The sequence below is a fragment of the Hirundo rustica genome, chromosome 2 (genome assembly GCF_015227805.2).
Source record: "Hirundo rustica isolate bHirRus1 chromosome 2, bHirRus1.pri.v3, whole genome shotgun sequence".
NCBI lineage: Eukaryota > Metazoa > Chordata > Aves > Passeriformes > Hirundinidae > Hirundo > Hirundo rustica.
In genome coordinates, this window is record NC_053451.1 from 69,488,273 (window position 1) to 69,560,361 (window position 72,089).

Consider the following 72,089-nt stretch of genomic DNA (forward strand, 5'->3'; position numbering starts at 1 on the left):
TCTGGAAAGGGACAGGGACTCTTCTCATCCTGTCCCTGGGTTCCCTCCGCACTTCAGGCTGGCTTGGAATGGGCACCCGATGGCCCCATGAGCATTATGTACAAATAGCTTGGCTAATTGTCTTCTTACCTTCCCTGAAAACCATCCTGTAAGAGCTTCAGTGAGGAGATAATGCTTTTCGACTGAGAAAAGCTGAAAAACCCAGGAATACGCACCTTCATTTGTTCTACATCCCAGTTTCACTCTCTCACCACACTCACAGCTGTCAAAGCACACACAAGCTTTCCCCTATGCCAGCTGCGCTTTTCCCTCCACCCTTCAGCTAATGAAGATGGCTTTTCCAGTTAGGGCTGAGGACACTGAGGCAGTAACTAACTCAGTGCTGGGTCACGAGGCAGGATAGCCAGGCCTCCCCTTTAGGCCAGGCCTGACACGCAGGCGGCTCTGTCACAGCAGTAGAGGACTGCTGCGAGGGATCAAGGCGCAGGAAGGGCTGGACCTGGATGAGTAGCCAGAGGAGCAATCCTTGGAATAACCACGAACCCCATACTGAGTTACCTCAGAGCTGCTTTGCCCTGGTCCAAACCGGGAAAGGGAGAAGCGTAGAAGCTTCAGTCCATTTACATGGGAACGCCCTTATGCCAAAAAGTAGCAAGGAAGGAGCGTCGTTTGCAAAACTTTAACCATAACCACAGCACAAAAGAGGCATGTAAGGACTGTATTTTAAGCCTATAGTTGCTGGGAGTCAGAGGCATGTCTTGGATGTTGTGCAAGAATTAGGATCAGACTCAGTTCAAACTGCCTTGAAAGGGCATTATTGGGTGAGGGAAACAGGTGAGAAATGAAGAAGGTTGAAGGATGAGAGACCAAGTTAGCATACCTGGTACTGTGTATAGAAACTGCATTGTCCCTCTGCCCCATTTTGAAAGGTTCTTCAAGAAGAGACAATAAAACACATTTAAAACCAAACACAGCCCAAGTCAGTATCTGGTGCTTGTAGGCAGAGCTATTCTGGTAGCCCCTTACCTGAGGAAGCAATACCAAGCAGAAATGGACTCTCACAAGGCCTAAAGGGAATGGTGGATAAGCAGGTCACTTGCCAGACTTTGTGTAGGTAAAAAAAGGATAACTAAGTAAAAACTTGACCTTGGCACTCCCTCCCTTACAAATAACCCAAAAGATTTCACTAACAACAAACTTAGGCTGATAGCAAACCCACTTTCCTGAGCTACTTACAGTCTTGGAGAGCATTCTCATGTGTTAAAATCTGCAAATTGCCTTGTATTTAGTACAGTAGGTATTACAATATGAAGTAAAAAATTTATGAGCTATTAAATATCATTAGACATCATAGATCTCATCTGTACATCACTTGGAAATGTCTATTGTCTTAATAAAAATTCTAATAGTAAAGTTGTAGATCTTGTGTATTCCAGTTCTACATTACTACATAACTAGGTAACTACCATAACAAATTAACAGCAATGAGCTCTAGTTTAGGCCATTTTATCAAGTACAGAAGGAGATTAAGGCAAGCAAGGCATCAACAGAACACAGCCTGGAGAACTGAAACCCCATGTATGGCTGAGAAATTTATACCTGAAGAAACCTCAGCCATTACATATAGTTGAAATTTTGGAGTTGATGTTGCATTGATCACACTACCAAATTTTAAGCCAAGCGGAATGCAATCTTTTTAACTTTAGGCTTGGCTCTTCTATCCATTCAAACGGCAAGACATGTATGGTCAAAACATCTGTATTGCAAAGCAAGCCTGTATGAGGTGTTCCTGCTCAAAGGATGAGTACCATGAAAAAAACTCCTTTATTCTAGCTTGATTTCAGGCATGACAGCAGTTGTATTCATGCCTCTGTAACTGAAAGTGAAACATCAAAAATCAGAGTATAAAATGAAGCCCATAAATTCACTCCCCCCATGCCACAACAAAACAAACCCACAACATACTATGCACTTACTATGTGTTTGCGATTGCTCTGCAACACGGGATATTTTAAAAAAGTGCATGTCTCTTCTCCCAAAGAGTTGAAGCAAGGCAGCATTTTTTTTGACTTTTAGTAAAACTTGACAAATCAAGTTCCAGACCATTTTGAGAGTGCCTTAATTTCTGAAAAATGTATTAAAATTAAACAACTAGATTTTTCTGTGAAGACTAAAAACTCAGGTGAAAGCAGTATATGCAAGCACAATGCCATCCTGTCACCATGAAGCAGTCTTGCATGTATGGCTTGAATGACGATTTTTCAGTAAAGCTCAAAAAAGAAAATTCCCAGTTCAGAATGCAAAGTCCCACATCAACTGCACAAATGCATGCTCACACTACCATGGGAAGTGTAGTTCTTGTTCAAACAGCTTACAGAACATAACTCTACAAGATGAGCCAGTCCATTGAAATTTTCCAAGTGGCTATCACTCTTTCCACAGGGACAAAAGGCACTGTATGGATTTTTCATATCACAGGTATTGATGAAGCAAGGATGTCTGTTTCTAAGAAATGCCATCAGAGCCTACACAGAAAGAAAAAAACCCTGCATCTTGTAATTAAATATGGCCTTAAAAAAACTTAAAACACAATAATGCAAAGAAACCAATTTTGCTCTGCTGCTTAATTAGGTCTCCTGCCTGTAGCAGGCCATCACATTATGTTGACCTATGCAATACTTTATGGAAGAGTCACCTCCAGAGAGGCCGAAAGCCATTTCCATCAACTGTATTGATGCTGACACTGGAATGGTACGATGTCTAACGAGGAGGAGGAAGGGAGATTTTTTTTTTTTTTTTGGTGAATAAGCTAAGGTTTATGCTTCACAAAACTTAGAAATGTATTTTCCAAGTTAGGAAAAAGAAGTTTCCTTTTTTTTTTTTTTTTTTTTTTTTTTTTTGCTAATTCAATATTTGAGGCAACATCAAGGATTACAGTGCTTATAACATGTTTTATTCAATTCACATAGAAAAGCATGCAGTATTAATGTAAAATGGTACAGTATTAATGTAAGATGTTCAGTGCACATTAGGTAAACAAATCATTAGCATACAAACCCATTTTTATGGTCTATACAGGCATACTAAACACATTTAGAATAATAATGATTTTTGGGAACTAAATTAAAAAATTGTGCTTAATTTCAAAAAGAGACAAGCCATAATTGCAGTGTTAAAGGTGATGTTTCTAACTGAAGTGCTGTGACCCTGAAAAGAAAGGGGCTGCTACCTTACACCCACTCAAAGCAATAGTTTCAGTACAGTACAGTATAGTGAAACAGTCTACAAAACAGTCTAAGCAGGAACATTTCCTCTGGAAGGGAGGCAAGGTTTATGGCAAAACTGACATTAAATTATAGCAATTTCATGAATCCATAGGATATACGGCCAGTAGCTGCCTTACATGCACAAAATGTAATCTTTAGGAGTGGGAAATGTAACCTTTAAAACAAATTCTTACAGAAATGACTAATTTGACAAGTCCACTTAGAACTGTCAAGGAGCCATTAGCTGTGCTCACAATTGGAAGAGCACATAATCTGAAAACTTAAAGAGATCAAAATCTCCCAAGACCCCAGGTAAATAAAATACCCAGTCAAAGAAAAGAATCTGGAATGGTTCCTCCTTGGGAAAGAGCTTGCAATGGGCAGGCAAATGTTCAGTTTTCACACAGTCGAAAATGACAGGATCAGATTGCATGGAAGTCATTAAAAATTAAGTTCACCTGTAAATATTAAACATTTGCAGGTTTACAACTTTGAGTCTCATTTGATTTCCAAGCAGAATCAGTTTTTGGTGGTTTTTGATGGACTAGCACTGGAAAGACTGTTTTGAATTTTCCTCTTGGTTGACTGACTGACATTTTTATTTTTCCTTTCTGTTGTAAAGGAAGACACCCAAGGAGGATTAATCTGACTTTGCAGATCAGATGACATCTTTAAAAAACAAGAACTGAACTTCTGTTCCTCAAACAACCTTTGTGAGTTACTGAACAGTACATTTGGGGAAAAGTCCCTTTGAAATAATGAGTTTGGAGGTTTGTCATCATTAGCAACTACATTTTGGCCTGTAAACAGTGGAAAGTGGTCATTCATATCTACGTCAGATGGGGAGAGGTTGGAAAACATAGCAGGTTTCCAGCCCGTTCTGTCAGCTACCAGATCGCTTGTCTCTGGACACTTCATACTCTGCTCCTCATTCATCTCTTCCAGACTCTTCTCTGTTCCATTCAGAAGTTTAGCGCACTCTGTTGACTTTGAAGAACCATCAAGATCAGAGGATTTGAAATTATAGCACGGACTCTTGCTGTTGTCTGACTCGGACATCATTGAGTCCAACTCAGAAATTTTATCGAGGTAGGCAGCATCCATAGAGGCCTCGCTGGAAGTTCTTGTGCGGTTCATTTCGGAAAAGCAGAGTGTATGCAACCTCTTAGGTAAGCAAGAACTTGTTTTATCACTGGACTTTGCTGTTGTCTCATCTGACTGACCAGCCACTGAATTTTGCTCTGATCCATCAAAATCTAAGTTCTCAGCAAAATTTGTTGGGCAGGTGCCCCAAACCCCTGATTTTCCTGAAGTAAAACAGTTCAGCTTCTTTTCTCTATTGCAGCTGCTTGTGCTGTGCTCGGAAGAATCTTTGCTGCAATCATCTGAAGTGTCATGAAACTCCTCAAATTTCAGTTTTCTCAGGAATGTTGATGGTTTTCTTGCATTTTCTTTTCCATCAGGAGTGTTCAGTTGAAGCCGACTGAGTGACAGAAAAGAAGTGCACGGTGGTGGAAGATCATAAAGTTCTTCATCTTTGTATGGGGTACATTCCGCAATTTTATTCCACTGGTCTTCTATGCAGGCATCCATATTCGTACTATTTTCATCCAGGAGAACCCTGTGACATCCTGGAAACAGTTCTTTCTTTGGGGCACACTGGGTATTTGAGCTATTCAGGCAGTCTTGACTGGAAGAGCTTAAACAAGTTCCACCACTTGTCAGCTGCTCAAGACTGTCAGGACTTTGACTGGTATTCAAAGCCTTTTTCTCCTCAGCTTGGGTTTTCAGATGTGTTATATCTTCACTGCTCTCACCTCCTTCACCATCTGTGGAAAGCACTCTCTCACTAACAGCACTCACTGTCTGGCTTCCTTTGCCTGCCTTTTTCAGCTGTAAAAGCTGACTCTCTATTTCTTCTATGTATTTATCACTTCTTTCCAGTGCCTTTTTCAGACGGTTCATTTCGCGTTCACTTTGTTCCACTTTGGAATGAAGTGCAGCTACTGTAAACCTACCAAACCTGCAATCAGTAAAAAAGAAAGAAAAAATTAAGCCGGAAAAGGACATTCTTGTGAAGGTCTGCAAGCTCATTTCAAGACAGAACAAAGCCATTCAACACTCTGTTAATTTGAAAACGAAAGTCAGAACTTCTCTCTGCTAGTTATGAAAAAAAAAATCAAAAACTGAGATCATCACAAATAACATACAGGTGGAGGTGATACATGAAAAGACAAAATTAAGGTATTAATGGTAGCAAGGCAATAACAAGCAGATTACCCTTCCAGGGGCTGGTTCTATCATTTCAACTCAAATATGCATGAAGAATTATCCCCTAAAACAATGGCAAAGATTTATGATAACATTTGAACAGTGGTCCACATCTTGAAATATTTACATTCAATCATTTTCCTACAGTACAGCAGTGTTTTACAATACATTTCTTTCACAATGTCACCTTGTCAAAAACAAAATGCTGATATGAAATGCTGAAATTGCATTAGTCCTTTGAGGTGGTTTAAATACTTATATAGACTATTTCAATTATGTTCCTGTTAGATATACAGCTTTTCCTCACCCATCCTCTGGATGGTATATCCACTTTGAGTTACTTGTTTTTCTGAGCTTTACAACCAGAACAATCTGATTTCTACCTTTGTTCTAATACAAAAACCTGCTGCTTGTGGTTTGTGAAAGTTGTGTGCTCTCGGGGTTTCCAGCTGAAGCGCATTTTCAACTGCCAAGATACAGACTTGCCTTCCCCTCATCCTCCACCAGCTTTCAAGACTGACCTTCCCCAGAGGACAGGAGAAGGTTTCAGCTATATGCCCTGACTAATTCTAACCTGTCACTGACAGGTGAGCACTAGGGAATTCCCTGCTCCATCCAAGGCTTTCAATTTACAGAAAGAAAAAACAATTGAAGTTCTGATATTATTAGAAAGGAGGGAAGGACCTGCAGCCACCCTACAACTCTCACAAATAAGGTTTTACATCACAAAGAAAGAACAATTCTGTGTGTGGGCTTACACTGAATTTCCGTTTTCCATCTTGCAGCTCCATGTTACAGCACAGGTTTTTATTTACTTTTCCAGCACAAACACTGCCTGAAATTTCTACATTTTTCTTTGTTTGTCTGCCTGTCCCTCCCTCAGAGGACCACTGAATTTACACTCCATTTTTCCCATTCCATCAGCTCACCTCTTCACAAAATGCTCCCACTGCAACCCTTGGATCAGTGAAATCTGAAGGTGGTATATCTGTGGCCTGCAACTAACTATGCTGGCAAAACAGCCAGGGATCCATGCATGCACTTCCAGCAAACAATCAAACCATATTCTGCTTCTTCAAGTCGTGAACCCGAAGCAGCAGGAAGCTGCTGTATGCTAACAACTGCAATACAATTAACTGGACAGCTGGGGAAGGCAATAAGGGCTATCACAAACCCCCCAAAATTGGTCAGGTGCGACCAGATCTACTGATGTATTTCAGTGTTCAACTGCTCTGCATATTTAAAGAACTCTGAAGACTATGGTGTAGATGGTTCAGTGATGGATAAGATTAACACAACAGTCTAAGTCACTTCTGTCACAGCTGGCAGACCACTTTTTAAACCAGATCAGCCTAAGCTTCACACAGTTTTGGTGTGTGCCACTTACTTCCCTGTAGACAAAAAATGGCAATGTAGAAGTTTTATATTTAGTAAGTTTTCTTTTTTCCCCGAAAGAAGCTGGCTGGATTGCAACTCGATGGAGGTAAGAGCCCCTTCACCTCCATAGTACCTCTACCCAATTTTCTACACCTTCATAAAAAAAGAAGACAGACCATTTTTCATTTGCTTACTCTCTGGAAAACAAGTTTTCCCAACTCCTTATAGGAATTGGTCCATTTCTAGCTGTACACAAGAGGGAAATAGGAAGAAAGACACAGACAACTTTCTCTCTCCTCTATGAAAAAACTAGGTAAAAGCAGAGTCACAGCTGAAGAATGTTTCCATTATATTTTCAGGGGAAGGGGATTACATGAAATAAGCATCCTTATATACAACACATTTTGGCTTATTTCCTTCTTCAGTTAAAGGAACACAGATTTTGGTTTAAGATACAGAAGGAGTCACTGTAGCAAAGCAGAGCCCAAGCAAGAGCTTTCCCATTTCCTAAGGTGATCCAAAAGTATTTATTTTGCCTTTCTCTAACAGACTTATTCACACAGTCTTACAGAAGCAAACCCTATATTCCTTAATAAAAGATAGAAAGATGATGCAAAATACAATTTAGCTGAATGGGCCGAGAGAGAGAAAGGGAAAAATTGTTTTTGTAAAACAAGCAAGATTTTCTGGAGTCTCCTGTAACAGACACGCTGACATAAAAATTAAAACATGTTTACATTTATATGCATACCTGGTAATTCCTTTTTAATGGAAGAATGGTGTAATATGTTTATTTAATGCAAATAGCATTAGTGACAGCCTGAGATTTCCTTATGAGGAAGCACTGTATTCTCAAGTGTAACTTTTATAACAAGTGTCCTCAGGTTAAAAAATACAGTATGTTGTTCAAAGGCAAATAGCATCACTAATATGTTAATTGTTGCAGAGGGATGTGCTCGGGAATTTTGGTTTTCAGAAATGTAACATATGATAAGCTGCCTACAAAGTTACTTCTGCACTTAAGGATTAAAACAGTAGTTGCTTTCTGTTCTGCTTTAAGACTTGCACACATTTATTTCCCGAATTTTCAAGGATAGATTTTAAGACAGCCAATTACTGCAGATATAGGTGCTTTAGTGAGTGATCTAGCAAGTCAGAAGAGAGTTTGAAAACATTCATATTTTGGTTAAAAAAACCTAGAACCTTCCCCATCTCCCTGAACCAAACCACTCATAAGAGATTTCTTCTTTTTTCCCTTCAGATATACAGTAAGCCATGCTATAGCAAAAAAATTATGGTCTTATGATAATAAAAACAGAATGCACAATATAGTTACATGAAAATAAATTTAAATTTCACCTGACAATCTAGATAAATTATATTTCCTTAAGTATTTGAATTATTTCACACTTGGTAACAAGGTGATGAATTCTTCAGTAGAAGTATTTAGTATTCATGTGGCAAAGAGCACACATATACCAAAAGGAAAGCCACATCCTCACACATGGACATACTTTGGTGTGTTAGGGTCTTGTTCTTTAGTTGAATCACTGAAACTACGACTTTGGATCTCACTGCATTTCAAGTACATCCTTTGCAAAGAAAACTGCAAGCCCAGAAAAACAAATTATCACTCATAAAGTGAACAGGAACACATTTCAGGTGGGATTTGGATCCTACAACACAGATACAGAACAATATTTTAGATCACCTAAAGTCTTTTACATGACTGCTGGCCCCCAGGTATCACTCTGGAAGGATACTCTGTATCACAGATACCAGTCCCAGGAACATGTAGTGGATATGTTACAGTGTCTGAAGTGACATTGGATGTCTATACAAACATTTCAAGCTCGTATTTCAGAACCTTTCCTCAGTCAGAGTCCCTTTTCTTGTCCCATCATGATTCTAACTTGACACCAGTCAGAAAGCTGCAGTCATCTCTCACCTACAGCGAGCAAGAAGAACTAACACTGCTGGAGTCACTCTCCTCTGCATTATTCCACAACTGCTCCCTCAGTTATGTTTGAGTACTCTATTCCTGCTTTTATCTGGGATACAGTTACTTTTCTTCACAGCAGGCTACTATGGGATTATGTTTTAGATTTGGGATGGAAACAATGCTGATAACACAAGGATTTTTTAGTTGCTCCTGCTTAGTTCTTACAAGAGAGTCAAGGCATCTTCTGCCTCTCAACCCACCAGCGAGGAGGCTGGGGGTACACAAGAAGCTGGGGAGGGACACAGCTGAGGCAGCTGATGCCAACACACCAAAGGCATATTCCGGACCATTAACTCATTATGCTCAGAATAAAAAGCTGGGAAAAGAACAAGTAAAGGTAGGATATTCTGAGTGACCATGTTTGTTTCCTGAAGTCACTGTTAGGCTCAGATGGAGACCCACTTTCCTGGAGATATCTGAACACCTGTCTTTTGGAAGTGGTGAATGAATTCCTTGGTTTGCTTTGCTTGTGCACAGCTTTTCTTTCTCTACTTAACTGTCTTTATCTCAACCCATGTGTTTTTTCACTTTTACTTCTCTGCTTCTCTACCCCAAGAGGGGAGTGAGTGAGAGGCTATGTGGGGCTTAGTTGCTGCCTGGGGTTAAACCACGACAACTTCTGAAGAAGTCCATTTAGAAACTGTTTGGGAAGTTGAAGAACAAATGTTTCAGTCATTTCTTCCTTCTCTTCTTACCTATTGGTTCTGCAAATTCAACTTTAGGATTTTATTTTACACATTAGTGACTACTAACTGCAGCACATCTGTCTGGTTGAGCCCTAGAGTGAGTTTAAAACCACATAACCTCATCCAAACTCTTCTCTTTCTGGATAGCAAGCAGCTGCAACAGTTTTCTTGTATAACCACTTTCCAAAGACTGAGGCTGCAAGGGTGCCATGGAAATTGACTCTCCAATTCCAATCAGCTGATGGCACAGGCTGAAGAACACCCTGCAGTTCAGGATGCATGAGCATGATCCATCCTCCAAAGGAAACAAAAGCGTGAAAAGTGCAAAATTACAAGGGACACTCAGGATTTATTACAGTGTGAGATAAAGGCAAAGCCAGAGCATACCACCAAACCCAGTCCCATCATTTAGATACACATTTTCTCTTGGCTTCTGCAGTTAGATGGGAAGAAAGGTTGGAAATTCAAGAACAAACGAGTTGAAAGACTGGTTTCTACAGTTCTTTGGTGATATCATGTACCAGCTGCACCAGTTCTGAAATTCCCCTCTATATCACCTATGAAAGGTGATCTGCAGAAACATCTCGGCAACATTCCAGGTTTTATAGAACTGTCTTAAAAGTGTGTCATATTTGCATAGACAACAGAACTAAAAAAAACCCATTACTGCCAGATGAGGGCCTATTCCTAGCAAGCAAAAAAAACCCCAAAACCCACAAAAAGTCAAGACATACTGTCCACTGGGAACAGACAAATCAGGTACATTCTTTGAAGTGAGCTTCCACTTTCACGTAGGGAATTGGCTGAATTTAGACAAATAATGTGAAGCCTCTCCAAGCATTTTAAAATCTATCAGTGACTCATTACTGATTTTCCATGTAAGAAAGGCAGATTATCATCAGGGTCAGCAAACAGCAAAAGCTGAAAATAATTACTTCAGAACTACCTAAAAACACCCCAAACAACCCACTACTGGAAAACCCACAAAACCAGAGTGTGATCTGAATGTCCTTACCCATTTGCCCAAGGTTTAGATCTTCATGCCTGAAGTGGGCACTCCCTCAGGACTTAATGCTATGACACAAGAACTCAGAGTTCATTTGAAGACTATTATATGCTACTTTCCTCTACTTTACTTTTAAGGCCACACTGCAGCTAGTGCTCGAAAATGGCCACTCCTATGGACCAGCAAACTTGCAGAGATGTGAGACTGCAGCCCAGTTTTCTATCAGGGAAGACATCTAATGTTCTTACTCTTTGAACCGTGGACACAGGCTTTTAGAAGCCTATTTGTAGGTCCTGTGAAATGCAGACTGAATTTAATAGTCTGGTATTGTGCAGAAATACTTGAGTTAGGTAAAAATGTTGCAAAGAATGACCTAGAAGGTCAACAGGTTTAGATTTCAGGGCACCTGAAGTCACAAATCTAGACAAGACAAACAGTCAAACTGAAGAACTGCTCCTCCTTCCCTAAACTGCAACAATAAAACAACTTGCAAATCCAGAGAAAAGAGATAATGCAACAATTTTATGCATGTTACAGATAGTTTTCCGACTGGGATTTTAACTGGCAGAAGTAATTAAATATTTAGGGAGAAGACTCCTAGGAAGCCTAGAAGTCCGGTTCAAACCGATTTAAATCTAACCATTCATAAAATACACTATACCCTGGAGTAGATGGACTCGCTAGTTATTTGCTTTCAGGTAAAAAACAAACATCCTTTTGCCAAAAATGCTTTTAGATCCATTGTGCCCTGCCAACAGACCTAACAGTTTTCTATTTCAAGTAGAGCTGGAAGTAATAGGGCTTTACTGTCCAGCAAAACTCAAGTTTTAGAAGTTTTGTTTTTGTTTTTGTTTCTGTATTGGGAAAGCGGAAGTCGCTGAAAATTCATCAGGACAAAAGGTAAATAAAGAACAAATAACCACAAATTGATCTGATTTGCCTGAGAAGTGGACTAATGCAGGTCTTGGGTAAGAATCACAGCAAGAAATTTGCCCTCATTTGCCTTTCAGACCTGTGTTCCAACTATTTGATGGTTCAGTATTCTGGTGAAGGTCTAGTCTCAAAAATGTTTTGAGGTAAAAATAAAAAGCTAATCAACAAATCAGCAGCATCAGTTTAAAAAATGTATAAAAATTCCTGACATGGCTGAAACATCGATTTTATTGATATACATGACATTTTTCAACAGGTTTTAATGGATAAGAACAAAGAAAAAACAATCCAAGTCTATGATAAAAGGAAAGTTTTTTATTAACCACTGAAGAAGGCTAATTATACTTTTCCCTGTAATGTAAGAGGTAGAGTCTGTGTAACAAAGGATTCATTCACCTGCCATTAGTGTTCCCTCTTCTGTAAAGCAAAATCAACTGAACCAATTTATGTTGTGCTAATATTTAGCTCCAATGTCATCATGTACAAAATGAACTATATTTGGGATACAGGGACTGAATACTGACAAAACCTTTACAAAATACTTTGATACCAATTTTATTTAGTTACTTTAGTTATTTGTTTAAGCATGAGTCCATACCTGAGAATTTGAAGCTAAGGAATATATGAAAAATGAAACAACAGTGGTGACACTAAATTACAAAAATCCAATTCAGTAGCTATTTTTAATTACATTAGAGATCTACTCAGAAACTTTTCCAAAAATTACCTTATGAAAACTTTTGAATAAAGCACACAGGAACAACTACACTGGCAAATCTATGTACTTTCACAGAAACTTAATTCTAGTGCATTGTTTGGCTCTGATGCTTATGCCCTCAATTCTGATTTTTTAGGCAAGTTAAAAAAACCCATTTATTGCAAGCCCTGTTCAAAGTGTGAAGCTTAGCTGAAAGACCTTTTAAATATTATCAAAGTTTGCCATCAGAGATGAAAGAATATTTAAAAAATGTCTTGATGTTAGGTCTGATCTGGATATTGACCAGACTAATGACCACAAAGATGGAAGTTAATTTAAAAATTCTGCTAACAGCATTAAGATAGGAGAGACTTCTCACCATCTAAAGGATGTACCTGGGATTTGAAAGAATGGAGTTTGACATGCATCAAAACATCAACCTGAAGAGAGCAAATAAATGGGCTAGTTCTCACACTTTGAAAGGGGACATTAAAAGCACAAATGCAAAATGAGGTAGGAAGGTAACTTTTTAAATAGCAATTTGGCAGAACTGGTACTGGCCATTGTGCTAGAAGTGTCAGATAAAAGGAAACAACTAAAAAGGTATTGCAAAATATTGATATAAGATGTTGTAGAAGACAGAAGACAGTTTTTCTGCTCTAGTTAGTGCTACCAAGACTTCACTTGTAGTCTAGTACCAGTTCTAAGCATTATGACTTCAGAAAACCAGACGCTGGAGATCCCTGAGTGCACAGCAAAACCACATAAACACAAGTATACTTTTTTTCCTCAAGTCATAATTATCTAGAAGACCTGGACAAATTCAATGTTTAAGATGAGGAATGAATGGGTATAGGTTGGACGAATCAAAATTGCTAAATTTAATGAGCTAAACGGCTTCTTTCAGGACAAGTTCTTCCTTGCATGTACTTAAATGCACACCACTGCACTCAAAGGAAAGGCAAGACTCAAGATCGCAGAATCAGAGTACACAAATACAAACTCCTGAGGTGTTTCAACTGCTCCTAGCCTAGTTTAAGCCTGATTCAATTAATGCCCTAAATCCCATGCACAGCTTTAGAGTTAGCACAGGCAAAAGATAATTCCCGATAGGCAGGATGTGAGGACTTGTTCAGGAGACTAAAAAATAATAAAAATAAAAAAATAGCAGGGACATAGACAGGCCAATCTAGTGGGCATCTGGACTGCAAGACAGACCCTGACACTGTTTGTAATAACATTTGGCTGTATCTGGGCTTCTAAAGCAGAAAGTGGCAGGCTATTGTTTTAGGCAACCACAGTAAAGCACGCACAAACTAGAAGAAAGAGAAATTGTCTCCAGTGGGGAATTTACCCGATATCAGAAAAGTAAAAATCAATTTAGATTATCTGGTCTCTTCTAACTCTTCTTTCCTACTATTTATTTAGTTATATCTATTTAGTTTTTAAGTTTGTCAACCTTGCCAATTCACTCTTGAGTCTTGTGGGAAAAGATATTTCATGCCATAAAAGCCATTGCCAAAGCCTTAAACAGGGATCTATCTTATTAGGGGTGTTCACAGTAGAACGTTCTTTCATATACCTACAAGGATCATGCATCTTCTTTCCTGTTCTCTAATGACAAGCAGCATGGCAAGTAAGCTCTTCTACAAGGATGAATTTTTATCTTTCAGCAGGTTTGTTGCCAGAACTAGAACAAAATCCAGAGAGCTTTCTTCTAACATTACCCAGGTGCCTCCCAAACCCCTTCCTCAAAAGCTCTGTATAAACCTTTGGCCAACATTGCTATTAGCTTTTTAATATCTAAACAAATGAGAGAAGAAAGGTAGAAAACTAATGAAAGAAAGTAAAAGAACTTTAAAAATATATGGCAACATAAAGTACTCCCAAGAAGAGGTACTTTAGAACACAGCTCTAACAAGTATGGCAAAGTTTTTGCTTTTTGAGGGTACCATCATTGGTGTTTTAACTGTTTAAAACAGAGCATTAAACACCGAAGCCAGTTCTGGGAATGATGTTCTCATGCTGAAGAAGCTCAGTTCTACAGATTGACAGACACAAAGCCATCAAGAACCTTCCTTAGACATGGAGCCCACAAAATAAACCTTGAAGGCAGCAAAAGGAAGAGCAAAACAAAAACAAACAGCAAACCATTACATCTGCACTTAGTAAGAAACCTACTTTGAACATATACCAGATTCAGAAATTTCCACATAACAACTTAACTGTAGAATTCCACTAATGAATCCACTACTTCAATAGTGGCCACGTAACAAAAGGAACACATATTCCTTCGCGGTGGACTTGCTGCAGTTCTCTAAGTCGCATTTCTTACCCGCTTGCTGCTATTTTATAAGTTTCATTTTTCACCTAAGTCCTAAGTTTTAGGTTAAACAGGCCTACAACAGTTAAACAGTCTATAAATAAAACATAGTAGCTTTTAAAATATTCACATACTTTTGGGGTGATCTACTATCAACTTCAGCTTTTAGTCGCAAATTCTCTCTTAAAAGGCTATTGTTTTCCATGCTCAGTTTCTTATTTGCCTAAGGAAAAGAAAAGGAAAAAAATAAGTATACACTGAAACAGAAATGACTTCTCATATTTATAGGACAAGCTGTTTCTCCTTTTTAAAGAGACAGAACTAGAAATGTGCAGGCAGGAAACAGCCTTCAGACTGGGACACCACTTAAAAATCACCATGGGAAATGGTTTGCAAAACCGAATAGTGAACAGACATTTTTTATTTATATTCCCAAAATACATTGCAAGTGTCCTATCTAGGGAAATAAACACAGCTATGTTAGTTAGCACAGAAAATCATTAAGGAGATGTACTAATGGCAATTCCATGTTTTTTTTTTCCACATGACTAAATACGTTAAGTACATTAACATTACAATGTGCAGGTATCAGCAAAACTAATGTTGAACAGCTTCCCCCATTCCAAATTAGAGCAAGATTACTTTGTGGGGTTTTGGCTTGTTTTTAAAGCATAGTTATCCTGTGGATGTAAATCCATTATGACAAGCTATTTGCAGTCTTTCTTTACTTTCTTCCAGGACATTATGATTAAGATAATCATAAGATTCACAACCCTACTTACTCCTTGAATCGAGGTCAATTCCTTCCTCTCAGTTCAGCAGACACCCTTGTTAACAAGGCACTTCATATAAAGAGAAGTCTTCCTGCCACCGTATTTCAGAACAATGAATGCCACTATCCTAACAAGCAGAACATACTCCTTGCACTTCCTAGAGTCTGCTCAATCTCCCTATGCTAAAAACAGCACCACTAGCCCAGGACTCGTAACTCATAGCCTCAAATAATGCTTCCATTGCATAATAAAAGTATCATCTAGAGCTACATCTGAAGAAAGAGCTATGCAGCTGGGCTCAGGAGTGAAATGTACTTTTTCAGAAGCATCGAACAGTGCAAGAAGAGAGGCAGAGAACTTTAAGTGCTTTTACAAATATTCCTATCAACTTTTCCAGGTGAGAGGGAGGAGAAATGGTGCGGAAAAATATAAACAAACACCCCCCCATCCCCAACACCTCAATATTCCTAAGGACAGAAAAAATAATAGAGACTTGTGGCAAAGAAGGGAAGGGTGAGTCCTGGGCTGAGTGTCAACTACTCGGTATTTAAAAAATAAAAGCACAAAATACTATCCTGAAAGCAATGAATGAGAATTCAGGAGGGCTCAGTTCCAAAAAATCATCAAACCATTTGACAACATGGCCAAATTCTCTCTCTCTTTCCAAAAACACAGCTCCCCCAGCTCCATAATCAAGTAAAAAACTTCGCTACTTGTGTAGCACTGATAGGCAAGGCATCCGTGTGGCACATGGCAAGGCAGGACTGAACCCCTCTGATGTTCTTCTTCCTGAAAGTGCTCTACCCTGCAAGTCAATCTCCAAAGGACCCCCACTTGCAGCACAATGTCTACATTAATGAGTTCATATAACTGCATTTTTAATGAGGGTACTTAGTCTAGGCTTTGTCTTATGGAGTTGTTTCACCACTCCCATAACTTTTATGGCTCCACTCAAAGTAATAATGCCTACTTTGGGCATTCCTGTATTTGTCTGCTCTAGAACATTAAATGATAAAGGTGGTTGCTATTTCCTGATTCAGTCTAGTTTTGAAGATGAAAGTGGTGGCAACCACATTTGCTGAGGGATCTTGTCTAACTGGGAAGTGCTGTCTGGTTGAAACTCCTGGGTCAGGTACTTTCAGGGATGAGAAAGTTTCTGGTTCCAGATAGTGTGTGTGTGGGAAAGAGGTCTTGCTGTTCAGAATCAGGATGGGCAGTGCATGCTGACAAGTGAGACGAGGTCTGTCAGAGCTAACTGACTTTAGGTACTTACGGAATTGAGCAGCTGTTGAATAGGGAACAGATGGGAAAAAAGTGTTGGACTCAATTATCTTAAAGGTCTTTTCCAACCTGAATGATTCTATGACAACAGTTTAAAAATTCTTCCCTAAAGCCTATCTAAGCCTCTATTATTTTCTAACTTTTCACCAAGTTCAGATATTTCATATGCCTCAACCTCTTTTCTTGCTAAGGCTAAAGTTATACTGAAAAACTGAATCCTCTTTTGCCATCTACAAGTGAATCTGAAGCTCCTGGGGTCCTAGAAGTGTCCTATTAACAAAATGGCAGAACAGTACAATGTGTGCCTCCAAGTCTATGGCACAGAAAAAGTGTGAACACTATTAATTTTAAAAACTTTTAAAAAAAGCCCTAAACGTACCATATTTCAGTTTTGCAGGAAGTAACCCAGTATTGTTAATAGCAGAAATCACGGCAGCATTTTGAATAAATACAAGTCCAGGTTTTTTCACCCTGATTTCAAATTAATCTGAAATTTCATTTTTCTTCAATGTTTAAGGTGATCTTACTTATGCCTGCAGGTATATTTTGTAAGATACTTTTATTTAGATGTATTTTCACATGTCTATCTCCTTCATCCTTGCTTCTGCAGTATCAGATTTACTTTTATATTACATCGAGATGTATAAAAAGGCCGCAGGTTTCCAGTAAAAGATATTCTGGTCATAAAATGCTGAAGCTTGTCTATTTTTGGTCAAAGGGTCAAGTTACTCTGTCTCAGCAAATTGCACCAAAAATATCGGCTAGCAGTGAGGGCAACAGTGCAAAATTTGCCTCAGCCAGCTGTACTGTTTTCGCCCACTGAATATTGCAAAATAGATATATTATATAGATTATTGCAAGCCTGAAAAATCTGGTCATCAATACTGTCGACAAGTGCCACTATAATCCAATTATCCAGTCACAGAGTGACAGAGGAGTTGAAGAAGAGTCACACACAGGACTCACTAGAACAAGCAATAACATCTGACACTTGCAAGGGCTATATGGAAATACTATGATACACCAACAGTCACTGGAATTCAATTTTTTTCTTCCTTCTTCTAGATCTATGAAGTATCTGAAGGTCATGGTAGCTCTTACTCCCATTTAACTATCACAAAACAGTTACACTACAAAACAGCCAAAGAAATGTGTTTGTTACATTTATTACCTCCCTTAGCTTTTCCGCATTATCCATCAGTTTTTCACACATATCACTGGCAGTTTTCAGCTTTTTGCTCCATTCCTCTGGGGTGTCTGGGCCACTGGTACTTGCTTCAGTTGCTGACTGGCTAGTTTCCTCATTTTGGCAAGACAAAGCTGATGCTGCAGGATCCAGAAGAGATTTCAGCTGTGTCTGTAAACTGAGGTTTTTGCCTCTCAGATCTTCTACTTCTTTTTGCAAGGATTCTATTTCATCCTAAAGGTGTCAGAAATTCAGAGGAATTAAAATAATTTGTGAGATTAATTAAATAATACTGGCAAGTTCCCACAGCACTTTAGCAACATGGGTTCTAGCAAGCCCAGATGCATGCCTTCACTTACATATATATCTAAGTATGCTTATGTACCGTGCTTTAGGCAGGATTTTAATCAACCTGCACACTGAAAGTTTTAGTACAGGGAATCCCTTGACTATATAAAGGGCCCTGAACAAACTGTCAGGCAGACCAAAAGCTTCAAAGCATTCAGCCACATGAATCTATTATTAGGGCACTCTGTGGGAGGATTTCCTGTACCAAGAGTGTTCTTAAGGTCGTCCTCTGCTGACTCATTTGCTGTTATTTACGAGTGTTTCTCTCATCTCATTCTGAAACGTCACATTTTTGGGATGCTGAAAGTCTCCAAATTCAAAATGGACAGAACACTGCCTGGAAAATGCTCCTCCAGCTGCACCAAAGCAGCAACATCTTAGGGAAGACTCTCAAAATGCAAAGAACAAAGCTCTCAGCTGTATCAGCCTGAAGCCACAGGGAAGCAAAAACCTTCCAAAGTCTGTTGTTAAAGGGATAAAAGAAATAATTTATCCTGAAAACATGTCTACTACACTGTTTACTAATTCAAGTGTATGAGTTGTTCATGGTCACACTACTTAAGGAGGCCATATACACCACTTACATAAATCCAAAGCATACTTTCACAAATAATCATGCCCAACCCTGCCCTAGCATGGAAACAACTATTTTAATTTGAGCAATTTTTTAAAAGAAATTTTTAAAAAATTCTGGCTATGACTAGCTGTATGAATTTTGAGTTGATTCAACAGAAAGGCAGGAAGTGTCTTTTTCCTGACTCCTTCTCTCTCAGAGAGACTAAACCTGAGCTATGGGCAAGCTTGTCATAATAGATAGCTCTTACTTCCCCAGTTAAGCATATAGAGGGAGACAATTTCCTCTCCCTCATGCTCCTCCCCATGACAGGTTTCCTTCAAAAATATGTGATGTCTTCACACTGCTGCTACTGAGGAAACAACAGCTGGGAAAACAAACTAAGCACATTCCTTATTAACACTTTTCATCTTCTTCCCCAGAGTGTATTTTTCCCAGCAGGAGATTGGAGCATTCAGCTCTACTTTCAAGCATTTACTCACTTTCAGAAAACAATAACACTAAAAATTAACCTATGCCAGAAGGTTATAGTGTGCAATATTCTTTAAGAAGGAATTTAGTCTCTCTGAGCAACAGGGAATTATTTCAGAAAACGTTTGTGTTTGTATTGAAGACAAAACAAAAAGCTCCCTACACCAAATATGCATAAAGAAAACGTTCCCATACCACCTGGGGGTGGAATTCCACAAAACTAAAGAACTGGCCGTACTTGGCTACCTGTTGTCTAGAAAGATTATTACAGTGACTTCAGTGGGACCACTTCAAGCACCAGCAGATGGTCTCTTGTAACCTTAGTCAGAAGGTGGCATTTTAATACAACTGAGTTTCATGTAGATACAATATACACCTTTATTGAAATGAAAACCATCAGGACTCAAAGCAAAAGGACCACTTGTATGTTGTAGTTCATCTGGAAAGTCACACCACTCCCCATGTCCTTACCTCATATTCTTTGTGGAGCAATTCCAGCCTTGTTTTGCGTAGGTGTTTTCTGACTGTTGGACTAAATACAGGATCACTTTCACTTGTTCCTCCTAAAGCAACAACAGGATGAAAGAAACACTGATATTGTTTCCTTTTCAGTCAACTCAGTATTAGTAATCCACCTTATACCACTTTTCATATTATCAACTACAAATGCAGCTAATATTGGACAAACTGGCTACCATGGAAGATTTAAAGTCCTTTCACTTTCAAAACAGGTTCAACTTGAGTACCTACTAGTGATGTTTAGAAGTCAAAATCTTGATTCACAGCAGGAAGAAAACTTTTACATTTTTCAACTTTTTTCCTTAACAGAATCCTGTTATTTAAGACCATACTAATAAAAATGGCTGAAGGGAAGGGGCAGGTTATCAAGCAAACATTTAATTAGTAGAGGTTACTGTAAGTTTTCAAAGTGAGATTATTCACATAAATTTTTCTCTTAGAATGAAATAACAGAGCAGATATTTAATGTCATATAAAGACTGCAGTATTTCCTATCTCTGGTGAAGTTAAGATCCTCACGCAGTTGCTGTAGCTATGTCTTATTTCTGTGCTGAGAGAAATTTTCTTAAAAATTAACTTTAATTTTCTTAAAAATTAAAAAAAAAAAAAAAGGAGGAAGTGATGAACAAAACAAAACAAATAAACAACAAGTAAAAAATACCATATACTCATTCAAGATTCTGGATTGAAGTATACTATTTCTCAGCTAAATGCTGGTCTCTTGGGTAAAGAGGTTGCAATCCATAGGTGAGAATGCATTTTTAATGCATTTTTTTCAGTTAAAGGCACCCCACAACCAAGATTTAAAAACAATCATTAGAGCCATTGGGTACTTACTGTGTTTGGATAATCTCGCCATTAATATATACAGCGTCTCTGGAACTTTCCAGTAACATCCCTAATAGCTACAAGGTTTAAGATTTAGTTAATTCTTCCTTATATGCTGGCAAAAAACACACAGAGGAAAAGATACCCAGACATCTCTGGACTCAAAGCAATCTCCTTCAGCAGTAAATACCAGAAAGTTATTTTAAAGCCTAAACTTGTCCTTACCTATAATTTCCTTGCAGGGATTTTCAGGCGTGATAGGAATCCTGCAAGCTGGGCACTGATTATTGTTCTTCAGCCACACTTCAATACAAATGGAACAGAAAACATGGTTGTTCACACAGATAACTGGGTGACGGACCTTTAAGCATTAAAGAGGAAATAAAAAGAAAAAAAAAAAAACAACAGACAGATTCTATGAATACCTTAAAACTCCTTCAAGTAACAAAATACGAAAATATACAACTCCTTCTCTCAGTGCAGGTCTGTCCTTGCAGAAAGTTACACTGCTGTTTCGCAGGGCTACCTAGAAGCAGCCTCCTGACTCACAACACCAAATTTCCCACTTATTGAAGGCATCAAAGCTGTAATAATTTCTGCAGAACTAAGGTCCTTGTTTCTAAGAGCTCACTAATAACTATCGAGACAGCAGCACCTTTCCTTCACCTCACAGCCTCCAAGAACTACTCTTGGCCAGACCCTCCAGCAAAATGCATTCACTTCTCAAAGTAGAACACAACCAAAGTAGGTGCATTTTCAAAAGAGAGGCACGGTGGGGTCTCTACCGGCACCATCCAGCACTTCACTGTGGAAGAGGTATCATTGGAACATAAAGTGTTACAGATTAACTTTAGCCTGAGGATAATCAGCTTCATGGAAATCAGCTTTTAAAAGGATCAGGGCCAAAACCACAGAGCTGAAATGTGAACCAGCAATCACTAATTCAAGTCTCCTGCTAGATATGCATTGCTACTAAATAAGTCATTACCCAAGAATGGGGCAGCTAACTGAAGGATTAAATATTCCAATCAGACACAGATTCTTTCAAGCTTTCCCTCCCCTTTCAAAACAGCAGGGTAAACAAACTTTTAGAAAATATTAATGACAATGCACTATTCTCTCTTGTCATTTAACTACAAGCCCTGTTTGAAAGTAAATGTGCATAGAGGGACAAAATATGATGAAGAAGAAAAAGGCTTTATGCCTTACTGCAGCTTGCTACAGCTTACTGTAATACACACTCTCAAACTGCTTACTTGTTAACATTAGTATTTGTGTTGGGGGTCTTCAAATAATTATTTGTTTTTCCTCCACTCCTGTCTTCTTCCAAGAAATCTACTTTTAGACACAGAAGTGTCAGAATATATATCAAATTCTACTGTACTGCACTTAAAACCCAAGTTCAAGAGAATCTTCATCTTTAAATGAAGTTCCTCATCATCTTCAAGATATTCCTCTTTCATTCTATTAGTAAAGTAGTCAAACTAAAAAGGAAAAATAATATGTTGGCAGAGAGAAGCAAGCACCCGGAAAGGACAGTCAGTAACCACTTGCAGGTTATTGATCCAGGCCAATGGATCAGACGTGTCCTGCAGCAACTGTACCCATACAATCAGCATGGCATAAGCTAACACTCAAGTGTTTTACCACCGAAATATTCATGGATATGAATTAAGGCCCAGATCTGTCACCACCTCCTCCGACTCACTCTCTCTGCCTCTGTTACCTTACAGGATTCTCAATATTTTTAACACCTCCAATATGACAGTTCTGGGAGTCAAAATAATTATCTAGACATAAACAGAAACTCAAGTTACTGAAGGCATGAACAGAGAGAGACTGAACTTCCACCTCTAATTAGGGAGGCTTTTTTTGCGATTATTGCAAGCATTAGCACACCAGTGCTTTGGAAATATTTAAGTATTACAATTTCAATCATTCCTAATTTAAAAATATATTGTTACTTATTGCTTTCTGTTACAAGAAAAAGAGCGTTCTCACCTGCAGCTATCAGGGGAAAAAATAAAGACTTTCTCTAGCCATACTTCTTTCTTACTCTGAAGCAGCCTAAGAATAGTTATATGGATGGTGATGATACAATACAGAGCAGAATAACATAAAATAATCCAAACAGGAAAAGGCTTTTCATGAGTGCAGGTTTTCCCCCCAGGGAGCAAGAGACCCTCAGCTACCCCAAACCTGACACAGAAGCACACTTCTTGAACGTGAATGATTACTTGATATCTCTAGCAAAATAGTAAGTCACATTTATTACTCTCCAGAGTACAATGCTTCTGATTTACACACCTGTACAAGTTTCATTTCAGGGCTGGGGTTTTACACTTTAGTTGGCTCAGGATCCACACAAAACAACGCACACCAGAACAGCAAAAGCCGCTACTGAAATGTCACACAGTGGCTGGTGGTGCCACTGCCCTTCCCACTGACAGTGACAAACCCAAGGGGTGGGGGATCAGGACACACCTACTACTAAAAAAGCATTTTACTTGAATTACAGCACAGTTCCAGTTCATTCATTGACTATAATGTCTAGACAGACCATGGTTTATTTCAGAAGGCTGTATCAGCTAGGTGATTCTGAGCAATTTCCTAATTTTTTCCCCCCAACATAATGTCATTCCTACACAGATCAAAATCCAATCCTGTACACATCTATTTCACTTTGAAGGCGCTTCTGGGCCTTCAAGCAGCACTAACAGAGGAGCAGGCACATGGAAAATCAGACATACACCAGTGAACCAATCCCCAGACAACCTACGCTGTTTCAACCAACACAGGACTGTGTCTTGAGCCCAAGCAACCTGTCCATACCAAAACCAACAAGAGAGACCTTCAGACATCCTGGGACAAGTAAACCTAACAGTTTGAGGCAGATGGCTTCTGATCTGCTATCTAACTAAAAAATACAGGTATGTCAGAAGACAGCCCAGACTGTACCAAAAGAATATTCACATAACAAACATGAAATTAATCCAGGCAATTGATTCTTACTGTAAACGGTTATTTGCACATCTTGCCAATATACTTTCTGACACTGTTCGCATTAACAAAATGGGCTAACATATCCCTGCTGCCCAAGGTTTCAGCTTCATTAAAAACAATGAGCGGCCAACTCATTGAAAGAATTTCTCTGCAATATCTCCTTTTTTGTCCTCTTACCATTATGAACAGTGAATAGTTTGCATCTTGTAGTTAGACCTTTGCAAATTCTGCAGGGATAGCAACAGATACATTCTGAGTTTAGCGCCTTCTACCTGAAGTTTATGCTACAAACCACAGAAATATCAGATTATGTCAACCCTCTGTGATATTCCCTGCTCCCCCCTAAATATGGTAAAAACTGACAAGTTTTTTTCCTTAATTCAGGCTAAACAAACTCCTTCTTCCAATCTTAATCCTGAGAAGATGGTTTTTTGTTCTGGGAAAGTTTTTCAATGAAGTTCCAAGCTAGTGACAAAGATGTGTATTAAAAAGAAAGGGCATTCAGAGCTGTCAGCTTTGCCAAAATTTAAACAGATTTACATGTCTAGAAATGAAACTATTCAAATATCTTTATTACATGTATCAGCAATAGATTCACTTATATAATGTTAATGTATTAATCTCAGTGCAAGAGAGAAAGGAAGAGTGTGAAAGCCTTTTCCAGTACAAACTCAGGAACATCTAGAAAGGAAGCGAAAGTATGAAATAGCGGCTTGGAATAACCCAGTGGCTTTATAGCAAGATATGAATGAATACCTAACCAAACTGCTAAGTGCTTGGATCAGAAAGTAGCTAGGGATGGATTAAAATAGCAAATATCTTTGTCAGTTTGATTTCACTCTCCTCTTGTCGTTCATTCTACTTTTCCTGGAGTGGAGGGTATCCACGCTGCATCACATAGTACACTTGAGTTTTCCTCCATTTTCATTAGACAGAAAAAGAAAAGTAACAGGACAGCAGACAGGAAGTCTTGCTTGGCTTCCATAGAAAAAGCCAAGACATGAGTAAATGTTGGTTGCTAAAAGTAACAAACTGTTAGAATTACGAGATTTGAGAAAAGGGAGATGTCTGACTACTTTCACTACCAGTGCTATGGAACTACTTCACACTTCTAATGTGTTTGCTCTTTTGTCATCACTCCAACAGAGAAGGTCTGGGTGTAAAGGCCAGGTGAGGTAGAAACAAACCAGACAATAAATGCCAGAGTACAAACATAAAAGGCTATTTCTCCCCTTGTAATTATTGTTGTGCTTTAAGAAAAGAAAGCAAGGGGAAAAAAACCCCAACCCACAATAAACCACCAAAACACACACCCCCCCCGCCAAAAAACAAACAAACAAACAAACAACAAAAAACCCAAAAACAAAACAAAAACCCAAGAGTAGTAAGGAATGAGCAAAGAATTTGAGAAGCAATTAATAACAGCCACGAAATTAGCTCTCGGGCTTTCAGAGAAGAACAGACTAGCAAGGGCCCTCTCCTTCCCGAGGGAGCAGAGAAAGGAACTGAGAAAGGGTTAGAGAGAGGAAACGGAAACTTTTTCTCCAGACTGCTAAAGTTTTGCTCAATACTTTTTAAATCTACTCGGTTATACAACCCCTCTTTGTTTCACTTGTCCTGCGCGACACAGCACCACGCTCAAACACATGCTCCCCGAGCATTTTATGAGTATCCCGTGGGTACCGGAAGAAAACCCCCAACCCTCAACACCTGGAGGTTCGCGTTTCAGCGACCTGGGCCCCCCCAGGCCCATTCAACACCTCCCGGGACGCTCCGGCCGGAACAACGCGCGCTTCCCACCATCCCAAGGCTGCCAGCAAGCCTCGGCTACTGCCGGGAACGGCCCACAGCCCAACTTCCTTCCCCGCACGGAGCCGCAGAGCCTCACAAGACACAACCCCGGGGGGGTCAGAGCGTCGAGCCGCGGCGGGGCCCCTGAGCTGCCGCCACCGGCCGGACCTCCCCGCTCCCCGCAGCCAGCCCCGGCCCGCGGCGGCCGGGAAGCGGCGGCGCCCTTACCTTGCCCAGGCAGATGTGGCAGGTGATGGGCAGCGTGAGGGACAGCGTGACGCTGGGGCCGTGCTGCGCCATGGCGGACCCCGAGCGGCGCGGCCCGGCGCCAGCAGCACGGAAGTTCCGCGGGCGGCCCCGGCCCCGGCCCCCGCCAGCCCCGCTACGGCAGCCGGCGAGGCCAAGCCTCCGCCCGCACTGCCTGCGCTGCCCTGGAGGGCGGGCGGGAGCCGCGGCCCCTCAAGGCTCGGCTCTGCTGCTGCTCCCCCCGAGGAGGTGGCCCGGGAATCCGTGGAGGTCTCAGTCTGCGCACGGCATTCCTGGGGGAAGCACGGCGCCATGGGGAGCGCGGGCACAGTGCCTGTGGAGGAGGAGGCCGACGCGGTAGCAAGGGTGATCTCCTTTCCCCTGATAAACCTATGCTGTGCTCAGGTTTCATCATGCCGGATTAAATAAACGTCTGTTTTAATTCTATTAATTGCCCTGAATCACAGAATCATAGAATTATGGAGTTACAGAATCACAGTATCATAGAATGGCTCGGGATAGAAGGGACCTCAAAGCTCATCTTGGTCCAACCCCCGTGCCATGGGCAGGGACGCCTTTCACCAGACCAGGTTGCTCAGAGATCCATCCAGCCTGGCCTTGAACACTCCCAGGGATGTGTCGTCCACAACCCTGGACAACCTGTTCCAGTGCCTCATCACTCGATATCTAATCTAAACCAACTCTCTTTCAATTTGAATCTGTCCCTCCTTTTCCTGTCACTACATGCCCTTGCAAATAATCTTGTCCTATCTTTCCTGTAAGTTCTCTTCAGGTACTGGAACGCCACAATTAGGTCACCCTGAAGCCTTTTCTAGCCTGAACAATCCCAATTCTCTTAGTCCTGGGAGAGGTGCCCCATCCCTCTGACTAACTTGGTGGCCTCCTCTGGTCTCACTCCCAGAAGTCATTGTCCTTCCTGGGGTATGGGAACATGTTCTCATGACACATGTTCTAGGGGAAGCTCCCAGGGCACGAGCCCCCCTTCCCCATTACCTCCAGTCCGTCTGCAGGAGCCTGTGCCCGGCTGCGGTCTCACGCCTGGCATCACCGCTGGGTTCCCCCACTTGCCCTCCCGCTGCACGAGCAGCTCAGGCCAGCCTTTGCTTCTTGGCCCCCCTCTGCATTGCCGGTCAGCTCAGGTGGGATTTGCACAGCCCATGCAGCTTTGGGGGCAACAAGAAAATCAGGACTGGGATAATACCTGCGTGTGATGATGCCGTGTGGAAGATTCTGATCCATGGAAACCAAGGATGGAAATTTTGCATCTGCCGCCCAGCTTGTGCCAACGACTCTCCAGATAACGGAGCTTTTGTGTTGCACTTTCTGGGCTGGAGAGCCGCTGGGAAGCAGGACTGGGGGATATGAGGCTCCTAGGAGTCTGCTCGCTTGACCTCAGTCCCAGGATTCCTGTAGTTTCTTGTAAATGTGCCACAGCATGCTGAAAATTATAGACCTGAGTGATTTAACATTGCACCACAAGATAAATGCTTATAATGCTGAGCAGCTAATTCAAACAAGCATAAAGTTGTGGATGCAATGATTAACAAGGAAAGCATCTTAGACCGACACAGCAGAGTCGCACAGATGCATTTCAATTTGATATAGGTAAGTCACTGCAAATAAAGCGAGGAAACTAATCCATGGTGACATTCCAGCATACACAAGACCTAGAGGACGTGGTGGTAATGCAATGCTTGGGTAGGAGAGGACGGGTTTGAATAAGGTGTGCTTGATAAAAGAATTGAGTGCTTACAACACATTTTAGTAAACTTCAGGAAAAATTACTTACTGTCAAATAAGAAAAGAACCATTTACCAACATAATGCACATACCATTAATTAATATAGGCTGGAGTGAGTGGACACCCACTTCGAGGAGATTCTTTTAGTCTTGACAACACTGACATGCTGCTTAGGTAGAATGGTGCTCAGAGAAATTTTTTCAAGAGAAATTTTTTCAAGTAAAATTTTTGAGATTTTTAAGCTTGAAAGAGAACCACTGGAGCCTGAAATTCCTTGAGTGAGTTTATTGTGCAGCCAGCAAGCTACACAGGAATGCAATGAATCCCTTTTATTTATCTTTCTTAGCTTTATTTTTATATTGACTTTTATTGAAAAAATGTGAACAGACAATATAAAGAGTAGAAAGGGTAAATGCATGAAAGAGAAATCAAAAACAAGGAAATGCATCTTACATTTGACATGTGAAACTCTTTTAAATGAATCTGGTATAAAGCAGGAACCCTTTCAAAGACATCACTTCCACTGCTTCAAAAAAGTGTATGTAACTGGAAAGTGACCTGTTAGAGAACAAGCTCTGTTGGGATGAATATATTTTCTCTCAACCAAAAATAACTCATAAAGGAGTTTGTTTTTCTGAATAAGCTGCTAAAAGGAACATGTTTTCTCTTAAGGAGGTTAAATGTATTTGTTTAGCGGATTTCTGCTGAAGTTGTATGCCTAATCCGTGAAGGAATACTTAAAAAATTATTTGTGATCTAGTAGCGCCTCAGGTTTTGTTGAAATTTATGGGTTGGTGTTACCAACTCTTCAGGGGTATGGAAAATACTTAATTCTGTAGTACTGAAAGAGAGACCTCAGAGAGCAAGAAGAAAGGAGCTGGAGGGGTAACAATCTGCTGCGGCTGAGGGGAGCTGAGAAATACCGTGTAGAGGCAGGAGGTAACAAATGTTTAACAGGTCCAGGCTACTGAACACCATAGTCCACATTGCATGAAGGATACTTTTGCAAGAGGGCTGGAGCCAGGATGAAACAAATAAAAAAATTCCTGGAATGCCTGGCATGCCTCTGCTGAGGCACTGGGGCATAAGGATCAAACAGGCAATTTTCCAACAATCTGACCATTGCTGGTAAATCTATGGAGAAAGGATGGGTTAAAAGCCAGCACTCTAACCATGAATGATATCCTAGGATTAGGGCTTCATTTGTGAAATGCTTCAGTAACTTCACTACCTGCTCCTGAAATCTCAGAAACCTGAGTGGATTAATAGTGAAAATATGAAAATAACATCTGTCACAAAATGTGAAAAGTTCTTTGATAAGAGCTTGAAAAGAACCAAAATAGGACAAGAAAAACTGGCCAGAGTACTAAACTGAGACAATTAATTTTTGATTCATAAAGATTAATAAAATTACTAAATTTTTGGCTTAAAGTACATAAATTCCTGTATTTTGGGTCTGTACATGTTTCCCAGCAGTGTGCAGGGAGAGGAAGGAGCAGGTGAAGGTATGAAATGTGATAAATAATTCAGTTGCATTGCTTCCAATAACTTGAATATATACATATATATATATACACACACACACATATATGTGTGTGTGTGTGTGTGTGTGTGTATGTATGTATATATATTTGGATGTGGGATTTTATGCAGTGATCACTTTTGCAGCAGTGAAGTCTGTTCAAGTTGGCTTTGAAGAGTTTCCTCTTCAGAAACAAGACTGGATGGATCTTCAGCTTTTATGAAAGGGTTTCCCAGGTGGTTTTGCATGATTTAGGGGAATATAGAGTGAAATTTGTCTAAAATTGAGTAAAGAAGTGTTAATTCAGACCTGTGGTAACTAAAGGGTAAAACCAGGTTCCCCTGTTCAGGATTTTACTGTCGAGGAGCCCTTCAGAGTGGTGGCCTCGCTGGCTCCTGTTGTGAGACACCGTCTCAGGGATTCACTGGCTGCCATTCAGAGGCCATTCATTGGAAATAGGTAGCACTGAGATAACCCTGTCTGTGCTGCCAGAGGAGTGTAGACTGCTCTTGCCACCTGCTCTTTGTGAGTTCCCATGCGGCTTTTAGTTTAAAATGTAAGCAAATTTCAACTCTCTCTTTAAAACAGTGTTTTGGTGTTTGGCTGTGAAAAAAAATTGGTATTTCCAGAAAGGAAATAAAATGAATGCTAGAGGCCAGAAGATTAATCTCTGGCCATTGGGTAAGAGAACTTGGGACAGAGAAGGAGAATAACTTTGTTGATTTAATAATATTTGAGATTGACAGTCTTGTAGAAGCTTGGTGCAGTTAGTCTTCTTCACAAGAAATAGTAAAAGATGACAAATCACTTTTAAAGATAAGGTTTTAATTTTGAGTTTAACCACTGTAACTTTATCCTCTTAAAGAAGAATATTCCTGCTCTCAGATTCCATGACCCACAAAGGAATTCAAAGTGACTAGCTCAGATGTAGACATCTTGCTCCTAGGCATCCAAAGTTCAGTAAGAAAATCCCTGTTCTTCATGATCTCTTTTAGATTTTTTGATCTTGTACTTCTGATGTTTTCCATTTTTCTTGATTTGTCAGCAAGGAGCCAAACAAGTAAATAGATAGTGCTGGGTGTACCTGAAATTGGTGCAGCTTTCATACTTAGGACACTAGGCTGTGCCGTTCTTTCTTTTTGAGGGTCATGCAAGAGGCTGATTTCCCTCTAGACCCTTGTTCAGGTGTTTTATCTAAACAAACTCTATTATACTAGAATGACTTCTGAGGGCAGGGAGAAGCTCCACAAGTATTGTGCTGTGCAGGCACACTCTACCCTGCTTGTGTGTCTCAGGATGTATGTCCATGGACTTCCCACCAGACAGAAGACTGTCTGGATGAAGGCTGCTTGCAATGAGCCACAGATGTATCAGGTGAAGTGCTGACCATCAAGAGGTATGGATAAACAGACTTTTAAATCTTATTTGCTCATTTTATTTGCTAGTATATACAGAACCTTTGTGAAACAGGCAATATAACAGTGAAGGGTGAATTTTAGCTGCCTTTTATGCATAGAAGGTCTCTTGCTAACCCATCTGCATAGATTTAACTGACTTAGGAGACTGCTTCTCCAAGGAATATCTTCAAGTTTGGGCCATTATACTGCAAGTTTTGGTTGCTAACTTATCTCTCTCATTGCTGCAAGTGTTTGATGGTTTGATGCAACAGGCTTTGATTTAAAGTGTAATTATGAGAGCCTTTCAAAATACCTTGTGGTACCTGCTACCAGTAGAGGATCTGTCTCCCAGGATGTAGTGCAGAATGAGGCAAACCCTGCAAAACTTCAGAAAAGTTTGATAAAGTTACAGAGATTACAGAAATCGTGGTTCCCCTTCCCCTTCCCCTTCCCCTTTCCCCTTCCCCTTCCCCTTCCCCTTCCCCTTCCCCTTCCCCTTCCCCTTCCCCTTCCCCTTCCCCTTCCCCTTCCCCTTCCCCTTCCCCTTCCCCTTCCCCTTCCCCTTCCCTTCCCTTCCCTTCCCTTCCCTTCCCTTCCTTTTTCTGTTAAGCAAGGGGAGGCTGGAATTAACAGTGTAAAATCTTAGTGAGTAGATTGTGCTGAGCAGTGCGGTTCACCTCCATTATTCTTCCAGTCTCAAATGTTTACCAGCCAATCAGAGCATTCCTTAAAAACAGAGATTTATAGTGAAAAGTCAGGTCTAATTGAATTTCTTCATTAAGAACACCATCAAACAGATACAGAACACCTTATACCACCTTGTTTAAATTAGATTCATTTTTCTGATTAATTATTAAAAGGGAAGTTTAAAAAATCATAAAATCTTAAGTGCTATTAAAAATTGATTAGGAATGCATTTTTTCATTGACCCAGTTTGTATTTTTTTTTTAATTTTTTTTTTTTTTTTTTTTTTTGGTCAAAGCTAATACATTTGAGTAGATGCCTCAGACAGAAGTTTGTAATCATTTGGTCATCAGTCAATTAATCACAGCTTCATAAATATTGATCTCAGATTACATTTATTCTTCATTCTTGAAAGATAGTTTTTTATTAATTTAGGCTCACTCACATACGTTGTGGTTTACACTGAAATTATTTTTAAAAGTTGTATTAAAATTTAATTGGAGCAGCCAGCCAACAGTGCAGCCGCTGCACATTGTGCCACCTTTTGGCAGATTTGTCACCTCCTCCTGAAAGGTCCTGAGTGCCCATGGGTCATCCTGCAGGGATTGCTGACTGGCATCTGTCACCTATAAACCTCTTCATATGGAAGATACACACTGCTCATCCCAGGCAGGAGTAATTTCTGACTACGTGTGGATTTTTCTGAGAGTAGCGAAGACGGCTCTGATGTTTCTCTTCTCACCCTCAGTGGCTATGTCCTGATTCCTGGTAGTCCATCACAGATGGTGGTATCTTTCTGATTCTCATACAGCACTTGGCTGCCCCTTGGCCTCTGCCAGACATCCCAAAAGCCATGTGAGTGGTGTGTTTGTGGGTACATGGGTTGAATGTCCCCAGCCCTGCTGCAGTCCCTGTCATGGAGGTCATTCATGACCTTGTGACTCACTCTGGGATGGTGAGGGTACTCAGAAACGCTCTTGCATTGCCTGCTACTGCTTCTCTTCTGCCTAGAAAAAAATCCAGTGCTTACTTTTGTAGAAGTTGTGTCTGTAAACAGAAATGATAGGAATTTTTGAAGTGAGATGCTGCAAGGAAGAGGAAGGACTCTTTGATCTGAGCATTTGGAGGAAACAGTCCTTCTCATGGCATGTTCATCACACCTGAAGCAGTACTGAACAATACAAGCAATCTTTATTAACATTTCTGGTCCAGTTGCACCTAATAATCTCCATCTTGACAATTAATTATCTTTTTTGTGTCTGTGTTTGTGGTTATGCTTGATCTTGTAGTTTAAGAAACAGATATATTGACATATCAGGGGTAAGGAGTACACATCTGAAGAGTGACCTGAAGCATTCCCCACATAGGATGCATCCTTTTCTACCCCATACTTTGTATTTTACTCTGAATGCTGTACTTCATGCTGAGAATGACAAATTTCTTTGTTGGCTTCTGCAGTACATTTGGTTCTTTGTCCTATCCTCTGGTAGAAAAAGCATGTCAAAGTCAACATTACCTAAAATCTCACTTGTCTGAGGACTTTGGAGTAATGGGATCATGTAGAGACTGTTATCTTTTACAGCTCCGAAAAATTCTATGATTCATCTTTAATGTCTGACATCAAAACTGGTTGCCCGTTGTTGTCACTCCAAAACTCTTATTTATTCTGGCACAGCTCTTCTGAGAGGCTCTGAAATACAGCTTCAAATCATGAGCAGCAGAGTGTCCTGGTGTGCTCTTCAGGAGTCATGTGGACCCCTGTTAGCATTCCTTATTTTTGCTGATGGAGAATGGATCATTTTTGTGACTAACCATTTATCTAAAGTTGCAGAAAGCTGATGTAATTTCCAGAGTCCTATTCCCCAATCAAATATAGCACTCATTTACCATAAAAAATTAAATCACTCTGCAGCAACTTATCAGACCCCTTCCTTTAAATCTGTCACACACAATGCTTTTCTGCACTTTCAGAAAAGTCAGCCTGTAAGGATCATGCCAGACACATGTGCAGAGGGCATTCAGATAACCCATTTGTTTTACAAATAGCTGTGAAGATTTAAGGTATTTTCACCTCTGAGCTGTTTGCTACTTCTGTTCTTATCTGTTTGCTGCAAAGTCAGACTCGTTTTTTGCTTTAATTATCCATGTACTATGGACATGCTGGACACAGTTTGTTTGTTTTGCATTATGGCAAATCTAGAAGGGCATTGTCTGCTATGGCACAGTCATTTCCAGCAGAGAAATGCTAGCAAGGGTATGCAACTGGGGACATGTTAAATTGCTCCAGCTGTAACCTTAAAAAATGTTTGTCTGTTCTCTGGATTGTGTAATCAGAAGTGAATTCTGAGGTCAGTTGCAGCTAACATCTTCAAACAGGAGGGATGCCAAGGAGATCCAGGAAATACATCACCCTCTGACCAGTACTTTGCAATGGTGTGATGGCTGGAACCAGGTTATCCAGGTTATCCAGTTTATCCAGTGGTTTGACAGATGCTACAGTAAATTTGAGCAGTGTTTTACACTGTTCCGAGTTCGGTAATTCCAGACAATCTTTCCTGGCAGAAAAAAAAAGAAAAAGAAAAACTGCAAAGCAATAGAGAGAGATAATTGTAACAGTGCCCCAATTCTTCCTGGCTTTTTGCTGCAGACACCTGCAAAATGGCCCAATTGGTGTTTTCCCACTGAAGTATTGTGTCACTAATTCACTGCTCAACAACTTCAGCACTTCTGAGAATGAGTATGGTAGGTGAATAAAAGGTACTAGATTACGATTTTTTTTTTTTTTTTTAATGTAATCTTTCCCTAAACATGTGGAGTTCTTTTAGTCCACATTATGCAAATCTGTGTATTTTAATGAGATTCTTTGAACTTCAGAATAATGTAAGAGAAAAACAATGCATTTTCTGTGAGTATATGCAGTAGATACATCTCCTTCTTTCAATTTTGCATTAATTGGATTGAATTGATTAAATTTAGCCAAGATTTGAAAACCTTTCTTGTTAAAAACATAAAAAAGTGTAAATTTGCATTTTGTTAATATATATATATATGGTTTTTCTTGGCTCAAGATCAGAGGCCTCTGGGGTGTAGTGGCAACCAGGGCATCCTACATGGCTCCTCGCAGGACCAGGCATTTGCCAGAAAGAAATAAAAAGTGCTATAGATGCAAATCAGTCCTCAATCTTTCTTTCTTGACTTACCTCTGAAGTCTGTAATCCCAGTTTCTCCATTTCTCCATTGCAAGAATGTTTAGCAAATATGTTCAATATTCAAGTAATTTTTCTTCTTGTCTATCATTCTGTCATTGTCATGTCACTGGATTAAAACAGAAATCTCCCACCCTGCTTTTAGTACTTTAATAATAGCTTGTCAGATGTGACTTCAGTGACTTCAGAGAGCTCCTGGGACACCACAGTTCACGTAAATGTAGACTTAGCCTCTGAGGCAAGTTTCAGGAAAAACAGTCAAGAAAGAGGCATCTGTACAGATCTTAATTTGACAAGAGAAGAAGGGAGGGAAGGATGTAACGTCTATCCAGGAACTGCTGCAGTTTTATAAGCTTTGTGCTATTGTTTTTCAAATCTTTCCAGGGGGTTTATGTTAGGAAAGAAATGGAGAAACAGAAGAGTAAAGAGAGAAGTAATTGGAATGAACACCGAATGGGCAGAGTGAGGGGCCAATGAGAAAACTGCAGAGATACTGTGATGATGTTATCAATATCCATCAATTCTGGCTTGAGCGATGGCTGCAGCTGTTCTTGCCAGCTTTGCTCCTTGCAGCTCATCCCTGCAGCTTCCCCCACTCCTCCGTGTCCATGGGGGTAGAGGAGGTGGTGTCCCAGTGGCTTTGAGAGGGGCTCCCTTGCTGTGTGTGCTCTCTTTGAGGAACTCATAAAGAGCCCTTTGAAGGGAGTGCAGGGTGCACAGCTTCCATCTTGGCTATCTGAAAAATAAACAAGAATTTTTTCTAGATTCCTCTACACCCAACAAAAAGTTGCAGATATCTACATAGGAGCAGATACCACCAACCACATCTGGGAGTCACTGCCAAGAAACAGAGCTTTCTAGGATATGAGACATCACCTCTTCAGATAAACATCCTAAATAAATTCGATGAATTGTATTCTATGAGTGCCTAGTTTTAATTCAGGGTCTATAAAGTGTTGCTAGAGTGAGTTGGCCAGGCATTGTAGATTAGTCTTAGGACTGACAAGGTGAATCCCACACTTTGGTATTAGAAAGCTGGGTGAAGAAACATCTGTTTCAATTTGATTGACAAAAAAATTGTGAAGTCTGACCAGTAACTAAGGATCTTGATTTCAGGGACATTTCAGCAATCATATCCTAAATGCAGCAGGCTTTAGTTCCAGATGTTTATTTTCTGGGGGGACACTAAGGCAGACTTGCTTGCAATTCTGTTTTCCTGAAATGAACCAAAGTCTTGCTTAATGACAAATCTATAAATGAACCATTTTGCCAGATGTACTGCACCAATACTTTTCTTTGTGAGTCTTACTTGCTACAAAACATCATTTGAAAAGGATTGTACTCTGGCAATAAAATCAGAGAACTTTTGGAACTTTTTTGTACATAATTTATTCACCTTTTTTTTTTTTTTTTTTTTTTTTTTTTTCTTTTTTCCCCATCAAATATTTTCTAGTTTTCAGAGAAAGATCTTTGGTAGCTTTAAAGAGTATAATGAAGTTAGTTGAGGAATACATGAACTTGTTTAAAATGCTTGTAGGAAAGCTGGACTGCTGTATCATCTGTGCTGAAATATATGAGTAATTAATTTGCTAAGTGCAACGAGGAAAATTCAAACATTCCAACTGTTTATATCTGACCTTGGTTTTGATTTACTTGCAAATGTTCATTTGTAGAAAGTCAAATAAGAACTTTGATCTTACAGTGTTCCCCTGAAAAAAACCCAAAAATCCCAGCTTTCATTGGAATTGAAGACTGAGGAGGCAACCTCCAGTGTCTGTACCTGAAGACCTCTGTGCTCAGAGCTGCTATTTCCTTCCTTGGGAATTTTTCCTAAGTACAGAGATGAACAGGAACTAAGAGTAGGAGCAGAGGCATTGTTGTAGTTTCATCTGAAAATTAGGCTTATAGGGGCTATAAAATGTTGTAGGTTTATTTTTGTTTTTTGGTTGTGTGTTTTCATTTTTTTTTTAATGTAATAGACTACAGGTATTTTAGATTTAAATTGTACACCTTTAAGCTGAAAGGAGAATTGCCCCTTAATAACTGATAATTTAATAGCACATCTAAATGTGTTTTAAAATACTTCTATTTACCTATTAAGATGAAATAGACTGTATGTTAATTTGACAGAATATCCATGTTCCCTGAACTTAGGGCTATAAAAATTGTTCATCTGCTCAGTCACAGGCCATTTAATTTTGGATGCATCATTGCCAGTTGGTTACAGTAATTAGCATTCTCTCTATTGTAGCAGCTTCCCTGAAGCTATGCTAAGTAGGGTTACACTTCTGTATGGAAACATAAGCAGCCTTGTGCAAATGAGCCCGGCCACCCATCTTAGAGACAGAAGCCCTAGCTACAGCTTCTTGGCTCAGGGTGCCCTGTATGCCCACCTGCAGATCTTATTTACTGGTTATTAATGACATGAAGTGCAGGCAGCTGTGAAAGGCACAGCATGGCAGCTTAAAGCCTCTGCTCCAAACTATTCTCTCAGCCTTGTCATTTCTTTGAGTGACACCTAATTTCCTTCTTTTTTTTCTTTTTTTTTTTTTTTTTTCCCCTTTATACTCTCTTTTAATGAAGTTATAGGACAGAAATAAATTCTCTGGGTGTAAATTGTGTGTGTGTATATATATATATATGTATATATATATATATATATATATATATATATATATGAGGCATAGCATTTGGAAACACACTTCCTTGCCAGTTAAAACATGGGTTGTCAGATAAAAATGTTTTGATAAATCCTTTGTTATTATGAACATATGCTGCAAATATTTTGGGTTAGTATGGTTTTCCATGTTTCCTAATGCCTAAAGTAGTGTTTTTATTGTATTTTTAATGGAGACACCGACTGCCAGCACCAGATTATGAGTAGTGCTGAAAATGTTCTTTTATAAAGGCTAGAATAAACAGCACAATTGATAAAACCATAAATAAATTAAAAAGAAGTCAAGGTTTTTTGCCAGTTGTTCTGCAGCCTGTGCGCATTTTCTTGTTCTGTGTGAAATGTCTATGCTTTCTTTTGGTTTCCTGGGAAACAAGTGAGGGGTGGTATGCACTGCAAGATGTACTCTAAGAATAATTCTTCCCATTTAATCCACTCTGATTTTTACTTCTTAATATACTGGAAGGTAACTAATATTTAATACCATGAAATGTATCTGTGCATGTTTAATGATTCAATTAATCAGAGAGAAACCTTCTTTATAATTAAATATGGATAGGCTATAGTCTTTTCTTCTCATTGACTGATGCTTCTGAGAATAAGGGATAAGAATAATTTTATATCATTATTCTGTGTGCCTTTTATTAGAACTCTGAACTGTTTGGGTGTAAAATCAATGATAGAAGTACATTTTTTTTTAGACTTATGCACGCTGCAGTTTCTGTATTCCATAAAAGTCTAACCATATGAATTTAGATACCAATACCACAAAGACTTATACGTGTTTAAGCACAAGAGGAGTTCAACTGATGCTATTGTGATTACTCACATTAAGTTTAAAGACTGTGCTAGAGCCTTTGTAGGACTGTCTTGTTCAATTTCTGGAAGAGGCCTGATGTGAGCTTGGAAAGGTTGTATATGCTTGCTCTGTAATTCTTGATTTGATGATGACTTGGAGCCATAGCTCATTTCCTTATAAGTAGCCATTTTATTAATCTGGCCATGGACCCCTCTTGACTTGATTATTTAAAGAAAGGTTACAAAGCCCAGTATGACTTATGCTTCCACACTTCTATACAAAATTCTTTAAGTATAGGCTAAAAAAAGCCAACTGTTGACAATACACTGTGCAGATGGAGGGCATCTTTTGGGAAGTTAATAAAATAATGATGTATATACAGGCAGATTTAAATATGGAAATGGAGATTTCCTGCTTCTTGATTTTGTATAAATTGTTGGATATATTTGTTTAATGATTTATACCGAGCCTCAAGCCATAGCAACTAGGTGCTGTTTACAAAAGTTAAAGCATAAGTTACATACACAGCCTACAGCGGGCTTCATTAAATGACCACTTATGCTGCCAAGGGTACCATATGTTAATAGCCGTATTGTGGGACCCCTTCTCAAGTTAGTCACTGCTCATATTTCACATAGTCATTTTTTACAACTTATGTACCTACCTTTTTAATGACAGGATATTTTTCATTGTCATTTTAACAGGAAATAATTAGCAAAAATATCAAATGCCAGAATTTTCCCTTATAAGTAGTCTAAGTTTACAATGGGTAGTAGAGTGACTAGTTTGAAGAATAAAGATGTGGTTATACTATTTCTATAGCACTTCAGTCAAAGAAGGACCCATTAATTTGTTTTTAGGGTGACCTTAAACAAGAAAAATGAGTGTTTTGTGCAGTGAGGGTCCAGGTGTCTGGTGTGTGTTATTTGAATGTTTCTGTTGAGAATTTAGAAACTGTGGACAAAACCCTGGCATCCATGGAATATCACCAAGACTAGGTTTTCTTTCTTAGGGCATTCAGGTGTTCATTGGGAAGGTGATATTCATTGAAAAGAAAACCAATAACTGTTGCTAGAGGACATGAATAAATACTCACAGATCTGACTCTACGAGATGAAGGCTGAAGAAGAAGAAGACTTTATTATTTACTAAGACCTCACTTTTATAGGTGTTGAAGAATGACCAGGGATTGGAGAATAAGGTTACCACCTCTCCATCCCACTGGCCAGGCTAGAAGTCCATCAGTTGATTCTCATCAGAAAGGAATGTGAAAAACACTGATTATTTACGGTACAGACTGTGAGAATTCAGCTACAGAGATGTAAACGTCTCACAAAGCTCACATAATATGGTAACAAATAACCTTCTCTGGAAAAATAATCCAGCCAGTATATAAGTAGGAACTGATGCCAGCTATCATATTTGGAACACCTTTGTGCCACTGATTTCAGAGATCAGTGCTCAAGGATTAAAGCACCCCTTCATTGCTGATGTCCCAGTTTCCTTGACTGGAGTGAAGAGCTGAAACAATGTTATTCCATTGGAGAGTGAAAGGCTGTTGATTGTGAGCAAATGTGCCTCAGGTAAGGATGCCAACATCTATGTCTGTCCTGAAGGAACTTCTGTCAGCCTTTATATATACAAACTGCGGGATGATCTAGCAAGGAATTTTATCAACTTGTGTTTAGTGTAGGTGCAGAGTCAGCAGGTAGCAAAACCTCACAATAAGCTGTGCTTGTCATCTGCAGATGAATAATAGTGAAAGGTTTGGACCATGCTAAGCAGTCACACATTGGGAAAGAGTTTAAGTCATTTTGCAGGAATTCACTATTTCATAGTGTTTTAATCAGCAGTAGGCTTATTACATATATTACTAGTAATAATATTTTATTATTTACAGTATGTTTGAAACTTCTCCCCTTGTGAGGTCACCTTCAGGAAGTCTTCTGTGAATGTGTATTATTGTATGATCTTGAACTATGTCACTTCATCACACTATGGGGTGAAAAACATGTGAAATATTCTCTTGAAAAGTCAAGGTTCTCCCTCTCTTAAAACTCCAGTTTCTAGCATGAATGGGTTGGGAAATGATGCTTAAAACCCTAACATTTTTATGCACAAAAAAATGTTCTTAAGATGAATGTTTCACTTTTGACTCATGGTCATTTGCAATTGGGGTACAAGTCCACTTTTGGTGAATTTTTTTTTAAAGGCAAATATGACATTATTGACTACCACCTGTCACATGGTTGTGCAAGTTAATACTGACATATATGTGTGACATAGGGGATACAAATACCTTTTATTCATGAATATGAAATGAAATGTGAAGAGTAATCAAGTTAATTTTTTTCTGGGTCCCAACTTCAGGGTACTCTTGCTCAAGGTTTTCAGAAAAAAATGGAATTGTAGGTAATTGGGTACAGTAGAGAGAGAAAAGCAGTTGAGACCCAATATTTGGAAACATTGACTGTGAGATCTTTTGGACTGTGTAAGAGTTCCAGAAAGAAGTCTAACCACTAAGTTTTAGGGTCCTGCGCTTGGGTCACAACCCCATGCAGCACTACAGGCTTAGGGGAAAGTGACTGCACATCTCTCTGACAGAAAAAGACCTGGGGGCCCTGACTGACAGCTGTGTGAATCTGAGCCAGCTGTGCTCAGGTGGCCAAGAAAGCCAGTGGCATCCTGGCCTGTATCAGCAAGAGTGTGGCCAGCAGGGCCGGTGCAGTGATTGTCCCCCTGTACTCAGCACTGGTGAGGCTGCACCTTGAATGTGTCCGGTTTTGGGTCCCTCACTGCAAATAAGACAGAGAGGCAATGGAGAGTGTACAGAGTAGGGCAGTGGAGCTGGTAAAGTGTCTGGAGCACCAGTCTGATGAGGAGCAGCTGAGGAAGCTGGGGTTGTTTAGCCTGGAGGAAAAGGAGGTTCAGGGGTTACATCACTCTCTGCAGCTCCTGAAAGGAGGTTGCAGTGAGGTGGTGGTTGGTCTCCTCTCCCAGGTAACAAAGGACAGCTCAACAAGAAACAGGCTCAAGTTGTGTCTTAGGTTGGATATTTCTTCAATTTCTTCAATGAAAGGCTTGTCAAGGATTGGAACAGGCTGCCCAGGGAAGTGCTTAAGTCACCTGAAGGTATTTAAAAGATGTGTAGATGTGGCACTTAGGGGCATGGTTTAATGGTGCTCTCAGCAGTGCTGGGTTAATGGTTGGACTTGAAGATCTTAATGGTCTTTGTGAACTTAAATGATTCAATGATTCTATGATTATAGTTTGGATCCAACTACATCGTGCCTGGGCAGCAGTCTGGGATTCCTTATATTGAACTGAAAGTAATAATAGCAGCATAAAAATGTGTGAGACTGCTGCATGCAGTGGCCTAGTGCTCCCAGTGCATAGTTGAGATATAGCCAGAACATGTCCCTGGACTTTAATAATGGACAATGCTATTATGGGTAGTGATTTCTTGCTGTAAGTTCTGGCTTAAGCAGTGTAAGGGCAAACAACCTGAGCATGCTTTTTTCTGTGGCTCCAACTCCCTTATGCTACTTGCTGTCTTTGCTCACTGCTTTGTAAGGGGTTCTAAAGCATGGAAATTGAAATTGGGAAGCCTTACGCTTTCTTGTGTACAGCATGAATCCCAGTGACTCTCAGTTCTGGCATTTTCACAAAAGCAAAACTTCACACACATTTTGAACTTGACGCTTCAGCCTTTGAATTTAGGATTTGGGATTAATGATATTTGTATGAAGGATTTTAATTCAGTGTTGGTTGCCACAGGGCTCCCCAAGTTTCCTTCTGGATGTAGCTCTGTAGCCATGGTTTCCTAACCTTTGCTCCACCATAGGAGCACTGTTCCATACATTGAAGGAACAGCCCTGACTTGAATTCCTGGATTCTGCAAACTTGTGTTTGGGATGCTGTAAATTCAGGTGTTTGGATCAGCCTTCTGTGCCACTATAAATTATTTTGTTAATAACTTACCTAGGATTTGCCACTGTTTTTGTTGTATCTCTCAGACAAAATAGTAAATTGGCTCCACGTTGTTCCACTCCCAAATCTGACATTTTTTATTTTTGAGTTATGGTTGTATGAGTTGCATTCCTATGCTTTCTGTTTGGAAAGACTTATATTTCCATTCTTGTGGAATGTTATTAGTTTTGGCTCTCCAGTGAATGACATTTCCATCACTAGCTTCTCCCTTGTCTTTGAGTCTACAGAAGTAAATTAGACTTGCCCCCTGGAGCTTTCTGAGACAGAGGTAATCTTCTGGTATATTTCAAAGTGAGGTTCTTGTATCTGATGGAAGGCTCTAGTTGTGACAGCAAAACAAATAGTGAATAAATATGCTTTTAGGCTTGTAAGTGGATGTCAAGGAAAACAACTAAGAAGCAAAATCACCTGCGATGGCACTGTCCCTTTCATTTTTACAGAGAATCAGAGAAGGGGAAACTCTGGAAGCAAAAAAGAGAGCTGAGCATCTGTAAAGACCTGCATCTGTGTTAACAGCTTGCCAAGGAAACTGATGCCTGTACATTAATCTGAATTATCACAGCCAGTTTTCCTTTTGCAACCAGCTCAATCACAGCATCACAATCTCATTCTTGAACTGGAGGTGAACTGAGCACAGCATGCTGACAACATTAGGAAACCTAGAGAAGGAGACAATTAAATTTACTGATACTAGACAGTTCAGAAACAGAGAAGATGATGGGACCACAGTTCTCTTTTCACCTAGGTATTAACATCATAATCCTAGTTTCTTCAATGTTCCGAGTTCTCTTTTTTTCCAGACAAAAACATTTTCATCTTTGGAGTGTCTCTGTTATGTCAGTTTTTCCTGGCAATTTATGCTTATTTTCCTCTTTATGTGAGAGGTTTTTTTAAAATGCTATCACTAACTTTCTAACTTGTGGGTAGCAACTCACAAATCCTGTCTTCCTAGTCATGTGTGTGAATGATGTGTTGTGTTCAGCAAATATAATCCCTTGAGGTGGAATAAGTATTATAGATTAAGAGCATTTTCAGAATCATCCAGAAGTTTTTGAGGAGACAGGAGAGTATTTCACAGTGCAAATACTGAACATTTTAATTGTATTTTAGGTTTTTATATATATATATATATATATATATTTTTTTTTTTTTTTCTTTTTAACCTGCTAAGACTCAGTGATTGGTACTGAGCTATATCCAAAATAATGGGGGATAGTTTTCCAGGATGAATATATAGTTGTCTACTCCTTTCTTTCCGAGTAGAAGTGGTAAACTGGCTATACCCAAAGTAGCAACTGGGTTTGTTGGACAACTATGTTGCATGGCTGAGCTTAGGTGCTAAAGACCCACTGGGAAAAGTAACAGATCCCAGACGATTTCTCAATGCAGGGTAGAAATATTTATTCCCACTTTCAGAAATGCTTGGGGATTTTTGTATTTCTATTTGTGTGGATGTTCAGGTCTCCTATTCTTTCCTTAGGTAGATGCATGGAAAAGCTGGAGAAGTGGCCCCGTGGAAATCTCATGAGGTTCAATGAGTCCAAGTGCAGGGTGGTGGACCTGGCTCTGGGACAATCCCCAGTATCAGCACAGGCTGGGATGAAGAGATGGAGAGCAGCCCTGCCCAGAAGGGCATTGGGGTACTGGTGGATGAGAGGCTGGACATGAATCAGCACTGTGCACCTCCAGAAAGCCAAACATGTTCCTGGGCTGCACCCAGAGCAACATGGCCAGCAGGAAGAGATTGGAGATTCTGCCCCTCTGCTCTGCCCTGGTGTGACCCTACCTGCAGTGCTGCATCCAGCTCTGGTGTCTCAGCATAGGAAGGACATGGACAGAGCAACCTATCTAATGAAAGGTGTCCCTGCCCTAGCCCAGGGACTAGATGATCTTTAATGTCTCTTGCAACTCAGAACATTCTATGATTCTAAGACATTAAACAGAAAGTTTTCTAACATCAGGTCTGTAGCCACTGTGGAGTACCCAATCCTAAAATATACTGGGAAGGCTTGAGAGGTATGTTTGCTTCATCTCAGGGCTGTTGGGAAACTCTTGGCTACATATGCACATGTTTTTGCTTTGCTTTTGATTTTTTTCAGTATCCTGCACTATTATGCCGCCTGACCTCCTCCTGCAGGGCGGAGCCAGCTTCTCAGCAACGTCTACAGTTTGGAACTGTTTGGGTTGGTGGCAAATATTTTCTGCTGACATGAGCTAAGGGACTTTGCTAAGCATGGAAATGTACTTACAAAAAAGTACTTGAAGGCTGAGCTCATAGCACAGGTGGGTGGGATTTTTCATAAATTTGGAGCTGGATTTTTAAAGGCACTTGGCACACCTCATGCTTGGAGAGATTTTCCAAATCAACTTGAAGTAACAGAAGCAGGTCATTTGTTTTACCTAGCTTTGGCTGTCTGATCAGCTGACTGACTAGACTTTCTCCGCAGAGACCTGTGAGGATTAAAAAGAGTGCTTGCTTGTCTCAAACACTGTTAAGGCCACAGAAGGAGTTTGCCATGAGATAAGCGCATGAGGGAGTGATGGGATGGTGCTGATTCCAGGCCTGGAAGAGGTGAGACCTGGTTAGAACAACCTGGGTACTGCAGCCAGACAAACATTCCCACTGTGGCAAAATTTGTAAAGAGGCGACTGCTCGCGTGCACATCACCAAAGATCAACCCAAGTTATGGGACAGATGGCATCTGTGACCACCACCAACCATTGACCTGTCCCCCCATCTCCCCACCTCTTCAAATATGCCTCTGTGAATACCTGGAACTTAGACTGTGAGATAAGATACCGCAGATAACATAAAGGTGATACAATTGTCTGAGTGTTATCTCAGACCTAGGGGGAGGATAACAAAACTGGGGAGAAGAATGCATCACCAATAATGGACACAAAGAATGCAGAATTTATGGGCCACAACGTAAGTCAGTTCAGCAACTGTGCTGAAATCAGATCAGAATGGGTAAAAGGTAATTCCAGCAGGGGGAGACCACGATCACCAGCTTTTAATCCAGCTACCCAAAAAACCCACCAACTCAAAAGAAGAGAAAGACTGAATCTGCAAACTGATTAGCATTAGAGTCAAGGAAATAATTTAACCAATAGTGTGAGAGAACTGTGTAGGCAATGAGCATTTATTTCTTTGTTCACTAAAATGTATAAATAGTGCAAAGTTTTGAACAACCTTGGGGTCCTCCACCACTAAGGATGAAGAAGAACACATGGAATGCTGCTGGATCCTCATGTGGATCTTCTGCTTAATCTGTCTGTTTCTCCCTCTATCTCCTCTCTTTTCTATTTCTTTATCTCTACCTCCCATTCATGGTTATCTTAAATCCATACTATTATTGGCCTATGGCCTACTTGGGCCTATGGCCTTGTTTGCAGCTTATTTCGGGCAGAGACATCTCTCAATATTTGTATCTTAACAAGAGACAAGAACTTCCAGATTTCATCCCAGGCAAAAATAGCTGCCTAAGATAAATGGATTGGACCAGTCTCTCATATCCCACTGGGTGATGAAAGTAAGAGAAAGTTAATTTACAAAACCCCTACTTGTGCTATTACTATCAAGACAATACCGTGGAATTATGGAATTCTGCCATTTGGAGGTTATAGGAGGGCTGAACTTGTTGAAATATGTTTTCTGCCTGACAGGTTTTTTTGTGTTTTTTTTTTTGTGGATATTAACTCTGGCCTCCTGTCCTACTCCTAATGCTTGTCAACCAAAAAACTTACTGCCATGCCTAATATCATTGAGTACTTCTAGTTGAAGGATAATACAAACACATATAAGTTCAAATTTTATGGGTTTTTTTAGCTGGATTCATAAAACTGTATCTGACATAAACCAAACACATTTTTTAAAAGCAACCATATATTCAAGTTACATTTTGTGAAAACTCTTTTTTTTTCCCATTTATTTCACAATGATATACCATATCAAACATTATTTATTTTATCAAATTTTATTTATTTACCAGCAAATAAAGTATAAATGCTTTGCAGAGACCTGTAACCCAGTTATAGACTACTTTTTTTAACTACTTACTGTAGCTTTGCAGGATGATAACTATTTTTAATGTGTTTATGGAGGTCTCACTAACCTGAAAAAATTCGTCACATCTATTTCAAATATGAGCAAATTGTGTTAGTACTACATCTGTACTGATAATTGTCTTTGGAAATCTTTCTGCCCATGGTTCTTGCCCATGGTGTGTTATGCTTTCTCAAGCTGCTCCTGGGGATGATATGGGAGCTTGTGAAGGACATCTCTGATTCCCAGAGGCAGCTTGGATAAGAAGGCCTCCTTGTTACAGGGAATAGTAGGGTTTGGGTCTAACATGGTCACCTGGGCTGTGTGATGCAGGCTGACCACAGCACAAGCGAGTGCACCAGGGAGTATCTGATTTACTGACGGACCTGTGGCTTTGCAGCAGTAAATAGTTAACACAAGCCAGAAAACAGAGAAGAAAAACCTCCCTAAAATGGTATTCATTCTTGTAAGAACACAGATAAATACACAGATGAATCTGGTGACAAGGTTATATACTTAGTCACAGGTGTCCAACTCATTCTGTGGGTGGGGTTTATTTTTTCATTTTTATTGCCATGTCCCATTAGAGATGACAAAATGTAAAGAGACATTTTAGAAACTTAGGTCCCAAGCTTGCACTACATGAAAAGTTCTCATAATGGTGAGTGCCTTAGACTCCAAAAGCCCCTTCTTTCTGGATTTTCATGTTCTTCTGTTTCAGTGGTTTTGTGAGGGAGCATTGTTCAAGTCTGTCTACATGCATTTTGGCTGTGATTCCTTTTCCTCTTGCATTCATGTGCATTCTGTTTAATCTTGGCCCAGTAGTTTCAATATATATTTGATTTTGTTTTCATTTTCTTCTCATTTGAAATTTTCCAGTGTCTTCAGTTAAGCTCCACATGGCTGGCAAATTTAAGGAATGACCCCATTCTTGTGCCAGACAAAGAGTCTCTCAGAAGCCCACCTAATAATGACTTCCATCTTCAGACAACAAATTGAAGTCTTTAACTGGCTACTGTACATACCCTTCAAGAGCAATTATTGAGCTAAACGTGTTCTTCTTATATCTAAATAGCTTTAATATAGGAGGCAAAGGAGATTAAAACAGATTTTGTAGAATTAAATAACCTTCCCCATATTTACATATAGGTAGGTAGGTGAAAGGTACTTTTAAATTAACAGGCTTGTTACTGTTCATTGCATAAACAAAAACTGTGTGGATTAGTGGGGAGGAGGAAGGAAGAAGTGAGATGGTGTCTGCATTAAAAATTCTCCTCCTTGGAGCAGCTTCTGTCTCTGGGTGTCTCCCACGCCTGTGTCCTCTGAGCCTGGAGCATCTCTCTTTTAACTTGCCACACTAACTTTCACTCTGCTTACATAATGGTTTATGGTTACACTGTAAATCTGCTCTGTCCAAAATATGCTAGAATAAGAAATATACCCTATCTCTGTGGTGGAGGGCATATTCTGAATTTGTTCAGGCAGGAGGTATGACATTTTCAGTTTGAATACCAGTATAATACCAAAAATCTTCCATCTTAAGCACAACTTATAAAATCTATGATTTATTTTATTGTGAGATTAAATACTATACATTCAAGTGGGAATATGTCCTCTAGTAGGAAAAGAAAGTAAAAGGAAATCTTGTTTTGTTGTTAATTAGAATTAAAATGGAAAGTAGCTCTTTGTCCTACTTTGACAACTCTGTTTTGAAAATGCAACTTCTGACCCATGACTGGTGCACACTGATTTTTTTCTTCTTTCTTTAAAGAAGTCTATTTTTAACGTTTTAGAACTCTATCACAACATAGGACTTGTTTTGAGCGCTGTGATGCTGGTGTTTCTCTTACTTCTGTTTGAATGAAATGGGTTCTTGGGTACAAATCGAGTTTGAAACTGAAGGGCAAAAGCATATATTAGGTCTTTGATCTTTTACATGTGTCTTCCAACCACATTATCCATTTATTTGTTTTAAGGCCATGCTTTTTTTTTCTCGGAAAGTTTGCTGAACCAATTGCATGTCTTTCACAGCGATGGGCATTTACTTCCCAATTAGTCCCACTGAGCCAGCAGGACTATTTGCCTGAGAGCCCTCATCACCATGAAAAAACCCTAACCACCCAACACAAAACAATGAGATCACAATCTGGCCCTTTGCAATTAGCTCAACACTGTCAGGGTTTCACTTTCCTGCTTAAATCCCATAATGAGGAGCCATCAGAAGAGGAGGTAAATAAAGCTGTCATGCATATTGACAGTAATACAATATCACTGCTCATTTTTTTCTCCCAAAGTTAAAATTGCAGAATTACTGTGGCATATGATGTTCTCCCCTCTTCAGCAAAACACATACCAGCTGCAGTCTTTTAAAGTCTCCTATCATTTTGTTAGCCTGACTGCCTACGTGAGCAAAAAAACATGGAAACTGCATCCTACCACAGTTGACAAGATTTTTTATTTTCATGATTACTTCTCTGCCTTTTTTTATTTTGCCTGCAGGCAAAGGTTGGCATACATGTCAAGAGAACATTCTCCAGCTGGGGCCTGCAGTATAGAGAATTGTATACTCCAGAGGGCTCATGGGACCTTAGGCAGATTATTATGGTAATATTGGAGACTGCTGTCCTTTCCCTCCCACAGCTGGGCCGCCTCTCTCATTGTAAGTATTGAAGCAATATGTTTTGCAAATTATACATTGGGAACAACAGGGACCTGGGAAAGTGAAGGAGAAAGAGAAACATGGCAAAATGTTGCTTTTAATATGATATTTTTCTTGTTCATCAAGCAAAAATAAATTAGAGCTTTAATTTTTTTTAATTAAATGAGGATCATATATTGGGAAAAACCAGCTATAATAGTAAAAAGTTAATATTGATTTTATTGAGTGAGAGTTTTAAGAAAATATTGTTTATTATAGGGAAATTTCACACAGTAATCTGATGCAAGAGAACGGGAGTAAGATTACATAATAGCTTTTATTACAGATTTCAGAAATCCTTTTGAGTCCAATGAAGCTGGATTAACAAAAACTGCACAAAAAAATATCATTTTAATTAGTGCTAATGTGATCTCGTCATGGTCCAGCTGTTTCACACAGGATGAAATCTGTGTTGCTTTATTAGCAATTCACCCTCCAAAATAATGTCGCTTCTGATTTTTAACATTTCTTATTGATGTATATTTTAATAAGATAGCCAAATGATTTGGATACTACTGTCATAAGGCAACTGAGGGGTTCTTGACTGGCTTGTTTTTAAAGAAAAAAAGAGTTTAAACATTACTGGTAGATAAAGAAATATTTCATTTTTTGACCTTTTTCTGAAACATTACTGTAAAATTAAATTAAAGTTTTTACTGTAGCATTTAAAAGATGATTTTGTATTTATAAAACTAATAAGAAAAGTAAATATTGTTAACTTGGTGACAAGTTGAAATTATGTCTTATGTGGGCTAGATGCTTTTCCTTAAAGATTTGGTTTTCTCTCTTTTTTCAAGTAAGTATGGGCTTCAAATCACAGTCTTTAATCAATATTCCACTATTCTGTTAACCAATAGTAACTTTAAATTTAGATCTCTGTTCATTTTTGACAGAATTATTTCACAACTCAATTCCATTTGGAACTAACTTCTGTTTTAATCTAAATAATTTTCAAGTTACTGAAACCTACTGCTTCGTTTATATATGAAGCTGTAGTATATTGCTTTATATACCTGCAAGAATTCTACATTAAAAATAATGAAATGTAGAAAACCTCGGTACTCACAGCTCAATTTTCTTCTCCATTATTTTTATATGTTTTATTACAGTGGAGACCTCTTGCATATACCATTATAAAAAAGCCATTTTTATTTTAATAACTTTATTCCTTTTCCCTATGTTACTTAAAATATTTCTTTATGCACTGTTGGTGATAATATATTTATCAGCTCTCTAATTTACCTTAAACTTTGCTAATGTGTATGAAGATTATTATTATATACAGTTCTTGTATTTTTTCTTAAACACTGTATGGTTTATTTTCTTATTTTTAGACAGTGATTTTATATTAAACACTTTGTATGTGGAAACAGTTTGCCATCTGGTGCAATTGTCATAAATGAAAGCTGTATTAATATATATAAGTGATGGATTTTTAATTATAATTTTCAATTATTATAATAATAGAAGAGGTTACTAAAGAAAGCAGCAAAAGGACAATGTTGCACTGTATTGGTTGCTTGCCTTGTAGAGTTTTTAAAAGCCTCTGATGATACCATGGCAGCATTTCTCTTTCTCTCCTCTGTAGTCTAAAACAGCATTAGGAAAGCCACCCTATGCAAAGTGGGAAAAGTGTCCAAATAACAAGGAAATGGTTCCATGTATCTCTGGGAACCAGACATTTGGTACTTCTGAGCTTGTACAGAGACTTGTATTTTGCAACATTTGATTCAAGGTTATGTGCAGCAGGATGAGGTGAAAAAGAAATTTTAAGGGTAAAGTGTGTTGTTTTGCAGGATAGAGAACCCAGTGCAGTGATGCATTTTCTTTTTTTGAAAGTCAGAGGACTCCTAAACCTGAGCCACCTTCCTACCCTGCATTCCTCCTTCCAGGTAGTACATATTGACTCCCACTTTTCTGGATTATGGTAACTCAGTGTTTGAGGTATATTGTTCATGAAAATTGCAGACTTCTCTTTTTTCCTCATTATCTTTGTGTTGGGTAGTTTTGCCCAATATACTTGAGCTTTCTCAGCTGTTTTCAACAGTTGTACTTGCTTTCAGCATTGTTGATGATAGACTATATTTTGCAACCCAGTGTACACAGTTTGCCTCACACTTTCCTAACAGAGAATTTTTCTGCATTTGTGACACGTGACCAAAGTGTGACATTTAAAAAGACAGTCCAAACTATCTCACTTATTCCTATCTTGTCTATGATGAAAAAATCCCAGTAGAATAAAGAATTGGAGAAATTCTGTTTTTCTCCATCGGAACTAGTATCTAAGGCTAAATCTACACTGCCAGTGCACACTTGTTGGATAGAATACAAGAGACTTTGATATTGTCAAGGGTTGCTCTAAAACGGCAAAATAGAAATAATTACTTTAAGGATAATATTAAACTCTGTTGTGGAGTGAAGGAAATTCTGTGTATTTCAGCAGATCCCTTGATTTAAACATATTGAAAAATTAATTGATGTGTAACTCTTTCTTTTGTCAGAGTGTCAAGACTTAACCAATATACAATGAGAAATCCCTCTACATAGTACCAAAGCCCTGATTTGTATTTTCGTCCAGGATTTAACTAGTGAAACCATAAATCTCTTCAGGTGAACTGTTTTTTTCTTTCATGTATTTGGTGAATCCTCTGGGGAAGTTCCCTAGGCAGTGATGGCGTCCAGTGTCCTACTCATAGTGTCCACTGCGTGTTCAATATATGTTGCAACTACCTCCTCCCTTGAGTCTCCTTGTCTTTATTGGCAACCAGCCCATGGCCAGTGAGATATGATAGGGAAGACTCATCATAATACACAGGTTTTGGTCGGGAATACATGCATGTTTTTCACTGTGATATTTTAATTCTTATACAGCTGAATAACCCCAAATCAGCTCTGTGTCTCCAGACTTTTAATCTCTTGTGAAATTAGAGTTATCTAACCTATTAGCATACGAGAAGCTGGAGGTACAGGAAAGCTTCAACAGCAGATGTTGAGGTGTCATCATCATCATCAAAATGTGAAGGGACATTGTCTCTAACTCTTGTGAGCCCTTATGTATTGCATTCATGAGTTCATTAAGAACACACAGAACATACAGGAGCCAGCATATAATGGACAGTTAGGGCAGAACCATTTGTTCTAGAACAGGATTATCTTTCCTGTCCATGTCAGCTTTCTGATAAATTTATTTTTATTCCCAAATTCTCTTCCACTCAAGGAAAGACAATAGAGTACTTGAAAGCTTCTCCTGCACAGACAATTTTTATTAGGAGTTTAGTAAGCTTCTGTAGTAAGGAACTCCCTCCATTGTCCTGTGCACTTTTCTTCTGAAATCTGCTTCTTTAGTCCTCAAGCTTTGTGAAGGTCATACCAAGAAAACTTTGGTCACTTTTGTTTGATAAGATTCACAGCCTTACTAATTTAGAATAATGACATTTGATTGGAGTTGCTCTTTCATGTATTTGAAGGGAAGTGATTGGGATAATCCAAAGTGTGTTAAGTTTATTAGCGGAATTTCTTACATATTTAGGGATTTAGTGATGAACTTTCAGCTACTGTTACATGCATTTTTTTTCAGACAGAAAGGGTGGGTAGTGTTCATCTCGTCTGATTTTAGGGGGAGAAAAACCAACATAAAAATCTTACGCAGAGTTTTAAGAAATCTTAAGTTAGAAAAGGAGAAGACCAAAAAGCAACTTGAACCCTTTTAATCGGTGTTGCTTCTGGTAGAATGTGTCTTCAATTTCATTGACTTCTAGTTCCCAGTAAAAGGATTGATCATATTTCTGCTTCTTTGTGCAGGTTACTTCATTAATTATATTTAAAATGTAGCTCTGAAAGCTGTTGTTACCCTTTTATGTTTTGAAAGTGGGAGCTAGTAGCCTGTCTTCTTCAACCAATAGTCTGTATTAAGGATTTCATCAACAAATATGAAGACCTACTAAATTAAACATGAAAATGCTGCTGTAGGTAATTTGCTTAAATTTTTTTTGTGTATAGATTGGAGCCTCCACTGGAATATATATGAGGGATTTTCAGTAGGGTAAAAAGTCTGGAAATTGCTGCTGTAGAAAACCACATTCTCTAGATATTAATCTTTAAACTAAAGACAGGCCCATCTGTGTGCACCACTAAATTGGAATTGTGAGATATAACTCAAGGGTAGGCCTCACGATACTCCTCCAAAGTGTAAATTTCACTTGTTTCCACATTGTGAAAACAACATTTTGCACATTAAAGGAAAAAAGTGTTTTGTTCTATTGAAAGCCCAAAACTTCATAGGCACTAAATAAAACAGAAGTCAAAACACCGAGTTTGAAGAGCCTTGTAACTTTAACATTCCATCTGTAGTATTTTAGATAATATTTAGGATTAAATTCATGAAAATTCTAATACATTTGTCTCTATGAAAATATTTTAAATTGCACTTGTAGATAAATATTCACTTACTATAGTGAGACCTTTTATTTATAGTAAGTGAATAGTCACTTATTAGAAATCTTGCATTCCTGGACAAAGTAAATATAATTTTCCTAGGACAGTTCATCTCAGTCATCTTTGACATCTACTTTAGTAAGAAATTAATATCCTCTGAAGGTGTTTGTATTTCTTCACTGATACTAGACCAAAGCCTGGAAAAGCATCTTAGACTGAACAGTGTTTTAGGTGAGATTCTAGTCTGCTGCTATGGGCTCAAGTTGATCATCCATCTATAGGTGTCCAACCAACTGTAAGTGCCCTAAAGTATCTCAAACTGGTACATGGTGTTGGAATTCTGGAAACTTAGATTTTGGGGTTTTCATATATAGTAATACAAGTGAGTTAAGATGGGGGATTTTGGGAGTTGTCTGAGTCCTTCTTCTTTACCCTCTTCTTCCTTCTTCATGGGTTTAGGTGGTTTTCTGTAATTGATTGAAAAAGGTCCGCATTGCTTGCCTTGGGTGGTCATTACTGGGTCAAAAGTATAACTAGTGGCACTTTGTTATTGGGTAATTATCACTTAAGTAACCTTGGAAAGAGTTAGAATCACTCCATTTTACCTCGTTTCTTTAACTTGCTAGTTAGAGCTCATGTCTCATGAGTCTGTAAATAGATAAGAATTAATAAACAGCCAAGACCAGACTCGAAATCAACGTTTCCCATGTATTATTCATCTCGACCTTGACAAGGAAAAAAAGAAGCCAGAACCATCATAACATGGGTCTGGCAGATATGACACAGGAGTTGTGGGAGACTGGTGACCCTCTGTAGCAGAAGTGCAGGTAGAGTGCCCTGGGGCATCTCAAATGTCTTCAGGTGCCTGTAGAGGGTAACTGAATCAAACCAAAGGGATCATCTCAATTTTAGTAATGTAAACCGATGACTGGCCATTCCCTGAAATCCTGAACAAACAGAGGTACTTTCTGAAATTTTGAGAGCACCAGTACTCTTGCTCTTGTTCTTCAAGCTACTCTTTCCTGGCAAGCAATAAACCAGATTATATATTTAGGGTCTCTATAAGTAACTCAGAATGTTTAAGTGCCACCCCATATTCCCTATCATCCCAAGCTTGTGCCAGCAGCAATTCCTCCAAGGTCTGCATGCAATCTTATGGGCAATGTCTCTTACCTGACAATTGACAACCAACACAACAGTATGGTATAACAATGCTATAAAACCTCAATAAGGCTATGGGGCATGTTTGGGTAAGCCCTTGTTTAGAACCCAAAATCTATCCAAGAACAGATATTGTTAAAGTTTCTCACGTGGTCTTAAATATAATTTTACTGATGCTGGATCTGAGTTAATCATCCTTCATAAGAAGTGCTGACCATTAACTTGTTCTGGAAAAATCTGAAATTGCTTTGTATCACTCTGTCTTGTAATTGCAGAAGAAAGTGAATTCCTGTTTCCTGCTTCTGAGGCTTGGTGGTCTTGGAGGCAAGTTGGAAAGCAACTTTCACAGTGCATCTGCCAGCAATATTCCAGAAATCACAGAGACACAAGACCTTAATCATGGATAATTGTCATGGGTTAGTACAGTTTGGTTTTTTAGTTATAGAAGAATGTAGAATAATTCTCCAGGTCAGGACCTGGGAATTGCTTTAGAAAAGACAGGGACCTATCAGAGAGTTAGTTGGAATATTGGCATCTATTCTGACCACTGAAAATTGTTGGCTACGACTTTGGGAAGTACCGTATAAACCCCCTTGATTTCCTGTAGGTGGGTCTTTTTCCTTCTTTCCTTTGGCCAGAGAGAGACAGGTAACATTGAGCTGGGCCTGCTGCTCCCCCCTTTTTGGGGGGAGCTGGCCTGAGGCCTGGTTGGATTCCATCGGCTCCCGGGTGAAGGAGGGGGGAGGAGAGGTTGCTGTTTTACAACAGCTACTTTCTTCAGACTTCCCTGGAGCAGGGAGAAATCTCTGCCGGGCCCCTGATAAGAGCTATGGGCACCATTTAGGCTGAGGCCACCCCGATTTACACTGAGGGGTGGGCTGAGAAGGCATTTATGATCCTGCCTGTTTTTTTTGTGATTCCGGACTGCCCGAGTGCTCTGATCTCTGATGTTTCTGTGTGAGTTCTTCCTTCCTCACCAGCTCAGCCTTGAACATCTAACACCACGAGCTACAGAGAGAGAGACAAAGACTCTGGGCAGATTTAACCCTTTCCTGGCAACATGAAGCTTCCAGAGCTTAGCCCTTCTCTGAGAGAGTAAAAAAGGACATAGTGAACATAAAGAAGAAAAAACCCAGCATGAAGTCAGTAGAGCAAGAGTGAAAAGCCTGTTGGGACAGAGGGTTGAAGAGTTGGTTGTTCCATTCTTACTTGAGCCATGGAAATGAAATATGTATTTAGATCATTCCTTTAAATCATGGGAAAGATATGCATTTGGGGAGATGATTGTTTAGATTTGTGTGTGGATTTGAGCAAAGGTGTTTGTGATGGACTAAGTAATATTAATCCTATAAGATGCTTGAACAGAGATGGAGATGAGAAGCCCTCTGTGCCAGTGAAGAAGTGAGAAGATATCTCTGTACCTTGAGATGAATAAACTTTTGCTTTGGAGTTATTCATCTTTAAAAGGTGACACCCCAGTATGCAAAAGTCTAAGACCCATGACCCATAAGCAGCTTGGGAAACTGCTAATGGGAGGGGGTCACAAAGGTAGGTTTCTCCAGGTGGTTGTTTTTGTGACCCACAAGAAAACTGTTCTAAGTTGTCAGTGGGATCCATGACTCTAAGAGAGACTCTTCCCCTAAAGAATTGATGGAAGACTATTGTCAGATGGTGAAACTGACTGAAAATTACAAGTTTTGTCTCTTTATGTTGTTTTGTAGGAAAGTGAACAGTTTGTAAGGGGAGGGAAGAGTGTTTTTGAAGTTTCATTCTGTTTTAATTTTTTTCCAACTTTCTTTTTTCTGTTCTTTTAGTGTGTGTTAATAAAACTATTTGTTAATTTTTAAGGTTGAGCCTGCTTTGTTTTTCTCCTAGTCTCTCTCCCACAGAAAAAGAGTGAGTACTAAGACCAGAATTTAGTGAACATAAAACCACTACAATAATGAGTGAATCTTCATGCTCTATGGAGCCAAGTTCTTTCCACTGCCAACTAGCAAATTGTTTTGCAGGACTTTATGTTTGGTAAGTGTTAGAAATAGTGGAGGTGTTCAGCTTTGCTCACCTATCATTACTGTGAGGTTGTATTTAAATATCTCTGTGTTTAAATTTTCAGCTTTAATGTTACATTCATGTTGCATTTCATTATGGATGCAGCAATGACTGAGGATACAGAAAGGAAACTGTGAAGAGGCCTCACTTCTTGGTTGCAGCCTAGGAATTAAGAGGACAGCATTAATTATTTATGCTGTAAAACATCTTCATTGGCAGGTGGTGGTGTGCAGAAAGATGGGGAGGTCAAAAAACACATTTCCTTATATTCTTATGGTGAAAAAGCAGAAGAAATAAGAAGCAAGCAGTTAACCATTGCAAGTATTTGAAATCAAGGAATGGACTTGCAAACTGGTTACTGTGATTTGCTTGTCCCACCCATATGAAAGTACTGTGATCCTAAATCTAAAATGGTTGTGTTTGAGGACAACTTTTAAGACAAAAAAACAAACAAACAAACAACAACAACAAATATATATATATATATATATATATATATATATATATAAAGGCCAAATAAAGACCTCCAGGAAACAGCTTAGTGTTTAATAGACAGAAAACACAGGCCATCACTGGAGGTGGCTGGACTTCTACAGATTGCTTTTGTCCTTTGAACACTGACTGCCACAACCTTTCAAGCAAGATGGAACCATACCATGAAGATGGATTCTTCAAACTGTCCTGTGAAATAATGGTGAAAATACATGCAGATAATATACTTGATCTGTTATTACAGCTTTTGTTTCTTTGTTTGTAAGAGAGCCTCTGCTTTGTATGACTTAAAAACAAGATGGTGAAAAGATATTTTTAAGATATTTGAATACATCCTTGGTAGATAGATAGAAAATGTCATACAGATAGAGACAATAAAAATGTAGGCTGTCAGTGCTAACACAAACTGCATTTCAGGGGAAGAATTATGTTATAAGTTGTTTGGGAATAACATCTACTTTAAGGTATAACCATGAGAAATAGAAATACTTCAGAATACTAGTATTTGCTCTTTGTATCACAATAGTGTATGGTGGTTTCAACTGGAAGATACCATATCATACCAGATGTTGAATAATACAGACAAAAGATATTCTCTTCCCAGGAAACTCCATTTTCAAGCAGACAGGCTAGAAATTGGTGGGAAGACAGGCTGCAGCTTGTCTGGGGTCACACAGCAGCCATTCCTTCATTGCTGGTCTAGTCAAGCGTTCATAAAATTGCATTGCCAACAAGTGGAATATCTGAATTGTCCCAGTCTCAGCCTTGTGTGCAATGATCTCTAAACAGCTTTTGACCTGAAAAAGTGCTATTCTTTTCCTTAATGACAGAGGAGCTGGCTGTTGAATTATTTAATTTTTATTTTTATGGAGTCATAGAAAGGCATGGGTTAAAAAAGACATTTAAGGATCATCTACTCCAAACTCCCAGTCACTCTCATCCATGTCCCCTTGCAGGCATGCCTTTTACTTGATCAAGTTCCTCAAAGCCCCATCCAACCTGGCTTTGAACACTTTCAGTGATTGGCCATGTACAACTTTTCTGGCCAATGTGTTCCGGAGTCTCACCAATATCATCCTAAAAAATTTCTTCTACCTTCTTTCAATTTAAAACTGTTGTTTCTTGTCCTGTTACAACAGACCTTGGTAAAATGTCTTTTTCTATCTTTTATAAGCCCCTTAAGTTTTGAAAGACCTTAATTAAGGTTAAAAAACACACAGACACCAACTGTCTCAGACTGTCTTCATAAGAGAGATGCTCCAGCCCTTTGATCACTTGTGGCCCTGGCCCTCTTCCAGACCTGCTCAAACAGGTCCATGTCATGTGCTGGAAACCCTGAGTCTGAATGCAGTTCTCCGGGTGAGGTCTCACAAGGGTGGACAAGAGGGGCAGAATCACATCCCTTGACCCACTGGCTATACTGCTTCTGAAGCATCCCAGGATACAGCTGCCTTTCTGGGCTGCAAGTGCACATTGCTGGCTCATGTCAAGCTTCTGCCTCTCCAGAGAGTGATCCATAATACTCTAAACCAGGTCTTTGTGCTGTGCTGTCCACAGCAAGGTGCTGGCAGTGGTGCTTTTTTCTGAGAATACACCAGAAGTTGCCTTCAGTGTCAGACAGAGCCAGTTCCAGCTGGCTCCAAGGGAGATCTGTTGCTGGCCAAAACTGAGCTGATCAGTTGATGGTGTCTCTGTGTTAACATATTTAAGAAAGGGTAAAAAAATGCTGCAGAACAGCAACAGTGAGAGAGGAGTGAGAAAATGTGAAACAACTCTGCAGACACCAAGGTCACTGAAGGATCAGGAGAAGGAGGTGTTTCACAGTGGGGCAGGTATCTGCTGCAGCCTGTAGAGAAATCCACGATGGACCAGATACCAAACTGCAGTGTATAAAGACCCGATGCCAGAGCAATCTCTTGGCAGGAACTGCACCTCATGGAAAGGAGCCCAGGCAGGAGCAGGTTTTCTGGCAGGATCTGTGCCCTGTTGGGGGGATCCATAGTGGAGCAGGGTGTTCTTGAAATATTGCACCTCATGGAAAGGACTCAGACTGGAGTAGTCCTTAAGTACTGTAGCCTAAAGGAAGGACCCAAGCTGGAGCAGAGGAACAGAGAGAGGAAGGGGTAGAAGAGAGAAGCTGTTGTGGACTGAGCACAGCCCTCCTTCTACATCCCTCTGTACTACTCGGAGTGGGTGGAGTGGAGCAGTTGGAAATGAAGGTAAAAATGTAAGCCTGGGAAGAAGGGGAAGGAACAGGGTGGATTTTTTAATCTTCCAACACAATTTTTATTTTAATTTTCCCTAATTGAGTCTGTAATGCCCACTACGGTGATTTGTAAGTGATCTCCCTGTCTTTATCTCAATCCATGAGGTTCTCATCCTGTTTTCTCACCCATTCTCTTGAGGAGGGGTATGGAGAGAGCCTGAGTGGATGCTTCCGAACTGACCAAGGCAACCTTACTACAATGTTGAAGACACCAGTGCAGTTAGAACAGGAAATAAAATTCCCTTTTTATGATGCCCATCTCTCCATCCTCTATAGTACTCAGGTGGTATGTAAAATCCAGTTTTATAAGGTATTTCTAGTCTATTAATGAGCTCATCAGACATGAAAAATAGCTAAATAAATTTCTTTTAAAAATATTTTCAAAACTCTTGCCCTTTGTGCATAATTGGAAATATACCTGTTCATGTACATATATGTCTTAATTTAATCTATGTCTTTATCAATGTAAGCTATGAATGCACATTCTCATCTGCAGACACACCTATAAAGAAGTTTTCCTTGTTCATGTAGAAGTCAACAGTCATGCAGAGTTAACCAGAAGAAGTGAAGCATTTTCTTGTTTAAAGAAAAGCTCAGCTCATGAGAATTCTGGGCATTGCTTACTCAGGCTTGAGTTATGTTGACCTCTTCTCCATTTGAATAGGCTTCCATTCCATAGAAACAAACGCTGGTACCATCAAACTGTACAGTTTGCACATTCTGAAGCAACCTATAAATGGTGTGTTTTCTAAGACACAGCATTCTTCCTTAATTTCTATGTTTTTCCAGTTCAACTGTTTGTGCACAATTACCTATATAGAGGATATTTCAAAATCATTTGTCCATAGCATAAGCCAGTTTCTTCCTGGCAAAGTAATAAATAACTTTTCCATTTTATCATCCTGGTAAAAAATAGTATCATATTGTCTAATTTTGCAAATGAAAATTAATGGCCCATTACTCACAGTCAGTCTTATAGTCGCACACTGCCTATCTTTAGAGATGAGTGAGCTCTAAGAAGAAAAGTTTTATGTCTTATTCACTCCCCTGGGAGCTGGAAGGCCACTTTTTGCCTCTCTGTGGCAGGGGATGCTCCAATAGTTCCAGTTGTGCTTTCCTTCCATTCCAGTGATGTTGTGTAGATCGAGGTGTTTGCACTTTTAGTTTTAGCTGGTCAAAAACATCTTCACCTGTAAACTGAACAGGGCCAAATTACAGGTTCCAACACTGGCAAACACAGGCCCCTGCAATTAGTCATTGATTAATACATGTAATTTTGAAGCTGTGCAAATTATCCCTCTACAGACTAGCCCTCTGCCAGATGATGGCTGAGTGTTGTTCAGGAGACAGACTTAGGAATGGTTACTTGTAGGTGTTTTGGAAGGAAGAAAAAGGTGAGTCTTTGAATGCAGGCACCCACTCTGCTCTATCATTTCAATCATGGCCTTGATTTTCTAGTGTAAGTATAGCCTTAACCAGTTCTAGATTGAAGTTGTCAGTTGATATATTCCAACCCTTCTGATACCTGCCTCAAAAAGGGAAGATGGACAACATTGTATCGGTCTTCTTCTTGGAAATAATGTAATCCAATTATAGCAAGTGAGTCACTGTCCATTTAAAATATTTTGAAAGAAGGGTGCTAAGAAATTCTTGTCAAAAAAAGGGACAGTAGCATAAAAACAAGGAAATAGAAGAGACTCCAAAACACATAGTGGTCAGTGAATTCAATAATTTTACAAGCCTGAGTTGCCCTACCATCCAAGTCGGCGTGCAAAGGAAATTCATCATTCAACAAGTATTTGAGAAGACTGCAGTTTTGTACAAAGAGACTTGAATTACCTACCTTAGGAGAGCTTTTTTTGCAACAATTGGAAACTATTTTTCTATATCCTGACTGAATCACATGCTAGGGATCAGCCCAGGTCTTATGAAGATGTTTGATACCTTTAAAGAGCAGGATTATATCTTCAAACAAAGGTCTATCTCTTCTGCCTTCTCTGCACAGTCTGAACATTTTAGAGTTTTTTATCACAAACTAATTTTTTCTTCCTAAAGGAGGTGACAAAAATAGGTGAGACCTTTTATTTTTACCTCCTGTTCCTAATGAAATATATGTCATAGAATGTTAACAGACTCACACTGCCATATTTTGTAGACCTGCCATTCATATTAGCCACATTTTATTACTGGGAAAGAAAGTCACATCTGCAAAAAACATGTATGACTAGGTCAATAAGGTATTGAAAATTAATTTTAATCCCTTAACTATGTCAATTTTCCATATAAAGGAAGTGTAGAAGATCAAACTGCTAAACAAATTTATATTTTGGATGTCAGATGACTGTCTAAATAACAAGATAGAATCAGGTAGAATGACTGTATTTCAGAAATCATGAAGAGATATAAAATGAGTGTTGAAATGTGGCAGAAAGATTGGAATTAGAGTAAGAGAAACTAAAGAGGATAGAATTTCTAACACAAATATGTTGAAACTGGAGGGAAAAGGAAGAAAAATAATCACAAGATTCATAGGATAAGTAGAGTAGAAGCAAGAAAATAGAGAATAACAATTTACTTAATGATAATTTCCAAATCAGTAAATAATTATGTTAACTGATTTGGGAAATGACTAATGTCATGGAATCATAGAATGGTGTAGGTCAAAGGGGAGGGACCTTAAAAATAATCTCATTCTAAACCCTTGGCGTGGGCAGAGACACTTTCCACTGGGGAAGTGACGGAATGGTTTTAGATTTGAGAGCAGAAAAAAAAAGGAAAGCTCTGAGAGTAAGGAATGCAAGGCAGAAGAAATTAAAAGGGTAGTCCTCAAGAAGGAAAAAAGAGGGATACATTAAGGAGATGTAATTTAAGTGACACAGACATGCTGAACTTGAGAAAGAGTCAAGATCCTTAAGTCAAAAATTATTCTGGGAAATGTAATTCTTCATACATTGTAACTGCAATCTGTGTATGAGGTGTGAAGCTGGCTAAGAAATCTAAACCTAGGATATTTTCTTCAGTCATTGTGGTTGATGTAGCTGCTGCACCACTGGTACAGTAACCAGTTTCTATTCTGCAGTGCACTGCTAATCATTCCACGCTTGGTTGGCAGACTGAACGAACCAGCTGCCAAAGAGACATCTTTGCATTCCCTGTGCTTCCTGAGCAACTGTAGAGAGGGGAGTTTCTCCAGTGCAGGAGCTATTTAACCCAAGCACTTTCAGTTCTGCTAAACTTAGGATAAAACAAATTGAGAGGTAGGAATTAGAAGCTGAGGTTGTTAAATATGCTGGCAGTTGTGTTAAGAGCCATTTCCTCAGCTGGTTTTTAAACATTTTTAAAGGAAGGCATTAAAAAGAGCTTGTTTTTACTGCCATCAGGTGTGCAAGAATGCAAATATAGGCTGTTCTCACCTGCAACCTAGCAAAGTCAATGGCAAGATTCTCTTTGCTCCCAAGGCAGCTTGGCCAAGGCCCATTGACTTACCTGGTGTGCTTTGTCCATGTGTTATATAGCCTGCCTTCTCCTCAGGAAATCCTACAGAAATAGGTGGGCAAAGCAGAATAATCCTAGTAAATAGCTACTGCATCCCATACATTGTGTACAACAGAGAGGTGTTTCCCTTTTCATTCCCATGCTCCAGTAGTCCATGGGTGACTTGGGTTTTAACCACAGAAATGAAAATAGTGGGATGGATGGCCACACATTTGTGAAATTCATTTATTCCAATGGTGCTAAACTTTTCTGGGAGACATTGACAGAGTAATAGCTGAGAAAGATTGTGGTGCAGGTATAGCTTTGTAAAGGAGTGTGAAACGTCATACCAAGCCCAGGACTGGTAACTGCACTTCTTCCAGTGTAAGATGTCCAACTTTGAGGAGTGTCTTGTGTTTCCTGAAGCTCAGGGTGGTGGCATCTCTTAAATCTGATGCTATGTTTGCATGCATTTCACTGTATTAGCTATGCAAGTCCTAAGATTGCTGAGTCTTCCCTAGATAACATAAGAGAGCAGCAGTATTAGTGTAGGTGAGGCATCGCTCTTGCATGTTTCCAGTGACACACAGTAAAAAACTTGATAAATTAAAAGCTTTTGTGAACTAATCATAAAAAATACTGATGCCTATATATTTATTAAAAGATCTAAATATATTTGAACCGATGGTTTTTGTCAGAATTACATTTGACAAAGCACACCTTCTAAACAATTCTGTTCTATGCAGATGATGGAGAAAAAAGAATTGTTTCTGTAAACTAAATAAATCTGTTCTTGTGCCAAAGCTACAGAAGAAAAATCTTTATTCTAATACGTAGTGAAATAATAAACATGTTTAAGAGATAAATTTAATGGAGTTTGGGTGACTATATATTTTCAATAATTGTTTATATTTTTATCAGAGTAGCAGTTTTACAAAAAGTAGTTTGTTCCTTAAAAAAAGTCTTGTTAATTCCAACAATGGGGTAAAGAATTACAGTAGCATTCCTTGTGGAACTGTTCTTCATATTTGTTTTTGTTTCAGAATCAAGAACAACACAGTATGAAATTATGCAGCAAGGATCATAAGCAGCAAAAGAGAGGGAAGAACTATTTAATTTGATCCAGGCATAAATTTCTAGAAGTAATGGTAAAAGTCATACCATCTGCTGGCATTTGCAAAAAGAGAATCAGGGTTATCCTATTATGTTATCTTTGTACTGCATTGAACATAATAACAGCTTGATTAATAGCAGGTTCTTGTAGGCACAGTCACAATGCAATTAAGCATGAAACATCTTATTATTAACTTTCAAAAATAATTAGCCGCCTTAGTCCCAGTTAGAAAAAATTACTTTAGTAGCTGGACAGGTAAACATTAATTCTTAACTTGTGTTCTCTGAACCACCTCACATTCCGTGTGTGAAAAATGATCACAGTGTGTTAATTCTGGGTGTTCAGAATCCTATCTGGTTAGGTGTATTTTCTTCAGGAGCCTTGCTGGACACAGGGTAGGAACATAATTCTTTGTTCCCTCTGCAGACAGTAGGAAAGAACAGGAACCAACAGCAGGCAAGCTTTTAGATAACAAAGAGTGTACATCGTCATTTAAATGTAAAAAATTATATGTTCTTCCTGTATCTGATACAAAACTGAAATGCATTAATCCAAAATATCTGTCAGCCCATGACCTCTCTTCTTCTACAGAAAGCACATATCAAATCGTGTTATAAATCAGTGAACTTATGGATTTTTGTCTCATCACCAAACCTGGCACTAAATTTCATATGTACTGGTGTATTTGAACATTGTCAGTGTCCAAGTTCAGTAGCTTGAATTATGGTGAGGTAGTGAGTGATGTCAAACCTCTTCAAGCAGCTACAGTTATATAGCAGTTTTTATGACAGTATAGCTTATGTTACAGTAAAAAAGCCCAATACACTCTAGTAAAAAAGGTCTCCCAGCAAGTATAACTCAGCTACACTTCTGTTTCATCAGCTTAGTGAAAGAAAACAAACTTTTTCTTTAATATCATTTTATACATTAAAAAAATATAAAAAATGTGCAAAACCTCTGTATCTGAGCAATCACTATGAGAATAAATGAAAAGTGCTTCCATGGAGCAGTTTGATTAACCAAATGTATGCATCTGTTTCAGGATAAGATGAACACAGAGTAACAATGCCTATTTCTCTCTGTTGGCCAAACAAGCACTTCTGCAAGTGCCTTTGCTGTCAAATTCCTGTATTGTACCTGAGGAGCATCGTGTTAGTTATGTAAAATTTAGATATACTGTCATCTAGGCTCTCCAGTATGAGGAGAGACAGTCACCTCCAAATGTGGTGCTCATCTTCCTCATGTCGAAGAAAAGCAGAGAGAATGGAAAAAAGAGAAAATGAGAGGAAAAAGACAAAATGAGGAAGAGAGAGAAAGGGAGGATGGGAAGAAGGAAGGAAGAGAGGAAGGGAGGAAGGAAGGAAGGCAGGCTGGCTATGCGTTTGGTCAAACAATCTATGCTGATTAATCCAAATCATCCTTCAATCCTTCATGTTCTTTGAAGTAGTTTCCAGATAGACCCATTCCACTATTTTTAACAGGAAGGATTTGAGTTTTATCAGCCTACTGTTTCCTAGATCCTCCTTCCTGAGGTTAGAAGAAACACTGCCTTTCTCCTAGTTATCAAGAATCTCCTGTAACTTCCATGACCTTTCGAAGAGGTTGATCAGCCACTTCATCACTCATGGGTGTATCCCATCAAATCTGGTGGAGTCTCCAGTTTGTTTAAAAGTTCTCTAATCTGATCGTCCTCCTTACTTAGGCTGTATTTTCCCACTGGCCTCAGGCCTTGTGATTGCTAAAGGTAAGTGAAGAGTAAAGAAAAGGTCTTGTGTGTCTCACTGTTTTCCACATCTTCTGACCCAGTCATCAGTTGGCCCTCAGTTTTCCTGGTCTTACTTTTGTAACTAATATACCAGAAGAATCCCTTCTGGCTACCTTTCATATCACTGCCAGATTCAGTTCCAGGTAGGTTTTTCTTTCCTTGTTCCATTCACCCTTGCCACCCTAGCCTGCCATACCTAAAGAGCTTTTATTCATCCACTGCAGTACTGCAGCTGTGTGTGCTATCCCACCTTATCTGTATTTCAATATGATTGTTACTCTGCAACTGCACACACCTCTTCTTTCTCTGTTTTTTTTTCCCATGTTATGCATACTGCAAGAACACACAATTATACTGATTTCCCAGAGAAGGCATGAGAACTTCTCCCATGATGCTGACCTGTAGTCACGCCTGTATTTAGGTACATGTGGATGAGATGGTCACCCTACAACCCTGTTTTGATGGCTGAAGTTTCTTCTGCTCACCCTTTGGTTGCCATCCCCATCACTTGATTGTGATTTTTTTTTTCTATTTAGCATAATAATTTCATATTTTCTCCTTATTTGTCAATTAATCAAAAAGAATCATTCTAACAGCATCAGAAGAAAAAAGTAAAATACCAACCCTGCAGTTGCCTATATGGCATTTTCTGGAAGTGATGGTTTGGTGATTCTCTTTCTCCTGTCTCCCTTTCCTCACTGTTGCCTTCCTTTCCTCCCATTTGTACCTTGCTCACTTCCTTCTTTCTCTTCTTCTTTTAACATATTGGAGCTTTTTCTGTGAGTATTAGAAACAGTGTTTATCTGAGCAATATGCATGCTGAGGTTTTGATTTTTTTTGTATGTTTGTCCTGGAGTGGAAATTATCAAAATAATGCCTCTCTGGCTAGTATGAAAAGAACTTGGAATAATCATGCTAATATGCATAGGGAAAACAGCATTAGGAACTGAAATAAGCAAAGATTCAACAAACTTGCAGCTCGCCAAATATTTAATGCAGGAAGCTTCCTCAAAGTCAATCAGCACTCCATAGGCAAGGGAGCAAAAGGCTGTTCCTTGAAATTACAAATGCAGTTGATTAATGCCATTGATTTTTGATTTAAACTGATTCAGTAACTTGTGAGAAAAATGAATTGCTTCCTTGGTGTTACTTTCATGCATAATGCTGTAGATAGCACGATATCTGAGTAATAGGCACCAGAAACAGATATCACTGATGGCATAATTATGCATTTAATGTAGTTTCAGATTTATCAGCCTATAAAATACATGGATTACTGCATGTTCCACAGTGTTAATGTAGTTAGGGCAATTTGATTTCATCTAAACATATTAAAATCAATGCTCAGTGTTTGGTTTAATTTTGAGCATAAATACTACCCAGAGTTCTCAAGATGTGGAAAGCAGTTTCTTAGTGAAATGCATATTTCATAGCAAGTGTCACTTATCCATTATTTGGCTACAAGGAGATGTATAAATTGAGAAGAGTGGTAACAAACCACAAGTCATTCAATGAAGCATCAAATAACGGTAAATGAGAATTTTTTGCTGTCAATTCAAATTCAATCAAAAGCAGCTCACTTTATTATTTTGTACAAAGTTGTGAAACAGCATTTGGAATTTATTCTCTTTCCTATGACCTTTTGTGTTATTTTTTTCTTTTAAAATGTAAATTACTGTAAATGCAGCTTCAAGTTTCAGGAGTATTTACCTGAATACTACTATTCTAGCTACATCAGAAGACTTTTTTTTTTTTTTTTTTTTTAATGCAATGCTTAATATCTTCCATGATTATGGATTTTCGAGTAAGTTCTCTCTATTGTGGATCTTTCCTGCTCTGATTTTTTGTTATTTCCACAAGAACTGTATTTTTCTCTCCCTGGTGTTTCTAATTACCCTTCTGGTAATCTCCATGCCTTTCTTCTATTTTTATCATTTTCAGCTCTTACGTGCCATTGACCAATCTTATCTTCCATTTTTTGTGTCACTATCAATGCATGTACCTACCCATCTGCTCCTTGAAACAGTGGCAATGACATATATTTTTGCCTGCTCAAATGCTGCATGTACATAGAAAGCATTCTATAAGATTGTAGTCTGTTATGTCCTTCTGGCTCATGTATGTGTGATTTACATGAATCTTTTTTACATTATTTCACATGTGTGATTTACATGAATCTTTTTTACATTATTTCACATCTATATATGCTGAATATGGGTGGATTTCCATTGTCATAATGTGAAGAAGCGAAGTGCATGATGTTCCCACTGTTACTAGAAGCAGAAGTAGTAGCTCTAATCTCTAGAAAGGATTGAAGCTTGGAGAAGAAACAAACTGGCAGTTAGAATGCAGATGTCTGGAATTAGGTCACATATTTATAATATTTAACCCTTTATAAAAGAATTATTGTATAAAGAGGATCTCCTTCAAAACATTTTTTTCATTTCTGGAAGCCTTTGGTGACTATGGCTGTTGTGGCTTGGAAATCACTGATAATTTTTGGTATTAAAAGTACTTTAAGCAAATAGCATTTGAGTAAGTCAGAGCAAGTAGAACAGAACTAATATATGTAGCAGTCTTATTTTGTAATGGTTGGTTTTGCATTCATGAAGGTCTCTGTTTAGAGAGGGAAGAAATTTAATAGTTGTTTTGACGCTTTGATGCAATTAACATTGTTCTCTAAATGAAGTTTAAACTGATTGATGAAAAAAATGGCAGTGGTAGAAGTTGCATGGGCAGAAGTACGGTAAGGAACTGATGACACCAATTCACCCACCACCTCTCAAGTTTAAACTATGGGCAACTGGGGACTGTATGGATCCTGGTTTGAATATTTTCTGAGTGTACCATGGTTTTATGTCTAGAATATGTCGTGATATTCTTCAACTCCTTTCTGTTCACAGAATAGTGGAGTGACCCAAGATGGAGAGGGTCCTCTGGTCCCCACTCAATGCAGTTTAGCTACATCAGGCTTTTTGGGACTGTGTTCACTCAAGCCTAAGTAAACTGTCTCAGCCTTCTCTTTGTATTGCCATCTCCAGGCCTTCAGCTATCTTGCTGGTCCTTCTCTGGACTTGATCCAACATGTCAATACCTTTCTTTTACTGGGAAGTCCAAAGCTGAAGATTATTCCAGGTGCAGGCAGAGAGGTGTCTAATGGTGAGGAATAACCATGTCTTTTGACTTGCTGGCTATAATTTTGCCAATACATCTCAGCATGCATTTGGTCCCCATCTCTGCAAGAGCATGGTGCCTGACAAATGCTCAGTATGTTTTCTTGCAGAATCTAGGTTATCTTTTGCAAAGCTGTTTTCTAGCAGTGCTTGCTAGCACTCTATACAGATCCATGGAGTTATTCTGGCACAGGAATGGGACTTAGCAGTTTTCTTTACTGAATTTCGTGATATTTCCTTAAGCCCCTCTCTCTAGCCTGTTGAGATCCCTCTGAATGGCTGCCCTCAATAATGACTGTGTTTCCCGTCTTGTGGAACAAGACTTTCATGAGCTTGCTGAGGATGTTTTCCAACTCATTGTCTGGGATGATAATCAAGATGTTATTGGGCATAGCATGAAGCCTTAAGGAATGCTACTTTTAACCAGATACTCCTTGGATATCGCACTTCTGGTCACTACTCCTTGAGTTGGGCCATGTGTTAATGTCCAGTCACCTTTTCATGACCCACTGTACTTCATGCTTCTGATTTGAAAATGTTGGCACACAGCATTAGGCATGTGTAGGCTTTAGGCTGAGATTCTTCAAAGCTTTCATATAATAACCAAAGGGAAAAAAAACCTATGTATGAATAGCAGCCCCAACTCAGAACAAGGCAAATTCACTCTGTGGCACTGGAAATGTGGTGCAATTCCAATGAATGACCATGCTGTGGGGGAATTAAAGAGGAAAAAGTATTTTCTTTGCACTTCTGCCATAATATGCTATGCATCACTACAGTCACTTTCTGCACATTATCAGTGATAAAGTTGTCACTGCTTTTATTACTCTGAAAATTAGTGTCTGATTTTTCTTTATTTGTGTAAAGCTTTTCTGAAAATGGTGTTAATGTTAGAAGAAGCACTTCTATAACACTCTATAATGTTGAGCTCTTTTCTGCACAGCAACCATTTACAGCATTTAAGCTTTTCTCCTTATTTTTGATGAAGTAGCCCTATTTATAGTGTTTATGTTAATGATAGATTATTTTTGTTTATTTTGCAGTTTTGACCATGCACATATTCTGTAATGTTTCAGTCTACTTGGTTTTAACTCAGATTTATTAAAATCAGACACAAAAAAAATCATTGCAAATCATTGCAAGTATTACGTTACAAGGAACTAAGGGACTTATACCTCAGTGTCAGCCTGAGCACCAGGATAGCCTTTTGAGCTCTCTTTGAGACCATGTTCATGCAGTGAGTCTGAGGGCAAGATGCTGAAGCCCAGGTGCAAAGCACCGGCAATGCTCCAGCCTGTGCAAGCACAGAAGCTTGGGAAGGGATAAGGCACCATTGGCTGTTTTTATATCTGCTCTGCCAGCACCCAGTCCATTGCTGTGCTTGAGAGTCCATCCTGTGGATGGCCCTATGGCAAAAGACCATAGGAGAAACTCGAAATTACACTGACCTCACAGTTGTTACTTGCAGATGATAGAGATTGTCATCTACCTTTAATATGCAGTGTATAGGACAGAAAATGATATTATATATTTTCAGTTTTTTAGTTCCATACTCTGTGTTTTTCTTATTTTTCAATGGGCAACTGTTTACACCCTGCCAGGGATACGTTGGCTAAATATTTTATTTAAAATCAATTTTGTGCAGATTTTTTCTTTCACCTTAATGAGGGAAACAAGAGGGAGACCAAGATTCTACCATTTTTAAAACACTAGTACTTAGAAGAGAGAGTACATCTCTGATGTATTTTTTATTAAACTATATTTTATGATTCTTTTGTGTGAACAAATCAAAATTGACTGTTTTGCCAATATTAATCCCCCACTGGTGCATCTCACAGTGCAGACTCTTCCAGGGAAAGGCCCAGTTCCTCGGGGAAGTAAATAACTCAATGATTTACTGATAAAGCCACACAGTACATATATCACCTATGTCTCATACATCACTGTCACAGGCAACAGCTTGCCTTGCTAAGTGATTCTGTGTTGCTCTTTTTGGACTTCTTTCTCCTGTAATCAGGTCATTCTACAAACTCCTCATAATTTTTCTCATGCTTATATGACTGGACTTGGATTTAAAGTGCAGTTCTATAAACTTGACTATAATTGTTGTGAATTTGTAGATGGCTTATCTGTGGAAAAAATGTTGATAACTACCAGTATCTGTGACGTGGATTCTTCTCGTGAATTTCAGGATGATTCTCCAAATCCCTTGGAACATTTTAAGGCTTCTGCTCTGATGAGACAGTTTCAAATTTAAGGAGTAGTACTTACATTTTAAAGATTAGGAATAAAGCATGGATGACCTAAGACTATATATCAATTGCTGATAAAAAAAGGTCAGGTATCTCAAATGCATAAACAGCTTCAGTTTTGAGACTACTCTTGAAAAACTCCATGGACCAGCCAAAGATGACTAGGCTCCATCTTGTCAATAGCTCTTGCAGTAAAAGTTATAATGAAGTTCAGAGAGATTTCCACATTATTTATAGTTCAAACTTGCTTCAAAGAAATGTTGCCCTAAATTTGAAAGGGATTACAATTGCTGATCTCAGCAATAAGGCTTGGATTCATACCACCTGAAGGCATTACATTGACCTACAGCAAGAACAACCTAATCAGAATCCAGGATCTGAACCTACTTATCTTGAATTCTGCCCTCTGAAAACAGCAAGGATGAAGGAAGAGTGTTTTCTACTTAATTGAATGCATTCAGCATTCTTAATTCATTGCACACAGGAATAGTATCCCATCTAACTCCAGGTATTCTCTTAAAATTCCTCAGCTGAGGGTGTAGTCAGAGGCTTTTTACAGAGTGAGTGGTGAGATGAGACCCCCCCCAAGAGGCAGTTCAGATAATCTGGTTTGTGGTTATGGCCATAAAGGCTCAGGACCTCTGGGGTAAAGGCCTCTTCAAGACTTGCAGACTCTTGTCTTCATTGGGAATAAGAGTACCTGGATTGCCTAAACCAATTTGGATTTGTTTTTACGGCCCCAAGGATCAGTGTTATAATCTGGGAGGTACACTACAAAGGATGGTTCAGGGCCTTTCTTTTCAGGTAAGCATATCAAACATCCTAAATAATCTGTGTTTACCTGATTTTATCTCTTGTAATCCTCATATATCATTGCTTGAAACTTGAAGAGGGGAAATTTTATTTTTACACTATAGTGGATCCTTTATGCTGCCTCCCATATCCTTTGAGGAACCCTTTAAAGAACCCAAACTGCCTGACAGTTCTCATGAGCTTCTTAAGTTCTAGGGCTGCTCTAGGTTTTTAATACCAGACGTTTTGGCACCTCTTTGGATATCAGAGTCATAGAAGAAGGCTGAGAGACCAGGTTGAGTGCAGTGCCCTCCTTGTCCACCTTGCTGAATTTCTGGTATTTTGGTGTATTTTGGGCTCCTTGGGTGAGGTCTCTAGAGCCACCTCTGTTCCAAGGCACTATGTGTGAGCAGTGTGGGCTGCAATCTGTGGATGCCATTTGACCTTGAACCAGGGATTGCTCCTTGGTCTCTTTTTTTAGCAGTAGCAGTGGTATGTGTGTACTTATATCCCCAAAACATTACACATACATGAAATTCAGGCTTTCTTCCTTCCTTAGCCCTGATAAGTATCCTCAGAATGGAAACCCTTTATCTATGCATGCATCAACGTTCTTTCTTTAAGGGGGAACGTGTAGCACCCAGGTGACCTGTCACATGCTGTGCTGGCTCAGAGCCACCTAGACCTTCAGTGGAGTAATATCTCCATGAAGCTGGTGTCAGCAGAGTGGAGAATGAGAACATTTGGTGGGGAGTATAC

At 39.1% G+C, this 72,089-nt stretch overlaps 1 protein-coding gene across 1 annotated transcript; it reads right to left on the reverse strand.

Annotated features, from left to right (window-relative positions):
• Positions 1-2,931: 2,931 nt before the first annotated feature.
• On the reverse strand, positions 2,932-25,679 carry OBI1 (ORC ubiquitin ligase 1). Its single transcript, XM_040056902.1, has 6 exons — positions 25,564-25,679; positions 20,767-20,902; positions 19,666-19,757; positions 17,787-18,035; positions 14,696-14,784; positions 2,932-5,289 (listed from the first exon to the last, which is right to left on the reverse strand). Exons 1-6 carry the CDS (start codon positions 25,633-25,635, stop codon positions 3,786-3,788), a joined length of 2,142 nt encoding a protein of 713 aa, XP_039912836.1. The 5' UTR covers positions 25,636-25,679; the 3' UTR covers positions 2,932-3,785.
• Positions 25,680-72,089: the final 46,410 nt, after the last annotated feature.

What these genes read in the sequence shown, in the direction of transcription:
- OBI1 (XM_040056902.1), bottom strand. Translation starts at nt 25,635, where the DNA reads ATGGCGCAGCACGGCCCCAGCGTCACGCTGTCCCTCACGCTGCCCATC. An exon ending in TCCCTGCAAGGAAATTATAG is followed by an intron (nt 19,758 to 20,766) that starts GTAAGGACAAGT and finishes TTGTTGCTTTAG; the next exon opens with GAGGAACAAGTGAAAGTGAT. An exon ending in GATAGTAGATCACCCCAAAA is followed by an intron (nt 5,290 to 14,695) that starts GTATGTGAATAT and finishes TACTGATTGCAG; the next exon opens with GTTTGGTAGGTTTACAGTAG.